The sequence below is a fragment of the Capra hircus genome, chromosome 18 (assembly GCF_001704415.2).
Source record: "Capra hircus breed San Clemente chromosome 18, ASM170441v1, whole genome shotgun sequence".
NCBI classification, from domain to species: Eukaryota; Metazoa; Chordata; class Mammalia; order Artiodactyla; family Bovidae; genus Capra; species Capra hircus.
This window is the reverse complement of record NC_030825.1, coordinates 10,197,439-10,269,527: the sequence shown is the minus strand read 5'-3', so window position 1 is coordinate 10,269,527 and position 72,089 is coordinate 10,197,439. Positions and strand designations below refer to the sequence as shown.

Here is a 72,089-nt window from a genome sequence, read left to right as displayed (position 1 = left end):
GGGATTTAATGATATTCAGGGCTGGGGAAGCATATTTCAGGCAGAAGCAACAGCATATGCCCAGCCTGAGAGACGGGAGGGAGCATTTGGCACATTTGAGGGAAGAAGCTCAAATGGCTGATGCAGAAGGTGAAGATAGAAAAAGAGGTGAGAGTTACCCTGAAAAGAAAGGGAAGCCATGTGGGTGTCAGGCAAGGAGACAGAAAATATAAGATTGTGATTTTAGAAAGAGGCTATTGAAAGCCACCAGGTTCCTCTCTCAAACTATCAGCCCTCAGGGCGCTGTCTTTCTCTGAGTTGAGAATGTCTCCCCATCAACCTTATAACCTGTTATCATCAGAATAGCAATTCCTTAGATTTTAAAGCCATTTATAGCTATAGCACTTCATGATTTCATATCATTTCATAATATCAAATAGATACATTTCATAGTATCATTTAGATATATTTCATATATTCTGTATACATCATCACAAAAATTCTGTTAGATGGGCAGGGCAAAGTATTGGCAAAGAATGCTTACATTTTACAGATGGGCAAACAGATCCATGGAAATTATATAAACTGACTGCGATGACACAGATGATGAACAGACCAGAACAAAAAATCAACCACAGATGATACATAAATAAATGGGTATAACTGAGTTCTAATAAAACTTTCTTTATAAAAACTGCAGAAGCATAAATTTGGCCAGTAGGCATAGTTTGCCAATCCCTGCAGTGTGATAATGATAAAGTGTGGCCATTTGGATTAGTAAAATAGAATTCCCCAAATAAACTTAAATACATGTGGTCAATTAACTTTTTAAATAAAGGTACAGTAGTAAAAATCTTGACCTATATCACATTTCAGGACTAGGTCACAGAGTAAATGTAAATGGATCATTGACCTAAATTTAAAACTTAAAACCATAAAACTTCTAAGAAAAATTTTTCACAATCGTGAGTGAGACAAATATTGCTGAGATAAAACACAAAACTATGGAGTATAAAACAAAAATTGATATATCAAAATTCATAAAATTTAAAACTTCCGCTCTCTGAAAGACACTATTAGGAAAATCAAAAGACAAGTCATAGAATAGTAGGAAATATTTGCACAACACATTGCTGATAAAGTACTTACAGCTAGACTACATACAGAGCTCTCAAAACTCAATAGGAATAAAAAACTCCAATTTTTTTTTTAACGGTCAAATATATGAATGGACATTTTACTGAAGAAAAGCCGTGAATGCATGGTAAATAAACACAAGAAAAGATGCTCAACTTCATTAGCAATTAGGAAGCTGCAAATTCAAACCATAATAAATGACTAAAGTTTCAAAAAATCTGATGATACCAAATGCTGGTAAACATATAGACCAACAGCATCTCCCGTTCATTGCTGGTGGAAACACATAGTGGTGCAGTCAATTTGGAAGACAGTTTGGTATTTTCTTAAAAATTAAACATGCACTTCCCATACAGTGTAACAATTTCTTTGTTAGGTATTTATATAAGAGAAATAAAAACACATCTACACAAATAACTATATGAGAATATTTATATCAGATTTACTCACGGTCTTCAAAAACTGGAAATAAGTTGAATATCCATCAAATGTCGAATGGATAAGCAAACTGTTCAATTTAATATTATTCATAAATAAAGAGGAATAAACTACAGGCACATGGAATCACATGGATTGATCACAAAAGCATCTTACTAAGTGAAAGGAGTCAGACTCAAAGGGCTGCATACTGTATGATTCCACTTCAACAGCAATCAGAAAAAGACAGAGTCTATGAGGGAAAACAGACCAGTGGTTGCCAGTGCTGGGACAGGAAGAAGGGCTTGACTGAAAAAAGGGCATGAGAGAACTTTTGGGGTGAAAGAAATATTCTACATAGTGATTGTGATAGACTGGTGGTCATATAACTGTATATTCTGTTAAAAACCATAGAACTTAAAAATGTTAATTCAACAGTATGTAAATTTTACTATAACTATACCATAAAAAACTCCTGAATGGTTCCCCCATTCTCTCAAGATTAAGGCAAAAACATGCATCTTTAACAAGGTCTAGCTGTGCTGTCGACACTGTCTTCTATGAATCCACTATGCTAACCACCCCAAGATTCTTACTAAAGTGGAGATTCTAGTTGAGATCATCTGGGTCAGAATTCCTGGGGGTGGTGCAGGAATCTACATCTTCAAGCAGCATCTCTGAGAAATTCTGAAGTTCATTAAAGGTTGAGAATCCCTAGGGAAGAATTTCTATCTCAGGCCCTAGTTTCTCACTTCTGTGCCTTCCCCACCACTGCCCCACACCCCACCCACCCCCCAGCTGTCTGTATTTCTGCCGCACTGGGAGCCCAACACAAATGTCACCTTCCAAGACATGCGCCAAGTGGGCCGGGTCCACTGGAATCCCAGTCTTACTGCACCCTGCATGTCTCTCCCTGGGGAAATTCAGTGTCAATCTGCTGAGAAGTGGTATACTGCCCATCTCCCCAGGGAAAGTGCACTCTGTAAAGGCGGGTCCTTACTGGCTAGACCCTGCCACATTCCTTGCCCTTAAGTTTGCTGCCTAGCGATGTGTTTGGCCTACAGTATTAACACAGCAGCAAACTTGAACTGTGCCCACCAGATGCCAGGGATGACTCTCAGTTAACGTATGGAAATAATATCCCATTTAATCCTCACAACAACCCTGAAGATTGATCTATTATCTCAATTTTATCAGTGAGGAAACAGGTACAGGGAGGTTTAAAAAAACTCATTGGAGGCCTCACAGCTGCTAAGTGGCAAGCCAGGATGCAAACCCAGGAAATATGGCCACAGAGCACGTGCTGGGAACCACTAGGTTGTGAGTTTAATATCTATCTGCTGAATAAGCAAACTGTTTAATGAATAGGAAAAGTCAGCTTGACTAACCAACAGCACTGTTAGTGTTGAATTGACACCAAAGGGTTCCTCTGCTGGACCTTGACCCCAGGCATTGCAACCCCCTTCTCAGACACTCCAGCTCTTTGTGGGGTGCAGAGTACAGAAACCTATACCAGGGCTTTGTGTCCCAGAAAACTTTCTGTGACCAGGATGGAAAAGAAAAGAGCAAAGAGAAGGATTTGCTGGCGGCCCATAGACTTTCCAACAAACCACAACTCCCACCGCTCCACCACGTGTTTGCTCGAAGAGGATAATCAAGTCCATTTATCAGACGTTTGAAAGAGCAAGGATGCTTTTTTAGGCAGATAAGCAAGACAAAAACAAACTCATTTGAGCTTCCTTTCTCAATACTTGGATTTCTCTAACTAAATCAGTCAGTAAGCTCTTAAGGAGGCTTTGGGGGCATCAGAAAAGATAACAATGATTGCAGCTACAGTGATTGGTACCCAGCGGGACCACAGTCCTACAGAGAAGGGAAAAATGAGGTCAGGCCAAAGTCATCTGGCACCAGGCAAACAGCCAGAGGGTCCACAGATCCGGAAGCCTGTCTGACCCCTCAGTAGGTGGTCTTCTAAAGTGCTGTGCCATTTCTCCAGCGCATGTCACCCCAGAGCCCAGAGCTCCCTCCTGCCTTACCAGGCTGAAAATGGGCCCAGATCCTGCCGGGTCCAGCCAGGATCACAGTGCTGTAAAAACAGCGCTTCCTCCGTCTTTCCAGAGCACAGCAATCATGGGGTGGAGGTGGTGAAGCAAGCTCTGATTCCTGATTCAGGAGCCCCGGACCGGGACCTAAGGTTCTGCCTTTCTAACAAGCTTCCAGTTGCTGCTCTCATCCTGCCAGTCTGTGATCAAACCACCATTTGATCACAAAGTTTGCAGAGGTCCACTGACTATAAAAGAAGAGAGTCAATTCCATCAAGATATTTGAAGGAGTAAAAAAAAAAAAAAAATCGTTTCTCTAGACAACTAAAGATATAAAAACCAAACACAGTATATCCTTTTCCTCTTGCCCTCCAGACACATGAATTTTTCTAACTGGGCCATCAGTCAACCGGCGCTTACTAGTTGTTCTCTGAGAAATGGAAGACACATGGTTTAAAATCAATCAGGTGCTAAGATTATAATGACCCAGTGTAATGTGTGGAAAAACTACAGTTGAAGGGAACCAGGATACAGTCAAATACCAGGAGAATGTATCTGCACTGAGGCTCATGTCTCAGTGTGGAATCTCTGCAGGGAATTGTCCATCCCACTGGGCCCTTCCATGGTCCTCAGGATAAAGGTTGATAAGGAGGCCCGTAGGAGAGGCAAAAAAAAAAAATAAAGTTTTTAATAATCTATGGCTAGTAAAAAAAAATAATTTGGAGAAAGTTGGGATAAGACAAATAAAAGGCTCTTCTAAGATTTAACAAAACCACACATGAGATGGGAAAGAAGGGCATGGGGACAGAGGAAGCAGGGAACATTTACACTTCTGCCACTATTTCTTGAAAGTGATATTTTACCTAAGAGTCGGACATGACTGAGTGACTTCACTTCACTTCACCTTCAAGGACACTCAGAATCAATCTGAAAGTGGACCCTGTTATTATCCCCATTCCCCAAATGAGGAAACTGAGCCTTCAAGAAGTTAGGTGATCGCTCATTGTCTCTCCAGACAAGGTCCACAGGAGTCCTGCTCTTTCATGCTGACTCCAAAAGAGGCTAAGGAGCAAACGGGAGTCACTGAGCGCACAAGTATATCTATAAAGCACTTTATGGCTTTTCAAGCCTCCTCACACACACTGTCTTGTTTAAGATGCCAGAAAATAAATCAAAAGTTCATTTCTTAAAATATTATACTTCATGTGACGACAGAGTCGTGGTCGGGGGCTCAGTGGTGAGATCTAAAGGTACGAGCAGAAAGAAATGCAGCATGTAATGTCACAGGAGGGGTATGGATGTCAACAGCAAATGCTGTTGGAGCTACGTGCTTAAGAACGTCAAGCATTCCTAACAAGGCTGGAATGTCAGGAGCTGGGCCAAGGGCTTGATGCACAACACCTCCCCTAATCCTCAGAACAACCCCAGGTGGCATCATTAGCAGGATGAGGAACTGAGGCTTAGCTGGCTGAGTAAATTGCCTAAGATCCCATGGTTAAAACAAGGCAGAGATAAGATTCACACCCAGGTCTCTCAAATCTGGTGTTCTTACCACTGAGCTCACTGCAGATGAAGAGCTCGGGGGAATGACTTTCTGACCCAACTCCTTTCTAAGACACTGTTGTTTGGCAACTGACTCTGTACCACATGGATGCTCTAAACTGGGTCTTTGGTGATGAGGTTCCTGCCTGAAGGCAGCATGTTGAGAGGCAACTGGAGGAAAGAAACAAAGCTCTGAGTCATGGAGAGTCAAGAGAACAGAAGTTTCCAAGAGGAAAGTGGAAATCTAGCAGAAGCCGAGTCCTGTCTGAGACCTTTACAGCTGAAAGCACCAGATGAATTAGCTATCCCTGTCCTCAGTTTGGGTACACCTTCTAGCGGCTTAAAGTATCACTCACATGTTCATTCAACAATGATCTCTTTACCCCTACATGCCAGGCACTATGCTAAGCAATAGGTATAAGACAGGAAACCAGACCAAATCCTTGGTCTCATAAAACTTACACCTGGCGTGGGGATGACAGAGGATGCAAATAAGGATATAGACAATATCAGGTAGTGATAATGGCCATGAAGAAAAACAAAACAAAGAGAGGAGCAGAGTGAGATGGGAATGTGGGTATTTATTTTCAAGTTTCTGTTGAAGCATAACAGGCGCACAGAGAGGTACACAAGCCAGAGTTTATGGCTGACTGGATACTAACACGCTGAACACAAAAATGCTACAAGCACTCAGATCAGGGAACAGAAGACCACACTTGAGCCTCTGCCATCCCCCTTCCAGTCACAAGCCTGGATGGTGAAGAAAATGTCTCTTGGAGAAATGACATTAACACAGAGACCCAAATAAAGGAAGCAAATAAATAAGCTACACAGGGACTGAGGGAAAGATTATTCTGGGCAGAAGGAACAGCAAGTGCAGAGAAGGAATGACCAAAATGCACCTAAGGAGTAGTAAGAAAGCAACTGTGAGTCAGAGTGGATGGATGGATGGATAGAAGGACACAGGGAAGGAAGGAAGGATAGATGGGGAGAAGACTAAAGTGAGGGGTAGGAGATGCCATCTAAAGAAATGCAAGAACCAGTTGACATAGGGCTCTGAAATTTGGAAGCTTGATTTTCTTAGCATTGGAAAACCTTTGGAAGGTTCTTAGCTGGGCACGGTATGATCTCATTCGCATTTTCAGAGCTCAAGCGGAAGACGGATTTAAGGTGCAGAGCAGAGCAGTGTTCCCGTGAAGGTAGCTTTTAACATCTGTGATGGAGGAAATCATGTCTCTTCCCTCCTCACCCCAGCCAAACCTTTTCACTACACGTCAGGAGGAAGGGCCCAGAGCGGATCTGACTTGAAATTCCCAAAAAAACACTGTAGCCTTGGAGAGCCTCACCAGGAGCCCAGGGACTTGGTCTCAGCTATAGTTCCCCAGGGGTCAAGCTGGATAAGGCAAACCAAAGTGCAGAAGGGTTCTCTCAGGATCAGTTCCACAGGCTGGAGTTCTGTCTTCATCACTTCCAGGCCTCTCCCCTCTGGGTCGCTTCTCCACTCAGCATTCTTCCGTCCTCCCCCACGGCCCTCAGTCACTCAGTGTTCCTATGCTCTCTAGCCCCTACCTTGACCCAAAAGCACAAAAATCTGATGTGCCAATTACCCTGGGACCTGACACTCTTCTCATCAGTGTGCGGACGGTCTCATTCTTTCCTGTTTAAGCCCCACTTTCCTTAGCATGCAATGATTTCATTCTGTCTCTAGCTAGGAATTCCAGTCTGTCAGAAATAAGAAGTGGAGAGGTTTGCAGTGTTGACTTAAAAAATAGTCACAACCTAAAAGTTGAGAGTTCTGTTTTATTTGGTGGGAATTAGTAGGACCTCAAGCCCGGGAGACGGCATCTCAAGTAACCCTGAGAGAACTGCTCCAAGGAGGCAAGGGGAGGAGCCAGGTTATGTAGAAGTTTGGCTGCGACAAAGGGCAGGTAGTCTGAACGTCAAAAGATTATTGTTAATTAAAGAAAAGGTACCCCAAGTGTAGGAATTTAGCACTTTTCTATGTATGGGAAGATGCAAGAGTCAGGGCTCACTGAAATAATTCCTTTCATAAGCATCTCAGCTATCTGGGGCCAGGGTCCTGCATTTTTCACATCCCGAGTTCCTCAGTGCTCACACTAGGGAGTGGCTGTCAGATCCCAAAGGCATTTGTCTCCTTCCTGAGTGCCCTTAGGGCTCAGGAATTCACACTCGGAGGGCTGGAATCCCTGACACTGTGAAATTCTTGTTTACTAATATGGCAGGAAATATTCCATTTCTCAGCAGACAGAGAAGGCAAGACCATTCTTTTGACCTCTTAGCTGATGCTCTATCCCTAACTGGCCTGGACCCTGGGTGAGGTGGTGAAGAGACAGCACTCCCAGTATCGCCTGCAGACAGCCCCAGCTGATAACTCTAGCTCTTCTTCCCTTAATCTAGCCTCCCCTCCTGCAATTTTGGCCTCAGGATACCTGTCACCTCTAAGCAACTCTGGGGTCACTAGCTGCCTCCCCCAAGCAGCCTCCTTTGCTTCACCTGGCACCTAGATGAAGCACAGGTGAGGGACAGAAAGGAGAAATTCAAGGATTCCACAAGTGGAAAACCAAGGAGGCAGTCTGGCCAGATGGGCCCCCAAAGCAGTGCTTTGTTAATCCTCAATCCAGAGAAGAGTGGGAGAAGGAAAGGGAGCCTGAGAATGGAGTCAGAACCAGGATCTATGTTTCAGAGCATGTGGGGAGGCAAAATTAATGCTAATTAGTGAGAAGGAAGAAGCAACAAGGTGGGAGTAGAAAAACTTAGATTGTATGCATAATCAATGCTAATCACAATCTTTTATGGGAATTGTTTCCCATTTTATTCCTAATTACCTCTCACTACAACAATGATAAAGCATATCACTAAATATAATCTCAAATTAACTTTGTAGTAAGTTCCCTCTGATGAAAACAGCAAATTCTCAACAGGTCCAAGGAGTGATTTCAAAGTAATGAGTGGTCCCAAAATTAACTCCTAAAAAGCATGATCTTTGCTGGAGGCCCAGGTCTCAAAGAGACAGGCTCTGAACACTCATTTCTATATGTTATGGTCATGGGTCCTGGATTTTCACAGAAGGTCCCCATTTTAAAATACCTCATGACTGCAGTTCTCATGGGCATTCAATTTTTGACCATACAGAGCTTTCTACTTTTAGTTCACGAGTATGATCAGGGATTTGGTTGATGTGGGTTGATAACCAAACTTTAGCAGTTCTGAGAACTTACAAGTCAAAGTATCCCACTCATCTCTGGAACACATGTCTTCCTCAGCCAAGCAAGAAGAGTTTCCTATCACTGCATAAGAAGTAGGGGCTTTTATGCTCTCATAGGTCTGTAATGAGGCACCAACTTTTACCTAGGGTTAACGACTGAAGACTTGGAAATTTCATCTTAGCAAAATCCTAGAAGGATAAATCCCTTCTTCCTAGTAAACCAAGTGCTGTGTTGTGCTTAGTCACTCAGTTGTGTGTGACCCTTTGCGACCCCCTGGACTATAGCCCGCCAGGCTCCTCTGTCCATGGGGATTCTCCAGGCAAGAATATTGGAGTGGTAAGTCATGTACCCATGGCCAAAGTATGGGATTACTGGTCTAAGTGAGGAGAAAGCTGGCTTTTACATTTTTTGTTGTTTTTGTCTTGAAAGCTGTTTTGATAGGGCTGTCACGTGGAATCCTGCTGAATGAAATCCAGTCTGAAAGGATCCCAGTCTGACCCCATTCAGCCTGGGGCATTTTGTAACCAGCAGGGATTGCCTTACCCTAAATCATCACATCCTCCAGAGTACAAACTAAGTCTGGTCTGTGGGTCAGCTAAGCCATGGAAGTGGGACCACTCAGGCCACAAACTCTCAGCAGCACTAACAGCTGAAGCCAGCTTCATCCCAGTTTCCCCCAGCATAGCTCAGGTTTCATGAAGTGTTTTAACGCTGAGAAAACTCAGCCAATTTACGGGCAGATGGAGTTGGGAGAGGAAACACTGTTTATAACTTCAAGGGACATGTCTGATACTATTATATCATGCTATAATGACTACCATTTATTAAGGGCCTATTTAGGGTCCATAATGGGCACGGTTGGGGGGGTGGAGCATTTGACCCAGACCCCATCTCTTCAAGGGCATGGCTTTAGACTTTTGAGGTCATCCTTAAATTAGACTATCTACACAGTCCTTCTATTCTTGTACGTTTGTTAGAAGCATTCATCCATCCAAAGTAAACATTTAAAATGCATGTTTCTTATAACAATTTGGGGATATCTTTATTTTTTTTAACATACCTGGAGGTTGAGCAAGTGAATTAGCTCAAGCCTCTAGAAAGCTAAGAATTCCTGTTCCTATTAGGTATTAAATGTACTAAAGGCACTGCTTGGCATTTTAGGTATGTTATTTCTAATTCTCACAACAAAACTGCAAGAGGGGCATTATTACTTCTATTCTACAAGTGATATTGAGAGGTGGGTATTATAATTTCTACTAACCAGATGAGATTGCAAGGTAGGTAATATGATTTCTATTATACAGATGAGGTTGGGAGATGGATATTATTAGTTCTTTATGGGGATGAAGAAATGGAAACCTACAGAGTCTTAGAAGCTTGCCTTGTTGCAGAAACCAATACTCGAGAAACCACACACCACACTCGGAGAGTTGGAGAACTCAGATTTATTATGCCAGTAGGCCCAGAGGAGTTAACACTCCAAGCTCTGAGCCCCAAACAAAGGGATTACAGAGTTCTTACAGACAGATTGTAGTGGACAACACTAGCTATTGATAGGCTGGTTTCACACACACAGGAACAGCAATAAAGATGGGGAGGGGGATGCCTGGCCTGGACAGGCATGATGAAGCAGGCTTGCTGGGGCTGGGTGACTGCAAAGAGCAGGACAAGGGTGAGTGAGATAAACTCCAGTTCCTAGTATTTCGAGTCCTCACTTTCCAAGACTACATGACCTATGTGATCGAGACTTTGCAAGGGGTAAGCTGAGTTACAGAAGCAGAAGGAGAAGGAGATTATGTAAAATTTTAACTTTTTCTCTTCAGCCTAAGAGCATACAGTTTGGACAGGTGACACTCTCAGTTCTGAAGAGTTCAGCCCTCAGGGGTGTGTGCAAGTTCTGTTGCCAGGAAACTTTTTCCAGGAAGGGGTCATGCAGCCCTATAGAAGCAGGATGCCTTCCTCTGAGAGGGAAGAAACTGCCTGCAAACCTCTATGGAGGCTTTGCCCCAGCCAGCTTATGTCTTTTCAAATGTGTCTCCCATGAATCAGCCGAGCATGGGGCATTCTCTACCACCTCCATCACCCCCAACACCTGTCGTAGAGGAGTTCCACTAATGGATGGGATGGGCCCTGGGCTTTCAGAGCAATTCTGAAAAATGAATCCGAAACGGTGCATGTCAAGGTTGCAGACAGTGATGCTTCAGTGAAAAGCATCTATAACAATGTGACAGTACAGCTGCTAGGCTAGGCTGAAGAGGCTCAGAAACCTCCTTCTGGTCGCTGGGAATCTTCTGGGCATTTCCAGCAGAGGGTGGTCAAGGCCGTAGCCCCAGAGTTCTGTGTACCTGCACCTACCAGGTTGGGGAGAGCTGGCCTCCACTCTAAAGCTTCTGTAGGGCAGCAGCTGCTTTTTCCACGCTGCATGCCACAGGAAGTCACACCTCCTGAGTAGAGGTCAGCTCCAGGTCTCTTCCAAGTCACAAGGACAATCAGACCTTGCACACTTGCAGGAGTGACTCTAATCCTCGCTGGCTGCTACTTGAGCGGTCACTGTCTATGCCAGAGGACGGGGATGGGGAAACAGGAGGAGAGAGATCTAGTTACCAAGGCAACTCTAGTGTCTTGAAGGCACTGCTGTTTCCTCACCTCTGAACTTGGGGGTCCATCTGAAATTGGACATGCAATAGGCAAACTGGCCAATTTCAGGCTATATATTTAGCTCTATACCCTTTTTCTCCAAATGGCAGAGCCTCTCCTGCAACATTTTAGGTGTGAGTTAGTTTTCAACTTTATTCTGAGGAATCCCAGGTTCCCTTAGGGGTGCCCCTGAGCTACCATGGGGAGGAGAACAGGAAAAAGTAAAGTAGCCAATGTTCCAGATTCAGTCTGAGCAAACTCACTTTGGTCTGTGACTTAGGCTGCATTTTTACGTAAGATAGTCTTTGCTCAAAAAGTTTCATTGCTACTTTTTTAAATATGGAAAGGAGAAAAAAATAAAAAGAAAGAAACCCATTTACAGGGCACCCAGAATCCTTCCATGGACAGAGGATATGTCATTACTGGGGAAGGAATGTAAAAAGACTTCCTAATTGGGTATCCGAGTTTTAATTTGAAACAATCTTCTCCAAAGAACCAAGGAGGTCTGTTCTCTCTTATCTGACCGTTCCTGGTAGGACAGAGATCAGAGGTCTCACCAGGCAGGAAGTATACAGAAAGACGGTGCCTGTGGAGTCTCTGTATTTTGCATCTGAAAACTGCTCCACATCTTCCCGTGGGGTCATCTTGAAGAGACGAAGGCCAGTGTTGCCAGAGTTCCTGATTTTACAAGAGAAGTTAGGATTCCAAAACTGGATGTGATTTTCTCAGACTTTACTGGTGGCAATTCTTCCCCCACCTCCAAAATCCAAACACATGTGGGCCAAGCTACACACGCCTGTGATCCTCTGCTGCCATATCTGAGACCTGGAGCAGACAGCTTGGCCATCTTCACTAGGGCTGGAGAGAAGGAAACCCTCACAGACATATAGGAACAGCAGGGCTCAAAGATTCTGGCACAAGCTTCACTCTCAACCCGTGTGTTCCTCCCCGCCTCCCTCCACTCCACTCCATCTCGTATCAGGCCCAACAATCCTTCTCCTCTTCTGCCTCTCAATTCAAACGTCCCTTTCTTTAGGACAACCCTTTCTTAACCTCCCTTCCTCCAGATCAGCTCAGAGTCTCCATGATACCTGGTCTCTCATAACTACTCCCCATGTGATTCTTTCCCAGCCACTAACACAGTTTGTTTTTATATCTCCACTTTTAAAGAACATCTGCCTCTCTCTCTCAACTATAAGCGCCAGGATAGTAAAGACTGTGCTTTTGACTCTCCACTATAAATTTCCCACACTTGGAACAGCACCTGGCCCACATGAATGAATTAGCCCAGAGCCCTGTGAACCACTGGTCACCATCCTGTGCATTGGAAGGGAACATTTAAGTTCCCCTGACCACTTACATCTTGGATTCCTTGTGGACTCTGCCCATGTCCTTGCCTGGTTGAATTTGGTGTCACTCATTGGTTCGTTTCGTACTTGATCCAAGACCTTCCCTAACTTTCTATCCCTACACCTTGGGGTCCACAGCTGTTCCCCTTATTCTCTCCACATCCACAGAAGCCCTTTGAGGAAGGGAGAAATCAATTATCAGCTCCATTTTACAGAAAAGGAGACAGGAACCCCTGGAAGTTTAAGCATATTCAGTGTATAAACTTGGGGCTCTCTGAGTCCAATACCAGTTCCCTTTCTTCTGGGCTCAATACTAGGGAAGATGACTAAGAAAGAAACCCTGGCATGAAACAAACATAAACTCCCAATATCCGTGATCGAAGTTTTGTAGCTGTGAATTTATGCTATGCTAACATATTTAATGGATGTGAGAGTTGTACTTTAAAGAAAGCTGAGTGCCGAAGAATTGATGCTTTTGAACTGCAGTGTTGGAGAAGACTCTTGAGAGTCCCTTGGACTGCAAGGAGATCCAACCAGTCCCTCCTAAAGGAGATCAGTCCTGGGTGTTCATTGGAAGGACTGATGCTGAAGCTGAAACTCCAACACTTTGGCCACCTGATGTGAAGAGCTGACTCATTTGAAAAGACCCTGATGCTGGGAAAGATTGAGGGCAAGAGGAGGAGGGGATGACAGAGGATGGGATGGTTGGATGATATCACCGACTCAATGGACATGTGTTTGGGTGGACTCTGGGAGTTGGTGATGGACAGGAAGGCCTGGCGTGCTGTGGTTCATAGGGTCGTAAAGAGTTGGACACGACTGAGCAACTGAACTGAACTGAATATATTTAACATCAATACGCCTGCATCCTAGCCCATCTTTATTAACCCTTAAGCATGCCTTATACAAATGCACACAGTTAACAAATAACTGTGTATTAGAGAGATGCAGCCAGAAGCCAGGGAACACACTAAGGTTTGCAGGGAGCCACCAGAAGCTAGGAATAGGCAAGTAAGGATTCCCCCTAGAACCTCAGGAGCGAGCCAAGCCCTGCCAGCACCTTGACTTCTGGCCTGTAAAACTGTGAGTGGACAAATTTCTGTTGCTTTAAGACACCAAATTTATTATGATTTGTTACAGCATCCCTAGAAGATGAACACGGGCCTCCCAGGTGCTGCTAGTGGTAAAGAACCGGCCTGCCAATGCAGAAGACGTAAGAGACGTGGGTTCAATCCTTGGGTCAGGAAGATCCCCTGGAGGAGGGCATGGCAACCCACTCCAGTATTCTTGCCTGGAGAATCCCATGGACAGAGGAGCCTGGCAGGCCACAGTTTACAGGGTCACAAAGATGGGAATATGCTATGCTTATATGTTTAATATCAACACCGCTGCATCCTAGCCCATCCTTATTAGCCCGTAAGCATGCTATGCCTTATGCAGACAAAACTGAAGCAACTTAGCACACACGCACACAGGAAAAGAATACATGTGCTTTGTGTCATTTAATACTCACAGTAACCCCATGAGGTATAAGAGGAAACTGAGGCTCAGAGCGGTTATGTGACTTGAATGAGCACACAACCAGTGAACTGTTGAGTCAGTTTTGAACCCAGGTGGCCACTCTCTGACCCCCCTACAGCTACTGGTAGCCACTGACAAGCGTTCCCAGGCCTTCCCCTGGCTAGAGCAGAGTCCCCCAAAACACCCTAGCTGCCAGTCTCTGAACTATGATTAACACTGTTCACAAGGGAGGGAGGGGATTTTTTTTTTTTTTTCATAAAAATCTTATATTGGGGCTTCTCTCCCTCCTGAGTGTTCCAGCTCACACCATGGAGATTTATTTACCATTTTGAGCTGTGATCTGGTTTCACATTATTCCTTCACTCCCCAGATAGATTATTTTGGTAATTCAATCTCAGCCTACTTACTCTCAACCAGAATTTAAAGCATATATACTGCTCATAATCAAGCCTCTTCCCAGAACCCTTTGGTGAGAGGTGGGGGCGCAAAACACAGCAGGATCTCAGATAGGTGGAATACTCTAGCACACGCTCCTTTTTAGTTCCACTCATATCAGCCTCAGAAACAGGCCTTCCTCCAGCTTCCTGCCAAGAGGTCAGGCGGGGCAAAGTGAACATGGTAATTTTTCTAAGTGTCTTATTAAATTTCTGTCAAGTGGCTGAACATCTGTTCTCTTTTCTGTTTGTGTTTTGAGGAACAGATATAGTCCAGAATCACAGGGCTTTGAGGGACCCCGTTCATGTATAATCATACCAAAGCTTTCTCTCAGGCCCTTGCCAAAGCAATTAGCAAAGCTGCTTTTAACCAATTAGTCCCATCTTTTCAGCTCCCTGAGGCAGAGGCTGCCTTCCCCCTCCCCACTACCCGGCCTCCATGGAGGCCATTTCAAAAGGCACAATTGGCACCAATTATGCCTGTCTTGTTATTATAATCATTAATCATCATCAGTCTAATGACAACTAATAGGCTACTTCAAATCCCTTTTCTGGAACACGATGGGGGCCTACATAAGTAAAAAAACAAATATTTTGTAGAGTGCTTCCAAGTTCTGTAGTCCTTTCACATACAAGATATTGTTGGGTCGTCAGTGTTGCAAAGTGAGTTATTAATGGGAAAATAAAACACAGTCTGACTCTGAGTCTCAAGTCACCCAGTACACAGCCAATTGTTAAATAATAAACAGCACTGGTTAAAACCAAATAGGAAGCTCACAGTGTGGCGTGGTGGACAGAGAAAAGAGAAAGCTCTAAAGGTCTACGTCTGCACCATGATTCCCTATTTCCTAAGCCCAGTTTTCTTGTCTCTGAAGTGAGCATCATGGTGCCTGTCCCACCGAACTGTTGTGGAGACTCAATGGCATGGCACTTAGAGAGTGCCTAGAGGAACACTTATCAAATCAAACAATTATTGAGCTTGTACAATGTGTCACACTTTGTGGTCTACCCCCTGTACATTTCATGCCATTTAATCCTCACAGCAACCCTACTAATTGACACTATTATTCTACTGCTTCACATTTGAGGTAAATAAGGCAAGGAGAGTTGTTAGATAGGCAGAATAGGGAAGAGGGGTCCAAAATGGCGGTGGCTAAAAGACAAGGAAGGGAAAAGCCCGCAAAAATGGAACAAAAGAAGGTCTGAGGACCAGAGTGAGGACCTCAGGTGAAACAAACAACACTCTTGGCTGGCCCAATTTACATAGGACAGGCCCAGGGAGAGAGAAACATATAAACAGAGGAGCCAAAGCTAGCTCTCTCTCTCTCTCTCTCTCTCTCTCTCTCTCTCTCTCTCTCCTGCACGCTGGGGCACTCTTCTCCTGTCTTTGGATCGATGTGCCCTCACGCCTCGAAGATGGATTTTCCTGCTATCTTCTAAATAAAGTAGAGCTGTAACACTGAGCTGTAACACTGATTTGTCGAAGAGCTATGACATGGTCCATTCGAGACCTGAGAGCTATAACACGGTCTATCCAAAACCTGAGAGCTGTGACACACCGAGGGGGCTATAATGTCCGTCACTCCAAATCTCTGTTGTGACGAGACAAAGAACCAAGGAACATACACTCGCGTTGAGTCTTGCCCCAAACTGTGCTGCTAGTAAGTAGGCAGCAGCTGTGTGTGTTGCACATGAGGAAACATCCCTGCCAGGCCCAGGAGTCCAGTATCAAGGCTCTGAGCACCACCCGTAACAGCAAGACCCAGCGCTGCTGGCTGACAGGCAAAGCCCAGCACAAAGGAGAGAACCCAATAAGCAGGCCATGCCCCAATCTCAGCCACAAGGACCTGGCTTTCCCATAAGCTCCTCTGTACCCAGGTGATGCCTCCACAGCCCAAGCTTGGGAAACCAGCCCCTCTCCAGCCTGGGGCTTGGACTCCAGAAGGCACGTGCAGCTGAGATCTAGCCTTCCCGGGAGGAGCCTCCAGGGCCAAGTTTGGGGGCTTCCCAAATGTATACCCCACCAGACCCTCATCAGATTTGTGAAACTAAGAAAAAAATGAAAAAGCCTAGTCAATCTTGTCCCCAAATGATACTCTAAACATTCCATATACGGTGTCCTTAAACAACTAGAAAAAAATATCTGGAGAGAGTAGGGATGGTGGAGACAAAGACACCACCTGGCACCATGTGGGGAAGGGAGAAAAGGATTTGAGTACATGGTGTGTTTTGATCACTACACAGTATGACTTCCTATACATCACCTCCTTTACCTCTCATAGTGGTCCTTCAAAGTGGTATTGCCATCTCTATTTTTGTTTATTTATTTTTATTTTCTTTTGGCTGCATGGAGTCTTTGTTGCTGCACATGGGCTTTCTCGAGTTGTGGTGTGCGGGCTGCTCAGTGCAGTGGCTTCCCTTGTTGCAGAACACAGGCTCTAGAGTGAGCTGGCTTCCCTAGTTGCAGAGCACAAGCTTAGTTGCCTGCAGCATGTGGGATTTTAGTTCCCAGACCAGGGATAGAACCCATTCCCCCTGCTTTGGCAGGCACATTCTTTACCACTGAACCATCAGGAAAGTCCCACTATCTCCATTTTAGACATGCAGACCCTGGGGCAGAAAGCAATGCTGACTAGTTATTCAAGTCCCTTTCCACTTCCGCTATAGCCCATAATCTTTGATCGATATTTCCCAGGCTATAATGAAAGAATCTGCCTGCAATGCAGGAGACCGGGGTTCCATCCCTGGGTCTGGAAGATCCCCTGGAGAAGGGCGTGGCTACCCACTCCATTATTCTTGCCTGGAAAACCCCAAGAACAGAGGAGCCTGGCGGGTTACAGTCCATGGGGTGGCAAAGAGTCGGACCCGAATGAGCGACTAACACTTTGACACTTTCACTTTCGATGTGTTGCCCAACTCCTTTCTCAGCATTGCGCCTGGGTCTTTCAGCCCATTGCCTGGCCTCCAAACTTTCGGTTACATGAAAACCAACACACTGATTTCATCTGTTTTCCGTAGAGCAATCTTCTGTCTTGAAGAGGAGCCGAGTAGCAGGACTTGGCCTCAGGTCAGCGTTTCTCTGTACACTGTAAGGCACTCAACACACATATACACCACCAGCAACAACAAACTCAGCTGCTTCCCACTCCCATACACTTCACATCCAGGCCCTTCTACAGTGCCTGCATTTCTGCTTCTACACCTCTTTCCTAATCTCTTTTATATTTACAATGTTTTCCATCTACCATCGAGCCAGTTGACTTTCTCATTTCATTTAAAGTGAGAAGTGTAACAAATGAGTTAAGAACTAGAGGCTCTGGAACCAACACTAAAGTCAAAACCTGTCTCAGCCACCTATCTGTCTGGGTCTTAGTTTCCGCATCTTTAAAATAGAGACAGTAATAATACCTGACAGGATTATTGCAGTTAAAAGAAATAATATGTGAACACAGTTTAGCACAATATCAGGTAGAGAATAAGCACTTAATAATGAAAGCTTTAGATATATGTCACTCTAGGAAGCACAGTTCAATTCAGTTCAGTTCAGTCACTCAGTCATGTCCGATGCTTTGCGACCCCATGGACTGCAGCATGCCAGGCTTCTCTGTCCATCACCAACACTAGGAGCTTGCTCAAACTCATGTCCATCAAATCGGTGATGCCATCCAACCATCTTATCCTTTGCCGTCCCCTTCTCCTCCTGCCCCCAATCCCTCACAGCATCAGGGTCTTTTCAAATGAGTCAGTACTTTGCATCAAGTGGCCAAAGTATTGGAGCTTCAGCATCAGTCCTTCCAATGAATATTCAGGACTGATTTCCTTTAGAATGGACTGGTTTGATCTCCTTGCAGTCCAAGAGACTCTCAAGAGTCTTCTCCAACACCACAGTTCAAAAGCATCAATTCTTCAGTGCTCAGCTTTCTTTATAGTCCAACTCTCACATCCATACGTGACTACTGGAAAAGCCATAGCTTTGACTAGATGGACCTTTGTTGTCAAAGTAATGTTCCTGCTTTTTAATACGCTGTCTAGGTTGGTCATAGCTTTTCTTCCAAGGAGCAAGCGTCTTTTAATTTCACGGCTGCAGTCACCATCTGCAGTGATTTTGAAGCCCCCAAAAATAAAGTCAGCCACTGTTTCTGTTGTTTCCCTATCTATTTGCCATGAAGTGATGGGACCAGATACCATGATCTTAGTTTTCTGAAAGTTAAGTTTTAAGCCAACTTTTTCACTCTCTTCTTTCACTTTCATCAAGAGGTTCTTTAGTTCTTCTTTGCTTTCTGCCATAGGGTGGTGTTATCTGCATATCTGAGGTTATTGATATTTTTCCAGGCAAACTTGATTCCAGCTTGTGTTTCATCCAGCCCAGTATTTCACATGATGTACACTGTATCTAAGTTAAATAAGCAGGGTGACAAAATATAGCCTTGATGTACTCTTTTTCTGATTCAGAACCAGTCTGTTGTTCCATGTCCAGTTCTAACTGTTGCTTCTTGACCTGCATACAGATTTCTCAAGAGGCAGGTCAGGTGGTCTGGTATTCCTAACTCTTTCAGAATTTTCCACAGTTTGTTGTGATCCACACAGTCAAAGGCTTTGGCATAGTCAATAAAGCAGAAGTAGGTGTTTTTCTGGAACTCTCTTGCTTTTTCGATGATCCAGCGGATGTTGGCAATTTGATCTCTGGTTCCTCTGCCTTTCCTAAATCCAAGTTGAACATCTGGAAGTTCATGGTTCATGTACTGTTGAAGCCTAGTTTGGAGAATTTTGAGCATTACTTTGCTAGCATGTGAGATGAGTGCAATTGTGTGGTAGTTGGTACAGTCTTTGGCATTGCCTTGCTTTGGGATTGGAATGAAAACTGATCTTTTCCAGTTCTGCAGCCACTGTTGATTTTTCCAAATTTGCTGGCATATTGAATGCAGCACTTTCACAGCATCATCTTTTAGGGTTTGAAATAGCTCAACTGGAATTCAATCACCTCCACTAGCTTTGTTCATAGTGATGCCTTCTAAGGCCCACTTGACTTTGCATTCCAGGATGTCTGGCTCTAGGTGAGGAATCACACCATCGTGATTATCTAGGTCATGATGATCTTTTTTGTATAGTTCTTCTGTGTATTTTTGCCACCTCTTCTTAATATCTGCTTTTGTTAGGTCCATACCATTTCTGTCCTTTGTTGTGCCCATTGGAGAAGGCAATGGCACCCCACTCCAGTACTCTTGCCTGGAAAATCCTATGGACGGAGGAGCCTGGTGGGCTGCAGTCCATGGAGTCGCTAAGAGTCGGAAAGGACTGAGCGACTTCACTTTCACTTTTCACTTTCATGCATTGGAAAAGGAAATGGCAACCCACTCCAGTGTTCTTACCTGGAGAATCCCAGGGACAGGGGAGCCTGGTGGGCTGCCGTCTATGGGGTCACACAGAGTCGGACACGACTGAAGTGACTTAGCTTAGCTCAGCTTATTGTGCCCATCTTTGCTTGAAATATTCCCTTGGTAACTCTAATTTTCTTGGAGAGATCTCTAGTCTTTCCCATTCTATTGTTTGAGGCAAGCACAACCCCTCAAATTTTTCTGATATTAATCAGGAATTCAGTGGGGTAATGTTCTTTTCCTATTTCACCAGAGCACTTGTCTTGCATGGACCTTTCCCTTCCGTGATGTTGGCTTGTTCATAATTAACCTTTCTGGTCTGAAGCTATGAAAAATAAAAAAGAAGTGAAAGCATTAGACACTCAGTCATGTCTGACTTTTTGCAATCCCATGGACTGTAGCCCCCTAGGCTCCTCTGTCCATGGAATTCTCCAGGCTAGAATACTAGAGTGGGTAGCCACTCCCGTCTTCAGGGGATCTTCCCAACCCAGTGATCAAACCTGGGTCTCTTGCACTGCAGGCTGATTCTTTACCATCTGAGTCACCAGGGAAGTTTATACATTTGATTATAAACCTTCACTTGCTGGATATGGACTGCACATACCCAGAGAATGAAATCCTCATGGGGATGATAGCTTGTCTGACAGAAGCTAAGCTTTTTGAGGACCTGATATTCAGACCCTGCAGATCTTGGGCAAACATGTAATGCGGTCTACAGAGAGGACCTCTGGTTTCCAAGGGCTGGCAATAGGACAGTTTTCACAAACCCAGGGCTTCATGGTCTGGTCAACCTAACTGGATTCATCTAACCTGGTTCCCTGGCTTAACATATGTCAATGACTGTCAATGGTGATTTTCAGAGACACTTTCCATGATGAAAAAAGGGCACAGAATTGAGTTACTTGATCAGTAACTGAGACATAATCAGTATAACTCTCCTGCTCAAGAGCCTCTCATTCTCCTAGCTACCTGTACCAGTGCCACTCAAATATTTTATCTCCTTTCCAGTATTAAAAAATATTGAGGAACCTAAAGAGCTTTTAAGGGTTATATCTATTAATATTTGCCATTTTAGAAATTAAAACACACAAAAATTTTTTTAATATTTCTTAATTCCTTTAAAAAGCACAATAAACTTTGCATGGATCTTTTCCCAGACATGATTTTATTACATCATGCATTGTTCATTTGGAAAATATTCAATGAGTGAGCTATGTAGCACCCCTTAATTGTATATAATATCAAATATTAAATAATATTTTTTACTGTATATGGCAGGGAAGAATTCAATGATTTGAGGTACAGTTTAGAATCCACCTGCAATACAGGAGACCCCAGTTCGATTCCTGGGATGAGAAGATCCTCTGGAGAAGGGATAGGTTACCCACTCCAGTATTCTTGGACTTCCCTTGTGGCTCAGCTGGTAAAGAATCCACCTGCAATGTGGGAGACCTGGGTTTGATCCCTTGGTTGTGAAGATCCCTCAGAGAAGGGAAAGGCTACCCACTCCAGTATTCTGGCCTGGAGAATTCCATGGACACAGTCCATGGGGTCACAAAGTGTCAGACACAACTGAGTGACTTTCACTTTCACTTTTTGGTAACATTGCTTTGATTTGTACTAAGATGCCTTGGAGTCGCAAAGAGTCCGACACGACTGAGCAACTGAACTGAACTGAAGATGCCTTAAGTTTCAGTCATCATTCCTTGTACTCCACCAGTATAAATATCAACAAAAGACAAATGATGAATTTATTATTATGAAAAAAGTTTTGATTTCATGAACCCCCTCTGAAAGGGTCTCAGGGAATCCCCCAGGGTTCTGTGGACCACAGTTTGAGAACTGCTGGAATCAAATAAGTAGTTAAGAGAGTCAGCTTTGGAGTCAGGCACAGGTGGCCCAAGTCAAAGTTCTGACACATGTTAGGTGCATGACCTTGACAAGGGACATCCTCTCTCTGAGCCTCAGTTGCTTTGTCTGTAAAACAGGACCAATGATAGTTCCCACCTCACAGGACTGTGTTGAGGTCAAAGTATTTTATATGAAAGGCTTAACATATTGCCTGAGTATCCAATAAATAATATATAGATTTTAAGTAAGTGAATCATTACAATGTGATATAAGTTCTAATAGAAGTGGGTAGACAATGTAGGCTATAAAGAGGAAATTGGCATCTATTTTACTCTTTATAATACACATTCTACATTGTATAACACATCTGTCTTCCTCATTCAGAATCAAGAAGGAGAGAAAAGGGCTAAATCCGATGCTGAATTTACATGCATTTTCAGGTAGCCGCATGCTTTATCTATCCCACAGAGCCTCTCGGTGCCCATATGTAGTTAATGCTTGTTATCAAATAAAAAATAAGTAGCAAAAAGGTAGTAGTTTAGCTCAAACATACATTTTCATTTGGATATGGATCTTTTTCAGGTTTTCTGTCTCTTGTTACATTAACTATTCATCCGTTACACCTAACTGACACTAATATTGCTTTCACACACTGAGGGGAGACTTCAAATTTAAATATTCAAACTTCTTAGAAGTCTTCTTTGCTATAAAAAATAATATGCCTTATTCTTTTAGAAGTCAGATCAAAGTAAAGAGCGAAGCTTTCCTCTAAAAACCAGGAGCAGATTCTCCCAGAAAAGATAGTCATGTACATCTCTGCACAGTTGAAAAGCAAGCCAGCAGTGTACCCAGTTCAATACAAAGCAAGGGAGTGTTATGAGCCTGCCTGGACGTTGAAATGTGCCTCTGCAGGGACTCCTGATGGCCCCTCCTGCTAACCTAGACTGCTGGTCCGCATACACCCTGCCTACTGCTTACCGCCTCCTTCCACCACTCTCCCGCCGCCCCGAGGCACTATAGCTCCCCATGGTCCTGTCCATGGCCCTGGGCTCTCCTTTGGCTAAGTCGACTGCAAGCTGCTTTATTTGCCTCTTCAGTCATTCAGCAACCCCTATAACAAAAGAAAACCTGTGCCTCGCAGACGAATTGTGAGAGAGATGGTACACAGGGCAAAGGAAGAAAATCCGAATTCCTCTTGGAAAATTCTTCAACTTCAACTTGACCCAGACAGAGATGGCTCACGTGGGATCATTACTGGGGAGGAAGGCAACTCCATTGCACTCCATAAACAAAGTTGTAAGAGAGAGCTTTTTGGGCAGGGACAAATTTACCTCACTTCACCACCTGCGTACAGGCTGTTCCAATGTCAGGGTGCTCCGAATCTACTGGAAAGCTTGCTAAGATGCAGATTCCCTGGCCTTGACGCTTGAGTGAGGCTGAGGAGGCACCTCTCAGATGCCCCTGAGACGTATTCTCTACCAATCTGGATTTCCATGATGATTTATTTCTATTTTCACTATTTCTAAATCTTTTCATTAAAAAAAAATTCATTAAGCACCTACCAAATGCCAAACACAATTAGTTATTTATACATGTCATTTGTTGTGTTGTCTAGTTGCTAAGTTGTGTCCAGCTCCTTTGCGATCCTCTGTCCATGGGATTTCCCAGGCAAAAACACTAGAGTGGGTTGCCATTTCCTCCTTTCCTTCTTCCAAATCCATGGATTGAACCTGCATCTCCTGTGGCAGATTCTTCACCAGAGCCACCTGGGAAGCCCATATATATATGTATAAAGCCCATATATGTCATATATATTTATACTAATTATTAATGTAGATACTTTGTATGTATATGATACATGACAAACTTTGCTTTCACTGAGCTTAAATTCTAATGAGACAAGTCAGATTTATACTAATTATTAATGTAGATACTTTGTATGTATATGATACATGACAAACTTTGCTTTCACTGAGCTTAAATTCTAATGAGACAAGTCAGATCATCAAGAAATAAATTACGTATGTGTTATATGCCAATGTTTGTAGCAGTATTATTCATAATAACCAAAAAATGGAAACAACCCAAATGTCCAACAGGAGATGGATGCATAAAATGCAGTATATCCATACCATGTAATATTATTCAATAATAAAAAGGAATGGTACACAGTGGATGAACTGTGAAAACATTATGCTAAGGAAAAGACAACAGACACAAAAAGGCCACATATTATATTTTTCACTGACATGAAAGTCCAGAACACAATATCTATAGTTATAGAAAATTGATCAGTGATTGTCAAGGGCTATGGAGTGGGGGAAATGGGGAGTAATTGCAAACTGGCAAGAAGGACCTCTCTGGGTGATTAAAAATGTTCTAAAACTAGATCACAGTGACTGTTGTGCAATCACATGCTTCAGTCTTGTGTGACCAAACAAACGTTACTGCTAACAGGTTATGCTCCCCATCTCTCTGGACTTCAGGAGTAGGGTAAGCCATAACACAGGGCTCAACAGAACCACGTAGACTCTAGAGTCAAGCATGGTGTGATAAGAAGTCTGGTGGGCTCAGGAGTAGCACAGGCTGACCCACCCATCAATCCAAACTTCAGAGAGAAAAGAACGTGTAACTGTCAGAAACATGACAGAACAGCCAAATGGTCATGAAATCGTGCACCTAAGTCATCCAACGTGCTCCTGTTACTCTGAGACACAATAATATGAGAAGAATTAACAGTCATACAGCGCCTAAGGCGTAACAAGTCCACCCTCTATGCCGAGCACTGCTCTAAGCTCTTTATATGCATAAACTCTCTATGAAATTGTATCTTTGCAAGAGGTTTCTGTAAGATTCTGGCAGGACAAAGTTAGCATATTCAGATGTGGCAAATGAGGAAAGCTTGATCAAGGGTCACTTACAAAGGCATAGGCAGTGTTCCAGGAACCGACAAGTACTGGTGTGGTACTACAGAGCTAGCAGCAGCAGGGAGCCACGACTCCCCTGGGGCTGAACACACTTGCAAGGGCAGGGATGGGTACGCAGCCCTGGAAGAGGGCCACTAAAGCTAGGAAAGGGGATAAAACCAACCACAGTGACTCACAAAGGAGGGAGTGAGGGGAATAAATTCCCCAACCCCACTCTTCCCTTTATCCAATTTCCTTCTGCCAGATCCCACTGGACAAACTCATTGGGACCCCGTAGGACATGTAAGCTCATTGATATAGCCCATATAAATCAACTTCCTTAGCCCATGGAAGGATGGAGAAGGGTGAATAATGAATCTGGAGGGACAAATGAAAAACATCCAGTGAAGCACCATTACCATTCACTCCTGACAGACAGGGAAACTGAGGCCTGACACCGTGAAGGAACACGTCCAAGGGTATACAGCTCACAGGCTAGAGGTGGGCTAGTAATCCAGGTGTTCTGGTGGCTCTTCACCACCATCCTTAGGTGGCAAGGGTTTCCCTCGACAGCAAACAAGGGAGAACATGATCAGTAAACACCGGGGAAGGATGACTAGGACTCCCCAGGTTCTAAGATGAGGGGAAACAAGTGTGCCCTAGTGCACAGTGGTAATCTAGAACCAAGGCTAGATCTATGATCCCATTCTCCCTACAAGTCCCCACACCCAGATAATTTAGTCATGTTCCTCCCAGGGGTCCAGTCCATGGGACAAAAGCAGCCCACGTGTGGGTGTCAGCTCTTCAGCCAGGTCACTGAACGTGGCTCAAACACAGGCACAAGGTTTTCAGTCGAAAATATTTCAGACTCTTCCAAGTGGGTGCTGCTTTTCTGCCACCCATAGGCCTATGAGCTCCTGAACTGTCAGAGAAACACAAGCTCACACAATACCTGATTGTCCTTCAGCCTCAGAGGAAGCACACCTAGGGAGATGCTTCAATCTGTACAATAAAAATAAAAACACCTCCTCAATCACTAAATAAGGAATAAATAAATGAAAGTGCTTCACCCCACTCTGATTTGCAGCAATCTGTAGAACTGGTATCTATGGAATGGGCTATGGAGTCCCTGAGTCCCCAGATAAACCTGGCTATGAGGGAAATCCTTGATTTGACCTCTAAAACCTCACCTGATCCCAGAGCAGATGCCAGCCTGGAGTCATGCACTGACAAGTTCCACCCCTTGCTGGCCCAGGAGCCCCACAGGAGAAGAAGGTGAAGTGGGTCTCTTGGCAGCAGCTGAGCTGACAACCCAGTGGCGGGGCTAACGTGGAAGAACAAGTCTGCCATCCAAGCCTTTGCTATCAGACAGCTCCTACAGAACGGGTGCAGCGAGTGCATCGACACAAATGCAGGCAGCCTTTCGGAAGGCCTGCCATTAGCCGGGGTCCTGGGGGCTCCCTACCCACCTATTCCACCCTTGCCTTCTAGCTTTATTGTCCAGTGATGGGGAGGAATGGACAGCTCTCCCGTGTCCACCTCGTCTGCCTTGGCTGTGACGGTCTCTGCCCCAGCAGGTCGCAGAGCCGAGCCAGCTTTACGATCACTCTCTCCCTGCTTCCCCACCCCGCAGCTCTTCCTGTCCGAAATAAATCAATGTGACTATTCCTCCTTTTCCTCCTCGCTCTCAGTAGGCTGATGCTCGGGCCATTTCTTTTAAACAATGAGCCAGGCATGCTCTCAAGCCGGGCTGGTATGAGGCCCAGGCCTGGATGGACACAAGACGACACAGTCCAAACCAGAGGGTTTCTGAGCTGCTGCAAAGATTACCCCTGGCTGGGCTATTACCGGAGGGTGGGACGGGACATGGCAGTGAGAGTGGAAAGAGCAGGCTCAAAGGCTTCATGCTACATTATCGAAGTGGACTCTGCGACTGGCCCATGGAAGACACTTCATCTTTATGTCAGCAGGGCTTCCAATACCATTTCCACTTCAGATGTCAAAAGAAGGACTCAACAAGCTATTTGGCAGAACAGTTTCCAAATTAGAGACTTTAAAACAAACAACCACCTACACAAGGTCCCTACAACACCACAGAAGAGGCCAGGGTAGCGATGCACCAGCTGATGTTGAGAGGAGGGCTCAGGTTTCCCCTATCTTCACTCCCCATCAACCTCGGGGGCTACCCACGGGTCTCCACAAAAGCCCAGAGTTCTCCAGATGTCGTTTAGAAAGCATGAGTCAGCGCTTTCACATGGGTTGGAACACCCTCTTCAGAATTTCCAGCGTGTTCCCACCACTGGTCCTTTGTGGCCTTCCCCTCACACACACATCTCTGCGTCTGCCCCTGCCTGGTATTCACTGCACTCCTGGTAGTAGCTGGTGCCAATCCCACCTGAAGGCTCTGCTCTCCATCCAGCCTCTGCTCTCTTACCGCTCCCCTGTAAGAACGGACTGACTGTGCTGGGGGCCCCCAGCTCTGTTGTGTTCCCTGTCCCCTTGCTTGGCCTTAGATGCCCAAGAAGGTTCTTTGGACCTGCACAGTGACCAGCTCCTCCCCAGGGTGAGTCATTCCCCTGAGACCTCAGAAATTACTTCTAGGCATTGTGGCATGACAGCTGAGTGTGAGCTCCAAGTCAGCTGCCTGGGTTCAAATCCTGACCCCCTTCCTAGCTATGTGGCCTTTGGTAAGTTAACTGCTCCATGAATCAGTGTCCCCATCTGCAAAGTCAAGAGAGTAATCCATCCAACTTATAGGGTTGCGGGAGGATTAACTGGGTCAATAATCAGTCCTTGTGTGGCCTCAGTTCTTTGTGTGGCTTTGGCACATGGTAAACACCCCCAAATTGCTACTCTACTCCACTCACTCCACTTCCACCCCAGACGGCCTCAAGAACCCAGCAGGAGCTGGGCCATCAGGCAGTTCTCTAGCTCCCTGCTCCCAAATGCACACTTCAAACCACACTGCCACCTACTGGTAGCCTGCACACACTCCAAGAGCATCCAGCCAAAACAAAACTTGAACTTACAAATTCATTTCATAAAAATCCATTCAATAAATATTTATTGAGCCCTCATGCAATGCCAGGAACTATTCTATGTATTAGGGATGCAACAGAGAATAAAGGAGACAAGATTTTTACTCCCGTGAAGCTTACATTGAAGTGACTTTTTAAACATAGTTTTCACCCCAAGGAACCCAGAGGCAAAAAGCTCATCCCAAGGGCTTAAAAAAGGCACAAGGAAATGCTCAGTTCCCCCACCTTCTGTTGCACAGTCTTCAGTGGAAGCCATAAGACTAAGAGAAAAACACTAAAAGTACCACCATGATTGTGAACAGTGTTTTCTTTTCTTTCTTTTCTTTTTTTTTTTTTTTTTAACTTTACAATGCTGTATTGGTTTTGCCATACATTGACATGAATCCACCACGGGTGTACATGAGTTGCCAATCCTGAACCCCCCTCCCACCTCCCACCCCATATCATCTCTCTGGGTCATCCCCGTGCACCAGCCCCAAGCATCCTGTATCCTGCATCGAACCTAGACTGGCAATTCGTTTCTTACATGATAGTATACATGTTTCAACATGATTCTCCAAAATCATCCCACCCTCTCCCTCTCCCACAGAATCCAAAAGTCTGTTCTATACATCTGGGTCTCTTTTGCTGTCTCACATACAGGGTTATCATTACCATCTTTCTAAATTCCATATATATGTGTTAGTATACTGTATTGGTGTTTTTCTTTCTGGCTTACTTCACTCTGTATAATCGGCTCCAGTTTCATCCACCTCATTAGAACTGATTCAAATGTATTCTTTTTAATGGCTGAGTAATACTCCATTGTGTATATGTACCACAGCTTTCTTATCCATTCATCTGCTGATGGACATCTAGGTTGCTTCCATGTCCTGGCTATTATAAACAGTGCTGCGATGAACACTGGAGTACATATGTCTCTTTCAATTCTGGTTTCCTCGGTGTGTATGCCCAGCAGTGGGATTGCTGGGTCATAAGGCAGTTCTATTTCCAGTTTTTTAAGGAATCTCCACACTGTTCTGCATAGTGGCTATACTAGTTTGCATTCCCACCAACAGTGTAAGAGGGTTCCCTTTTCTCCACACCCTCTCCAGCATTTATTGCTTATAGACTTTTGGATCACAGCCATTCTGACTGGTGTGAAATGGTACCTCATTGTGGTCTTGATTTGCATTTCTCTGATAATGAGTGATGTTGAGCATCTTTTCACATGTTTGTTAGCCATCCGTATGTCTTCTTTGGAGAAATGTCTATTTAGTTCTTTGGCCCATTTTTTGATTGGGTCATTTATTTTTCTGGACTTGAGCTGCAGGAGTTGCTTGTATATTTTTGAGATTAGTTGTTTGTCAGTTGCTTCATTTGCTATTATTTTCTCCCATTCTGAAGGCTGTCTTTTCACCTTGCTTATAGTTTCCTTTGTTGTGCAAAAGCTTTTACTTTTAATTAGATCCCATTTGTTTATTTTTGCTTTTATTTCCAGTATTCTGGAAGGTGGATCATAGAGGATCCTGCTGTGATTTATGTCGGAGAGTGTTTTGCCTATGTTCTCCTCTAGGAGTTTTAGTTTCCAGTCTTATGTTTAAATCTTTAATCCATTTTGAGTTTATTTTTGTGTATAGTGTTAGGAAGGGTTCCAGTTTCATTCTTTTACAAGTGGTTGACCAGTTTTCCCAGCACCACTTGTTAAAGAGATTGCCTTTAACCCACTGCATATTCTTGCCTCCTTTGTCAAAGGTAAGGTGTCCATAAGTGTGTGGATTTATCTCTGGGCTTTCTATTTTGTTCCATTGATCTATATTTCTGTCTTTGTGCCAGTACCATACTGTCTGGATGACTGTGGCTTTGTAGTAGAGCCTGAAGTCAGGCAGGTTGATTCCTCCAGTTCCATTCTTCTTTCTCAAGATTGCTTTGGCTATTCGAGGTTTTTTGTATTTCCATACAAATCTTGAAATTATTTGTTCTATCTCTGAGAAAAATACCGCCAGTAGCTTGATAGGGATTGCATTGAATCTATAGATTGCTTTGGGTAGTATACTCATTTTCACTATATTGATTCTTCTGATCCATGAACATGGTATATTTCTCCATCTATTAGTGTCCTCTTTGATTTCTTTCATTAGTGTTTTATAGTTTTATATATATAGGTCTTTAGTTTCTTTAGGTAGATATATTCCTAAGTATTTTATTCTTTTTGTTGCAATGGTGAATGGAATTGTTTCCTTAATTTCTTTTTCTACTTTCTCATTATTAGTGTATAGGAATGCAATGGATTTCTGTGTGTTGATTTTATATCATGAAACTTTACTATATTCCTTGATTAGCTCTAGTAATTTTCTGGTGGAGTCTTTAGGATTTTCTATGTAGAGGATCATGTCATCTGCAAACAGTCAGAGTTTTACTTCTTCTTTTCCAATTTGGATTCCTTTTATTTCTTTTTCTGCTCTGATTGCTGTGGCTAAAACTTTCAGAACTATGTTGAATAGTAGCGGTGAAAGTGGGCACCCTTGTCTTGTTCCTGACTTTAGGGGAAATGCTTTCAATTTTTCACCATTGAGGATATGTTTGCTGTAGGTTTGTCATATATAGCTTTTATTATGTTGAGGTATGTTCCTTCTATTCCTGCTTTCTGGAGAGTTTTTATCATAAATGGATGTTGAATTTTGTCAAAGGCTTTCTCTGCTTCTATTGAGATAATCATATGGCTTTTATTTTTCAATTTGTTAATGTGGTGAATTACATTGATTGATTTGCAGATAGTGAAGAATCTTTGCATCCCTGGGATAAAGCCCACTTGGTCATGGTGTATGATCTTTTTAATGTGTTGTTGGATTCTGATTGCTAGAATTTTGTTAAGGATTTTTGCATCTATGTTCATCAGTGATAGTGGCCTGTAGTTTTCTTTTTTTGCAGCATCTTTGTCAGGTTTTGGTATTAGAGTGATGGTGGCCTCGTAGAATGAGTTTGGAAGTTTACCTTCCTCTGCAATTTTCTGGAAGAGTTTGAGTAGGATATGTGTTAGCTCTTCTCTAAATTTTTTGTAAAATTCAGCTGTGAAGCCGTCTGGACCTGGGCTTTTGTTTGCTGGACGATTTCTGATTACAGTTTCAGTTTCCGTGCTTGTGATGGGACTGTTTAAGATTTTCTATTTCTTCCTGGTTCAGTTTTGGAAAGTTGTACTTTTCTAAGAATTTGTCCATTTCTTCCACGTTGTCCATTTTATTGGCACATAATTGCTGATAGTAGTCTCTTATGATCCTTTGTATTTCTGTGTTGTCTGTTGTGATCTCTCCATTTTCATTTCTAATTTTATTGATTTGATTTTTCTCCCTTTGTTTCTTGATGAGTCTGGCTAATGGTTTGTCAATTTATTTATCCTTTTAAAGAACCAGCTTTTGGCTTTGTTGATTTTTGCTATGGTCTCTTTTGTTTCTTTTGCATTTATTTCTGCCCTAATTTTTAAGATTTCTTTCCTTCTACTAAGTCTGGGGTTCTCCAATTCTTCCTTTTCTAGTTGCTTTAGTTGTAGAGTTAGGTTATTTATTTGACTTTTTTCTTGTTTCTTGAGGTATGCCTGTATTGCTATGAACTTTCCTCTTAGCACTGCTTTTATAGTGTCCCACAGGTTTTGAGTTGTTGTGTTTTCATTTTCATTCGTTTCTATGCATATTTTGATTTCTTTTTTGATTTCTTCTGTGATTTGTTGGTTATTCAGAAGCGTGTTGTTCAGCCTCCATATGTTGGAATTTTTAATAGTTTTTCTCCTGTAATTGAGATCTAATCTTAATGCATTATGGTCAGAAAAGACGCTTGGAATGATTTCAATTTTTTTGAATTTATCAAGGCTAGATTTATGGCCCAGGATGTGATCTACCCTGGAGAAGGTTCCATGAGCACTTGAGAAAAAGGTGAAATTCATTGTTTTGGGGTGAAATGTCCTATAGATATCAATTAGGTCTAACTGGTTTACTGTATCATTTAAAGTTTGTGTTTCTTTGTTAATTTTCCGTTTAGTTGATCTGTCCATAGGTGTGAGTGGGGTATTAAAGTCTCCCACTATTATTGTGTTATTGTTGATTTCCCCTTTCATACTTGTTAGCATTTGTCTTACATATTGCAGTGCTCCTATGTTGGGTGCATATATATTTATAATTGTTATATCTTCTTCTTGGATTGATCCTTTGCTCATTATGTAGTGGCCTTCTTTGTCTCTTTTCACAGCCTTTGTTTTAAAGTCTATTTTGTCTGATATGAGTATTGCTACTCCTGCTTTCTTTTGGTCTCTATTTGCATGGAATTATCTTTTTCCAGCCCTTCACTTTCAGTCTGTATGTGTCCCTTGTTTTGAGGTGGGTCTCTTGTAGACAACATATACAGGGGTCTTGTTTTTGTATCCATTCGGCCAGTCTTTGTCTTTTGGTTGGGGCATTCAACCCATTTACGTTTAAGGTAATTATTGATAAGTATGATCCCATTGCCATTTACTTTATTGTTTTGGGTTCAGGTTTATACACCCTTTTTGTGTTTCCTGTCTAGAGAATATCCTTTAACATTTGTTGGAGAGCTGGTTTGGTGGTGCTGAATTCTCTCAGCTTTTGCTTGTCTGTAAAGCTTTTGATTTCCCCTTCATATTTGAATGAGATCCTTGCTGGGTACAGTAATCTGGGCTGTAGGTTATTTTCTTTCATCACTTTAAGTATGTCTTGCCATTCCCTCCTGGCCTGAAGAGTTTCTATTGAAAGATCAGCTGTTTTCCTTATGGGAATCCCCTTGTGTGTTATTTGTTGTTTTTCCCTTGCTGCTTTTAATATTTGTCCTTTGTGTTTGACCTTTGTAAATTTGATTAATTTGTCTTGGGGTGTTTCACCTTGGGTTTATCCTGTTTGGGACTCTCTGGGTTTCTTGGACTTGGGTGATTATTTCCTTCACCATTTTAGGGAAGTTTTCAACTATTATCTCCTCCAGTATTTTCTCATGGTCTTTCTTTTTGTCTTCTTCTTCTGGGACTCCTATAATTCGGATGTTGGAGCATTTCATATTGTCCTGGAGGTCTCTGAGATTGTCCACATTTCTTTTAATTTGCTTTTCTTTTTTCCTCTCTGATTCATTTATTTCTACCATTCTATCTTCTATTTCACTAATCCTATCTTCTGCCTCCGTTATTCTGCTATTTGTTGCCTCCAGAGTGTTTCTGATCTCATTTATTGCATTATTCATTATGTATTGACTCTTTTTTATTTATTCTAGGCCCATGTTAAACCTTTCTTGCATGTTCTCAATCCTTGTCTCCAGGCTATTTATCTGTGATTCCATTTTGGTTTCAAGATTTTGGATCATTTTCACTATTATTATTCGGAATTCTTTATCAGGTAGATTCCCTATCTTTTCCTCTTTTGTTTGGTTTGGTGGGCATTTCTCCTGTTCCTTTACCTACTGGGTATTCCTCTGTCTCTTCATCTTGGTTATATTGCTGCGTTTGGGGTGGCCTTTCTGTATTCTGGCAGTTTGTGGAGTTCTCTTTATTATGGAGTTTCATCTCTGTGGGTGGGGTTGTATCAGTGGCTTGTCAAGGTTTCTTGGTTAGGGAAGCTTGTGTCGGAGTTCTGGTGGCTGGAGCTGGATTTCTTCTCTCTGGAGTGCAATGAAGTGTCCAGTAATGAGTTATGAGATGTCAATGGTTTTGGAGTAACTTTGAGCTGCCTGTATATTGAAGCTCAGGGGTGTGTTCCTGTGTTGCTGGAGAATTTTAATGGTATGTCTTGCTCTGGAACTTGTTGGCCCTTGGGTGGTGCTTGGTTTCAGTGTAGGTATCAGGGTGTTTGATGAGCTCCTGTTGATTAATATTCCCTGGAGTCAGGAGTTCTCTGATGTTCTCAGGATTTGGACTTAAGCCTCCTGCTTCTGGTTTTCAGTTTTATTGTTACAGTAGCCTCAAGACTTCTCCATCAATACAGCACCAATGATAAAACATCTAGATTAAAGAGGAAAAGTTTCTCCACATTGAGGGACACCTTTCACTGAGTTACATGGAGAAGTGAAGAGGGAGCGGGGAGTTAGAGGTGACTGGAATGAGATGAGGTGAGAGAGCAAGCTAGCCAGTAATCACTTCCTTATGTGTGCTCCACTGTCTGGACCGCTCAGAGAAGTTCACAGAGTTATACAGAGAAGAGGAGAGGAAGGAAAGAGACAGAGGTGGCCAGGAGGATAAAAGAGGGAAATGAAAAGGAGAGAAACAGATCCAGCCAGTAATCAGTTCCCTAAGTGGTCTCCACCATCTGGAACACACAGAGATTCACAGAGTTGGGTAGAGAAGAGAAGGGGGAGGGAGGAGACAGAGGCAACTTGGTGGAGAAAAAGCAGAGTCCAAAGGAGGAGAGAGTGGTCAAGCCAGTAATCTCACTCTCAAGTAAAAATGGGTACTGAAGATTGGGTTTTTAAAGGTACAAAATTGATAACAAATACCAAAAAGCAAAGATTAAAAATCTAGAGTAGAGGTTGGATCTTCAAAAACACAATATTAAAGAAAAGAAGAAGGAGAAAGAAAAGAAAAAAAAGTCACAAGAATTATTAAAAAACAATTATATATATATGCCATTTGCTTTAAAAATAGGGTCTCTTTTTTTTTGAAAAGTAATAGTAGGTGATAAAAATAAAAATTAAAGGAGAAATAGAGGGCTTAAAAATTTAAAAATGTTTTAAAAAAAGAAAAAACAAACAAAAAAGAATGATCGTAAAAATAGTAAAGGTATATCTTGGACTTTCTCTGGTGGTATTGTGGGCAGTGTGGGGTCAGCTCATTTTTGGATAGTTCCTTGGTCCGGCTTATATTTCTCAAGATCTATAGGCCCCTTCCTGTGTAGTCAGTACTAACTACAGGGTTTTAATCTATTGTACCTGTCACTTCCAAGGCAGTTCCCTCTGTTTTAGCTTCTTCTGTTTGCTGATCTCTTCAGTGCCTGATTTCTGCCCTGACACAAGTGCGGTGGTGGTGGACACTTTTTTTTTAGGCTCACTTGTTCAGTTGCACTGTGGGGAGGGAGGGATGCTGCAAACAAATAACACTGGCATGTGCTCGCAGTGCTTCAGCCACGCTAGGCCTGCCCCCACTCACGGCGCACACCGCTCAGGCTCTAGGTTGCTCTGCAGGGAACCATCTGAGGCCCGCCCTGGGCTGCATGCACCTCCCCGGTCTAAGCCGCTCAGGCTCAGGCACTCAGGTAGCCCTCAGAGGCACAGACTCAGTTGGGCCTGCGTTTTGTGCCCTTCCCAGGTCCGAGTAGCTCAGGTGTTTGGTGAGCATGGCTGCTGCAATTTATCTCCTTTCCTGTCCCTGCTGCCCAGTTTTCTGGGTGTACCGCTGGCGCCCCTTCTTAGGTGGATGGTGACTGTCCAGAACCCCAAGAAGTCTCAGTTAGCGAAGAAGCTAGCTTGCAGCTTGGTAGTTAATGTCTCTCTGGGGCTGCGATTGCCCCTTTCCAGCCCTTCTGACTCTGGCTGCCTGTCACCAGACGGGGATGGTCTGCAGCTGGCTAATTCTGTTCCATCCTTTGTTCTGTGTGCAGTCCTGGCGGTGTCTTATATTAGAGCTTTTTGCATGGTAGCTATCCCACAGTCTGGTTTGCTAGCCCAAGTTAGTTCGCTCTGGTTACGCTCGGGACATTTCAGCCCTATTCTTAAAAAGCACTGCAGCCCGTGCCTCCCAGCCCAGCCCCCGCTTGCTAGTGGTGGATGCAGGCTTCTGCGCTGCTTCTCTGCTGGGGGAGTTACCACTGGGCTTGTACTCTGTTGGTCTTAATTATTTATTTATTTTTCCTCCCTGTTATGTTGCCCTCTGTGCTTCCAAGGCTTGCCACAGACTTGGCAGCGAGAGTGTTTCCTGGTGTTTGGAAACCTCTCTTTTTAAGACTCCCTTCCTGAGACGGAGCTCCCTCCCTACCTCTTTTGTCTCTTTTTTTTTTTTCGTCTTTTATATTTTTTCCTACCTGTCTTTGAAGACAATGATCTGCTTTTCTGGGTGCCTGATGTCCTCTGCCAGCATTCAGAAGCTGTTTTGTGGAATTTACTCAGCGTTGAAATGTTCTTTTGATGAATTTGTGAGGGAGAAAGTGTTCTCCTCATTCTATTCCTCCGCCATCTTAGGACCACCTCCCATGAACAGTGCTTTCTTTCCCTCTTGGGCACAGAACCTTCCTTGCAGTTATGGGTGGACAGAACAAAGTCTGGCCCACAGAACATGGGCAGAGGTGATGGAAGCCGCATCCAAGCCTGGCCCAAAAAAAGTTTCTGCATAAGATGCTCTCCATGCTTTTGTCTCTTTCTGGTAGCCTTGAATGAAGAGGCTTCGCCACCCATGACAAACTTAAGAGCCACCCATTGAAGATAGAGTGAGTGAGTGAAGTCGCTCAGTCATGTCCGACTCTTTGCGACCCCATGAACTGTAGCCCACCAGGCTCCTCCATCCATGGGATTTTCCAGGCAAGAATACTGGAGTGGGTTGCCATTTCCTTCTCCAGGAAATCTTCCCGACCCAGGGATTGAACCCAGGTCTCCCACATTGTAGGCAGACGCTTTACCATCTGAGCCACCAGGAAGTCCAATTGAAGATATCTCCTACTGAAGATAGGAGAGTCACAAAACAGGAAAAGCTACGATGATTCAGAAATTTGGGAGAAATTTGTTTAATCAGAATACCTGCACTGCAGTTTGACAGAGGTGATAGATAAACTTTGAAACTTGGGGGTTATAGCTTATCATAGCTGATACAATATTAATGTATAGAAATGGTACGGGATTTGGGGGAGAAACAGAGAAGCTAAATGAAAAAATAAGATGGGTGATGAATAAGATGATAATTTAATTGTATTCTGTTGCTCTTGTGAGTTTTTGTTCTTTTAACATTAAAAAGTAAATGTGGTTTATTTTTCCACTGAGCCCAGTAATAAAGTATGAGCCATGAAAGGGAATTAGATGCCCAGTGATTTAGAAAAAGGAAAACATAACTTTAGTTTGACATGATTTCTGTCACAGAGGAGAGGAGAGAGAAAAAAGAAAGAAAAAATACAAAGGAAATTCTCAAGCTGCTCAGAGAATTTAGAGGCATAGACTCAGGCACAGAGAAAGCCCAGGAACTTGGAGGACATATGAGTAGTTTCAAAGGCTGAGAAACATCTTGGATTAGAAAGCCTCAGACCCAGGGAGGGGTCTGCTGAATTCACTGAACCACCAAGGAGTTGACAGAAGACAAAAGCCATATCTCCTCAATGCCCAATCAGAATTTAAGGAAGAAACCAAGCTAGCCTAAACACAAGTGATAAGAAAAGATATGCCAGAAGACCCTCTCCTCCAAAATCACATTAAAACTGCTTTCAGTGGGGCTCCTCAGATCATCAGCATCAGAATCATTAGGAATGCTATTTGAAATGTATTTATATTTATTTATAGTAGTTACAAATGTAAACACCATGAATGTCCATTAACAGGTGAATGGATAGACTAAATGTGCAATATTCATACAATGGAATATTATTCAGTGGTGAAAAAGATGACATACTGATAACCACAACATATATGAATCTCAGTAACTTTATGGTAAGCCAAAGAAGCCAGGAACAGAAGGGTATACTGTACATTTCCATTTATGTCAAACTCTAGAAAAGACAATTGAACCTATAGTGACAGAAAGAGTATCAGTAGATGCGTGGGGTGGGGGAAGAGGAAATGAAAAGTAAGTGGGAAGTGGCACAAGAATGTGGGGAGGTTCTCAACCTTGGTTGAGGTAGTAGCTACAATCGATTATAAATTTGTCTGAATCCATTAAAAGGTTCACTTAAAATGTATTGTTTGTAAAGCATACCTCAATATGGTTAACTTAAACATTAAATTTTATAAAATACAGGTCCATTGTTAGCAAGAAGACTCCAGAAGCAACAAACACACCTACTACTCAGATGCTGGTTTCTAGTCCCATTCTCTAACACAACAAATCAGGACCTCTTGGAGAAATAGCTGGTTCCAGACCATGAGCAGAAATACACAGACAAGCCTTGAGTTTCTCATAGTGCCAAAAAGTGAGGAAGTACTAAAAAAAACAAAAACACAATGATGGAGGTATGTCAAAGAGACACAGGATCAACTGAATCATTCCCAATGGCCAAGGCTGAAATGCTTTGAGCAAGAAAATAAAGTGGTATTAGATATAACCCAAAAGTAAAATATAAAGAACCATGTGTCAGTCAAGCAATCAATCAGTAAGGTAGAATACACAAACCTCTCATAAAGAAAAGTTTCAAATAGTTTCTGTAGATATCCTGCCCACAAGGAGGTGGGGCACAGGTGACTCTAGGTGTGGGCCATGCACAGTGACTTCCTTCTAAAGAGCACAGAATGAAAGAGAGGGGTGTGGAAGTGCCTGGAGAAACCCAACAGGCACAACCTCAGCCATGTGATGAAGGTCAACATCAACAATAAGTCATGTTGATTTTATGTGCTCCGATACCATGTGATGAAAATAGCACCTTACCTCTGTGATTTTCCCCTAAAACCCCAATAATCTCAATACAGCCCTGAGAGAGACATTGGAAAGATCTCAATTATGGGACATTCTACAAAATACCTCACCAGAGCTCGAAATAACTGTAAATGTCATCAAAAACCAAGAGAGGTCTGAGAAACTGTGGCAACCAAGGAGAGATGATGATTAAATGTATTGTGGTACCTGGATGGGATCCTGGGATAGAAAAAGGACACGAACTAAATTTACCAAGTTAATCTGAATAAAGTGTGTGAATAAGAATGTATAATTATTGGCTCATTAATTGTGACAGATGTAAAACATTATTAATAGGAAAAACTGGGTGTGGGGTATATGGGAAATCTCTGTACTATTTTTGCAAACTTTTTGTAAACCTTAAACTATTCTAAAATTAAAAGCTTATTTTAAAAATTGCAGGTCCATTTAATAAGAATCTCCTTGGCCCATGGTGCCCTGTTGAAAAAGTTGCCACTATGAGCCATGGACGACGCCAGGATTCTTGCCTCAGAGGAAAGGAATTCGATCCAGGGCCAGTACGAGGCTTGATCGTGCAAAGCTTTTGTGTAATTTTATTGAACTGTAAAAGAGATACAGAAAGCTTTTGACATAGACATCAAAAGGGGGCAAAAAGAATGCTCCCTTGCTAGTTTAGAGCAAGAAGTTATATACCTATTAGCAAGCTGCTAATTAGAGAAAGGAAATGCCTCAAAACTGAGAGAGTTTCATGAGTCCCCTCACCCACAACATGCATTTTGAGATGGCACTGGCACACGGTGAGTCACCCTGGGCCATAAAACAATTGACATGAATCTTGAAGAAAGGCAGATTTACAAGCAAATACATAGTTTCATTCACATAGCTTAAGAGAACTGAATAAAACCAATACTGGTTCGTTGAGCCATTATCGGTTCTGAGTGTTAGATGGAACCGACTTGAAGAAAGGCAGATTCTAAAGTAAATACATAGTTCATTAACATAGCTTGAGAAAAATATTTCCATAAGAAAAGCACATTGGTTAGCTCAAGGCTTGAGAAGAGTTCCACTGGAGTGGAAGGAAAAGGCTACCCACTCCAGTAATCTGGCCTGGAGAATTCCATGGACTGTATATATAGTCCATGGGGTCATAAAGAGTCAGACACAACTGAGCGACTTTAAATGTAAAAAATAGCTCAAGGCTTGAGAAAAGTTAAGTTCTGGTGGAACCAGGTGTTGTCCTGGCAACACAGAATTTTAAAAGAAACCTCCTTTTAGTTTTGTACAGAGAAGGAAAAAAACGCCTGACACTTGCAGTTTGTTTCCTCCTGCGGCTTAAGAGAGAGAGAAACGTCTGACACTTGCAGTCTACTTCCTCTGCTTGGGGACCCTCGCCTTCCTGCCTGTTATCCTCTCACTGTCACCTGTATCCAACACACTCAGGTGCATCCAAGAAGCCCTAAAGCAGCGGTTCTCAACCTGAGTTGCTCATCAGAATCGAGATACCTGGGCCCCACCCCCTGGAAACTGAGACTCGATCAATCAGCATGAAGAGGGAGCAAACACTGAGCTCGTTGCAGAGGCCTCCTAGTGCTTTTAGTGTGCAGCCCAATTTGACATTAACTGCTTTAGGACATGTAGGATTCCTTCACTCATTCTTTTTTACTTCTACAAACAATATTTCCTCTTTTCTTTCCCTAAAACACATCATGCCTGCGTGGGAAAAAAGAAAAAAAAAAAAAAAAAAAAAAAACTGCCATGGGCCTGCAGAACACAGGAGCCATTCCTGAGGGGTCGTATTACAGCCTTGGGTCACGAGAGCCCAGGCATCTCCCAGCTACACCTTTGTCTATCCCTACTGCACAGCAGGCATGCGCACAAGGCTCTGCTTCCTTCTCCGCACCGTGGGCCACAAGCCTCTTCTTTCCTTGAAGGAGGAAACAGACAGGACAGGCTCCATCTTGAAAGCAGGACTCCATCTTGGGCCGGACTGTGGACTTTGAGCTCTATGCCCAGTATCTATGGAAACGACATACCAACTGGAAAACCAGGCCCTCTGGATGGGAGAGCCCAGAGCTCATACCTAGACTCTCCGTTGCCTAAAAGAATACCCTAATTATCTGTGTAACCAAATAGAATCATAAATTCTATTATGCTTATTGGAGTATGACCACGGGTCTACTGATAATTGTTCACTGTTAACTACCTAGGCTTAAGGCATATGAATCACGGGTTAACTTTGATTGTATCTTTCTTTTCCTTTTTTCAGATTAGTTTCAGGGGATTTGGGGAGGTGGGTTTGGGCATGTACACCTAGGGTATACAAGGTCACAAAAACTTGTGGGGTCCTTGGCTAAGAGGAGACTCTGCCTTGGGCCGCTGGTGTAATAAACTGCACTCCACTATCTGCATTGTCCTTCTGAGTGAGTTTGTTTCCCGGAACGTGTGGCTACAACATCCTGGCTGGACTTTCCTGACTCTTCTGCCTGGAAAACTCTTCCTTATCCTTCAAAACCTAGATCAAATGTCACCCTCTCTGAAGACTTCCCAGATACCAACCTAGAACTTAGTCACTTTCCTCTTTTGTCTTCAACCAGACTTTTCTGATACCTGTCTTATCACCCACGCGCTGGATGGCACTCATGTGTTTGGGGGCCTCTGTCCAGTCACTGAAATGCGAACACTTTGAGGATAAGAATCTGGCACTGACTGTCACTAACACGCCCCCTTCCCTTGGCACAGTGCTGAGCACAGGGTAGTTCCACAATATTCATTCAAGTGAGTGAATGAATAGATGCAATAATGAACAGACTCATTCTGAAGGCCTTAGCCTTGTGTTAGGGGAAATAAAATCCATCAGCTAGAAGATCTTTCTCTGTATCAGATATCATCTGTTTTGTTCATTTGCTCTGAAAACGACATTCAGAGCATTTTCTTTACGTGTTTAAGAACTTCCGACAGCAACTTAATGAGCGGGTTCTCTTACATATAAGCCAGTCTGGATGTCACAGATGCTGCTGGGAATATGAAAACCAAGCAGATACCCCAGACTCCCGCACTGGCCTCGAAGCAGCAAATACCTTGCAAGGAAGAGAGCAAATAGAGGTAGGGCCAGAAGACCTGTGAAAGCCCAAGAGAATTTTCACTGCCCTGTCCTTAGCTCATCCCCTTGTGTGTGTGTGTGTGTGTGTGTGTGTGTGTGTGTGTGTGTGTGTGTGTGTATGCACACTCGGTCATATCCAATTTTTTGCAACCCCATAGACCTCTGAGGTCTACCAGGCTTCTCTGTCCATGGAATTTCCCAGGCTGGAGTGGGTTGCCATTTCCTTCTCCAGGGCATCTTCCTGACCCAGGATCAAGCCCACATCTCTTGTATGTCCTGCAGTGACAGGCAGGTTCTTTACCAGCTGAGCCACCAGGGAAACCCATGACCACCCTACAAAGCAGGCAGGGCAGCTGCTTCAAACCTCTCTTTTTAATGGGAAAAAACTGAGGCTTAAAAAAGCTGAGATGGTAGCCAGTATAGGGACAAAGCCCAAAGCAGCCACCCACCACAGAGAAATTTGTAAAAACTTCATGAGAACCATACACTCAGTTCCATATAGCAAGTCAATACCCCCCAAGCTCATTCAGTGGAGAAACAAAGAATCTGATCGTCCAGTGACAGCAGGAAATATTCTGTGTGCTATAAAAAGAGGATCTAGGGACACAAATCATTTGAGAATCAGGTAAGAGTTATAAAACCTCTTGCCAGATTAAAAAAAAAAAATCCAGTTCTCAAGATTTTAAATAATACCTAGAGTCTAAAAATTCTCTGAAATATAGGCACTATGGAAGGTGAAATGATCCTGGGTAAGAAACCCTGAGCTAGACAGTCCTAGGATTCCTTTCAATCATGACATTCCATAATTTATCTAAAGACAAAAGTGTTTAGTACAGGCTGCACCATTTGTTGTTGTTCAGTCATTAAGCTGTGCCCAACTCTTTGCAACCCATAGACTGTAGCACGCCAGGCTTCTCTGTCCTTCACTATCTCCCAGAGTTTGCACAAACTCATGTCCATTGAGTCGGTGATGCCATCCAACCATCTCATCTTCTGTTGCTCCCTTCTCATGCTGCCCTCAATCTTTCCCAGCATCAGGGTTTTTCCCAGTGAGTCGGCTCTTCGCATCAGGTGGCCAAAGCATTGGAGCTTCAGCTTCAGCATCAGTCTTTCCAATGAATATTCAGGGTTGATTTCCTTTAGGAGTGACTAGTTTGATCTTGCAGTCCAAGGGACTCTCCAGCACCACAATTCGAAAGCATCAATTCTTCAGCACTCAGCCTTCTTTATCGTTCAACTCTCACATGCGTACATGACTAATAGAAAAACCATAGTTTTGACTACATGGATCTTTGTCAGCAAAGTGATATCTCTGCTTTTTAACACACTGTCTAGGCTTGTCATAGTTTTACTTCCAAGGACCAAGTGTCTTTTAATATCATGGCTGTCGTCAATGTCTGAAGTAAATTTGGAGCCCAAGAAAACAAAATCTGCCACTATTTCCATTGTTTCCCCATCTATTTGCCATGAAGTGATGGGACCGGATGCCATGATCTTCGTTTTTCTGAATGTTGAGCTTTAAGCCAGCTTTTTGCTCTCCTCTTTCACTTTCATCAAGAGTCTCTTTAGTTCATTTTTGCTTTCTGCCATTAGGGTAGTATCCTCTGTATATTGGAGGCTGTTGATATTTCTCCCAGCAATCTTCATTCCTTGGTGGCTCAGAGAGTAAAGAATCTACGCGCAATGCAGGAGACCTGGGTTCTATCTCTGGGTTGGGAAGATCTCCTGAAGGAGGGCATGGCAATCCACTCCAGTATTCTTGCCTGAAGAACCCCCATGGACAGAAAGCCTGGTGGGCCCCAGACCATGGACTGCAAAGAGTCAGACACAACTGAGCAACTAAGCACACTATCTTCATTCCAGCTTGTGATTCATCAGCCCTACTCTGCATATAAGTTAAATAAGCAGGGTGACAATATATAGCCTTGATGTACTCCTTTCTCGATCTTGAACCATGTCTGTTGTTCCATGTCCAGTTCTAACTGTTGCTTCTTGACCTGCCTAGAGGTTTCTGAGAAGGAAGGTAAGGTGGCCTGGTATTCCCATCTCTTTAAGAATTTTCCAGTTTGTTGTGATGCACACACATAAAAGGCTTTAGTGTATCCAGTGAGGCAGAAGTAGATGATCTACTGGAGTTCTTTTGATTTTTCAATGATCCAACAGATGTCAGCAATTTGTTCTCTTGTTCCTCCGTCTTTTCTCAATCCAGCTTATACATCTGGAAGTTCTCAGTCCACGTACTATTGAAGCATACACAACCTTCGTGTACCACTTCTAGATCTACGTGCTACATGAATTCATCTAAAAATCTGGATCTTCTTGGTTCATCTTTCTTGGACCTTGGTTATGTCCTCAACCAGGCTGTCTCCTCATTGGGGCAAGATGGCCACCAGCTGCTCCAGACTCACATCTACCCTTTCAGTAACTCCAGAAGAAGCAGCAAGCTTCTTTTCCATTGTTTCAGGATCATCCTGTTTGGAATACCTCAAGTCATTTACCAATCCTTGAACAAATCTCTAAGCCAGAGTGACAGTGTGTTCTAATGGGCTTCAGTTTCAGATCTACAACAAGATCTAGAGCTGATGAGGCTAGCCATCCAGGGGAGGCTCCCTGAGAAAAACCAGTGTGTTATTACCAGCAGAAATGAGAAAGTGATACTGAATGAGCCAAATCGATCTATGTCCATTACAATAAAATAAACAGTAATCATATCTCATGGGCTATAGCCATGTAGAGTGGACCTAGCACACGAATGTTTATTCAGTGCTGGTCTGGATAACTTATTACATAGACATGTTTGTCCAAAGGCGTGGACCACCATCCCCATAAGAGCCCTGTTTGTTCTTTTTTTTTTTTTTTTAATTTACCTCCTTTCAAGAGAACAGTCCCAGTAACAGAAGCCCTCCCATCTCCTTCAGTCCTGTCTCTGCCAGTCAACAGCCACTGCTAAAGGTAGAAGAGAAAAATCTCCTGTCACCTTGATAGGCCTCCTGCTCAGGTGTATTTTTGTTCCTTTACCTAACCCTGAAGGCGATCTTTATTTTCTCCCCTACTGAGTGGTTTGATGACTGTCTGCTCTAATCATTAAAGAGACTTAGAAATTTGCTAGGGGAAAAACTGTAATCCTTGCAGAACAGGAATATCTGAAGTGCTTTTTCTATTAATGACCTTGGCCCTGAAAAGGAATCTGAGCACCAGTGATATATTGCCAGCCTCCAGGCCTGGAGAATGAAGACTTGCTTCTCTGCCTCCTTGTCCTCCATCAGCAGCTGGCCTCAAGGCATCACCGGTCTCGATTAGACCAAGACAAGTGCTTTCAAGTCCATTTCCTATTTCCAGCCCATTCTGGGCCACAGCCCAGCTCAGGTAAGCTCCCTACTCTTGCCATAATTCAAACAGCCACCCCAGAAGTCCCAGAAGAAATGATCTGCCTGCAGCCTTGAAGCTTTGTCTGAGGAGAACTCAACTCCTTTTTAGGATAGAAAGGGAAGAATACTTAGTGTAAATGAGAATTAAAAGGTATGAAAACTAAGAGCTGTTATCTAGGCAACCAAATTCTTTCTTCTTTCCTAAAAGCAAGGAAGAGAGTCCAGTGGTGATTTCTTCAACACTAAAACCTGCTTGTCCCCTGTTCAAATCCTTCTCTGGCTCCCTAATGTCTTTGAGATAAAAATCAACCTCTTGAGTATACCTCCCAGGCCCTGTGTGATCTGGCTCCTACTTCATTTCTAGTCTCAGGTCTGTTCGTTTTATCCCTCCACTTTGTTTCACTGTGTCTTAAAAAAACCCATCTTGCTCTTGCCAGAAAGCTAGCTTATTCTCCCTATTTAACATGTTTCTCTGCTTGGTTACTGTATTAGTTTCCTTTTGCCCCTCTAACAAATTACCACAAGCTTGCTGGCTTGAAACAACATAAATGTTTAAGGATACAGGCTGGAGACATCTGAGAATATCCCAATTTGCAAATTTCATCCCTCTTCATTCCATGTCACTTCTATAACAACATTTGTGAAGTTAATTTATTCTATTTTTCTAACAATTACTGAGGGAACAGTAATAAAATATCCCAGTGTGATTCTGGAGTTTTTCCATTTATCACTTTAGTTATGTCATTTTTTGCTTCAAATATTAAGCTCTTTTAACAGGTACATGAACATATATGATGGTTAAGTCTTCCCAACAAACTGACAATTTAATTAATATGAAATATCCACTTTACTTTTGGCAATGCTCGTCTAACCTGACATCTACTTTGTATAATATTTACATAGCTGCATCCTCTTTCTTAAACTGTCAACCTTATGTATTTTCTTCCACTGTTTTACCTCCAATCTATGTCTTTATATTTAAACTGTTTCTGTCATGAATGACATATAGTTGCTGCTGCTGCTAAGTCGCTTCAGTCGTGTCCGACTCTGTGTGACCCCATAGACGGCAGCCTACCAGGCTCCTCCATCCCTGGGATTCTCCAGGCAAGAGTACTGGAGTGGGTTTCCATTTTCTTCTCCAATGCATGTAAATGAAAAGTGAAGTGAGGTCGCTCAATCATGTCTAACTCTTAGCGACCCCATGGACTGCAGCCCACCAGGCTCCTCCGTCCATGGGATTTTCCAGGCAAGAGTAATGGAGTGGGGTGCCATTGCCTTCTCCAATGGCATATAGTTAGGTCTTACTTTTTATCTAATCTGACATCTCTGCCTTGTAATGTACTGTTCTGTTTCTTTAATGTAGTTGTTTGTTAGCATATGTTTAGGTCCACCATTTTTTATCCCCTTGCCATTTATTCCATTTACTCCATCTACTGTGTTGGCCAAAAAGTTCATTGGGATTGTCCCATAAAATGTTATAGAAAAACCTAAATGAACTTTTTGGCCAACCCAATATTTCATCTGTTCCTTTGTTCCTTCTTTTCTCCATTATTATTTGAGTAAACTGAGTACTTTTTAGTATTGTGTTTTCTTTCCTTTGACTTTTGAACTATATCACTTTGTGTTATTTTCCTTAGCAACTTCTCTAGAGTAACACTGTCTATTAGAAATACAATGTGAGCCACACATGTAACATTTACAGAATATCTCGATTTTTAGTTCACACATTACCAAACTTAAAAGCAGTTAAATTAATTTAATAATATATTAACCTAACATAACCTAAATATTATCACTTTAATGTGTAATATGATATTTTAGATTCTAAAATTACATTCATACTATCTTTGAAATCTGATCTGAATTTTTATACCTGTAGCACATCATAACTGTTAAAGTGAAAGAGAGTTCTGTAAAAACAATAAAATGGTGCCTCATAGAAGAATGCAAACACCACTTCAGTTTTTCATTTAAATTTAAGTAATTAAATGACAAATTCATCTCCTCGGTTTCATTAGACACATTTCAAGTGCTTAGTAGCCCCATGTGGCCAGTGACTGCTGTATTGAACAGAACAGCTCTGGAGTTCACAATATGTACATTTAATTTATCACAGTCCAGCCTAAAATAATATTAAGTTCTTAATTAGCAATGAAGTTTTCCCACAACAGCACAATTCCATTCATCCTTCCTCATACTTTGTGCTATATTCACATATCTTTTTCTTCCTCTATGAATATAGACCTTGCAACACAAGGTTATGATTTTTGCTTTAAGCATCCTGTAGTCACCCATCAAAAAATGGACAGAAGATCTAAATAGACATTTCTCCAAAGAAGACCTACAGATGGCCAAAAAGCACATGAAAAGATGCTCAAGATCGTACATTATCAGAGAAATGCAAATCAAACCTATAGTGAGGTACCACCTCACACCAGTCAGAATGGCCATCATCAGAAAGTCTAAAACAATAAATGCTGGAGAAGGCATGGGGAAAGGGGGACCCCTCCTATACTGTGGGTGAGAATGTAAATTGGTATAGCCACTATAGAGAACAGTATGGAGGTTCCTTAAGGAACTAAAACTAGAACTACCATGTGATCCAGCAATCCTTCTCCCGGGCAAATATCTGGAGGAGATACATGTACTCCTATGTTTATAGCAGCACTATTTACAATAGCCAAGACATGGAAACAACCTAAATGTCCACTGAGAGATGATCAAATAAAAATGCGGTAGGAAGAGGGCTCCAAAGATGGGAAGTGAAGTCAGTGCCTTAGTAGCCAAGGAGAACTGTAGAAGGAAGAGTCAAATGTTGACAGAGATCTATGATTCAGTTGCAGTTTCATACTGCGGTCTCCCTAAGGAGTTGGCTTTTCAGTGAGGATGACAATGGAATAGATGAAGCTGAGACCACTTCTGTGGTTTCTATGACCCTCTATGCAGTCATGTATCCTGTGTTTAACGAGATAAAATGAGTAAATCTGTCTGTAGCTCAGACACTGAGAGAAGCTTTCATCAAGGCTGAAAAAAGAAATCCCATGACTCATACAAGACATCATTATGAAAATTTTAGGGACAAAAAAGTGTAGAAGTCAACTTCACAGAGTCCCTTCTTTAAATGACAGCTGATGATGTAGAAGAGTATATGATTAAACGACCAGAGCCAGAATTCCAAGACCTAAATGAAAAAGCACAAGCACTTAAACAAATTCTCGGTAAGATCCCAGATGAGATACATGACAGAGTGAGGTTTCTGCAGACAGTCAAGGATATAGCACGTGCAATAAATAAATAAAAAGTGATCAGTGTCTTCAAGAAATATCAGTACCAGAACCACAGGGCACTTGAACACCAAAAGAAAGGGTCTGTGAAGTACTCTAAAAGTTTCAGTGGTACTCTGAAAACCTGTTTTAAAGATGACAAGGTAATAAATGTGTTCATAAGTGCCAACAAACTAATTCATCAAACTGACTTGATACTTCAGACCTCAAAACTATGGCCTGAAACTTGTATATGTTAACAGATATACTTCTCAGTGGCAGCATTGGATTGTCTGTATCCATAAACTTTAAAGTTTGACTGTATAAATTATCAGTCCCTTCTGAATGGATCTAATAATCCAGAATGTTGAATGGGATTACTGGCATATTATACCATGTTTTTGCAAAATATAGCTTAATCATAATCAGTCTGAAGATTTTACATCACTTTTGCTATTATCACTCTTTTAAGAATGCTAAGCCAAAAGAATTTATGCCTTACATGTCATTATATAACTTTCCTTGAAAGAATTATAAATATTGAGGTTTGTTTCTGACATTTTAACTTGAAAGTGATATGCTACAAGACAGTACTTTAACAACATTTGCTGCCAAATATTCAATAAATAGTTTACATCTGTTAAATATTTCTTTACTTGAAAATATGTGCATATATATATATATATATATATATATATAATCAGAAGACCAAGATGACTGTGTAATGTCTAAAGAGTTCTAACAGGAGTTTATTAGCAGTTTATCAGATAATAAAGCAGTAAGAATTCCTATTTTTCTGTCCTTAATCATTCTGGGCAAAAACTAGTTAATGGAGATACTTTTGCTAGTTATTATGTCTGAGATACTGAGTATTTTTCCAAACTTTGTTTTAAGAGACTTATGAGAAGCAGATGGCAGTTTACAGCATCTTCACACTATACTGCCACTTTTGAACACTATAATGATGTAAGATTAACTCTTTCTGATTTGCTGGGCCCTATAAGCTCTGCTGAAGCCTGGCTTGAAGAATTTTGAGCATTACTTTACTAGCGTGTGAGATGAGTGCAATTGTGCGGTAGCTCGAGCATTCTTTGGCATTGCCTTTCTTTGGGACTGCAGTGAAAACTGACCTTTTCCAGTCCTGTGGCCACTGCTGAGTTTTCCAAATTTGCTGGCATATTGAGTGCAGCACTTTCACAGCATCATCTTTCAGGATTTGAAAGAGCTCAACTGGTATTCTATCACCTCCACTAGCTTTATTCGTAGTGATACTTTCTAAGGCCCACTGACTTCACATTCCAGGATGACTGGCTCTAGGTGAGTGATCTGGTATTCCCATCTCTTTCAGAATTTTCCACAGTTTATTGTGATTCACACAGTCAAAGGCTTTGGCATAGTCAATAAAGCAGAAATAGATGTTTTTCTGGAACTCTCTTCCTTTTTCCATGATCCAGCAGATGTTGGCAATTTGATCTCTGGTTCCTCTGCCTTTTCTAAAACTAGCTTGAACATCCATCTAGTCAAGGCTATGGTTTTTCCAGTAGTCATGTATGGATGTGAGAGTTGGACTGTGAAGAAAGCTGGGCATCAAAGAATTGATGCTTTTGAACTATGGTGTTGGAGAAGACTCTTGAGAGTCCCTTGGACTGCTAGGAGATCCAACCAATCAATCCTAGAGGAAATCAGTCCTGGGTGTTCTTTGGAAGGACTGATGCTAAAGCTGAAACTCCAGTACTTTGGCCACCTCATGCCAAGAGTTGACTCATTGGAAAAGACTCTGATGCTGGGAGGGATTGGGGGCAGGAGGAGAAGGGGGCGACAGAGGATGAGATGGTTGGATGGCATCAGCAGCTCGATGGACGTGAGTTTGAGTGAACTCCAGGAGTTGGTGATGGACAGGGAGGCCTGGCGTGCTGCAATTCATGGGGTTGCAAAGAGTCAGACACGACTGAGCGACTGAACTGAACTGAACTGAATAAGCTCTGCACCTTTCTTCCATGAATAGCCACAACTATAGTAATTTGAAGCCATACCGGTGCTAGTTGCACACATGGAGCACAGAAAGATTGGTACCTATTCCAGATGAGCCACCTGATATGTAGCAAAGCTGGAATTCCAGTGCTGACCCGGAGCCCATGCTGTCAGCCAATGTGTTATGTTGCTACCAGCATACAGAGAAAAAACTGACAGTGGACAATTTGCCTACCTACAAATCCTCTACTGCTCTCAAGATGCCCCTCTCCTTGTCAGGTGTGAAATCTGCCCAGAAGAGTAGTCCCACACCCTAGACATCACTGAAGTAGCTTGAGTCCCAAGCAGGAAATCCCACAGTATTCCCAGACCTAAAGCCACAGGAGTAAGGAAAACACTGTCCTTTTACAATAAGCTTAGGGTTCTTCCCCTGTTCTGGGTGCATCAGCCACCCCTGCTTTTGACTCCTGCTTTACCCCACTACTTCTCTCTCCCCTTTTTGTCATTAATTACCTCTGCAGACTTCTGGTGTCTTCAAGCCAATAGCTCTGAGCTCATTCTGTCTACCCAGAGTCTGGTTGCTCTTAACCTACACTCTGCCTCCAGTCACAAGTTGCAAAGCCCTGCATCCCACAGATCAGTGATAACACTCAGCCTCTTCTGATGTGCCAGGACTAGAACTGTTTCCTCCTGTGTCCCTTTCACCCTGTACGACACCTGTATGGATGCTTTGGAATCCGATCAGACAAGAAAATGAGCAAAGTTCTCACTGCAGTGGGCAGCAGACATGGGGATTCTGTCAGAAAAGCATTTGCTCTTTGGGATGACATAATTCAACCACTGCAGAGACACTCTGAAGCTCTCTTAAATGAACCAAATGGCATCTTTAGAAAGCTTTTGAGATTGCCCACATCCAGCATCACTAGGTTATTTCTAAACATTTCAAAAGCTATGTTTGCATTCAAAATATATTGTACTTTTATATGACTCAGTTGGCTCATACCCCAACCCCATTTTATGGTTAAAGAGAATGACGCTGAGAGGTTCTAAATTATCTACTTTACATCAGTGGCTCTCAAAATTTAGTACATGTAAGATACACTTCAGGCGAGAACAAAAATGGGTTTGCTGTTCTAGTTTTTTAAAATTTGCATTTTCCAAAAAGGAATCTTCATTTCTGCCCCACTCCCCTCATGTCACCATTCATTTATTGTGATACTGCTAGCCCAGTACTTTGAGAAATACTACAGCAGAGTAAAGAAGGGAATCTGTGGATAGAATTCAGTGGTCTAAGCACCTAAAAAGGAAAAAAGCTCCCCATCTTTGTTTTCAGGATCTTCTAAGTGAAATTTAGCATTTCTTTCAATAATGAACAAGAGCAGCAGAACATAGTTATATTAACAGTGTCTGTGATGTTGTTGTCAATACAAGTTACAGATATTTTTATATCACACGTGTTTTGCAGGACTTCAAAATACCTTTTACCTTTCACCAGTTCTTCAAAATTACAGTTATTGTGAGACTTGCTATTATCACATCAATGTGGTTTTTAAAAAAAAGAAAAACATGGCAAATTTCATGTTATTGAGTATTCTTTTTTCTAATATTTGTCTTAGTTACAGCACGTGGGATCTTCAGTCTTTGTTGCGGCATTCAGGATCTTTAGTTGCAGCGTGTGACCTCTTAGTTGCAGCATGTGGGATCTAGTTCCCTGACCAGGGATCAAATCTGGGCCCCCTGCTTTGAGAGCATGGCGTCTTAGCCATTAGGCCACCAGGGAAGCCCCTCGATATTCTGATAATTGTAGTTTAATAGAATTAGCATCTTTTGTAATCCAACATATATTTTATGCATTTAAAAACATTATTCTGAGAAAGGTTGTACAGGCTTCAGCAGACTAGTTAAAGGGTCTTTGAAAGTGAAAGAACACAAAGTTTAGGATCCTCTGTTCTCAGACCTCCCCCTCACTACCTCTAACTGCCACAATGGTCACCTGACTAGAGAATGGTCTCCCTCTTAAAAAACAGCCAGCTTTCAGACTGGAGAGACTCTGAGGATTAAAGGAGTAGAATCTAGGCTGCAGTGAATTCCACTGAAAGCCACAGACAGACATGAAGAAGTTGAGAGAGCTGGTGTGCAGAGAGCAGGCACAGTGACGGAAGTAGAAACTAGCTCCATGAACTCCAATCTATGGTCTGAGATGGGCTAAAAGAGAAAGACCATTCCAGCCGCTCCGTGGCCCAACTGTACTTCCTGTCTTAGACCTGCGTGAGATTCGCTTCTCTCCCTATAATCCATCTCCCTCCCCTGTCCTAGTTGGGATTTCTGCTCCTCATGACCAAGGCCTTGAATGCAACTGCCCACGTGACCCTTATTCCTCATTTCAGCATCTGTCTGTATTCATTCACAGCATCACTTAAGTCACATCATGGTGAAGAGTCTGTATGTTTAATTCAGACGTGCTGAATGCATCCTCCACCACTTTCTGGTTTAAGAACATAGGCAAGTGGCCTAGAACTTTCTGTGCCTCCTTGTCTTATCTGGGAAAATGGGAACACTAACAGTATTTACCTAAGGTGAGCATTCAATGAATTAATATATCTTAAATATACGCCTGATAGGGAGCAAGTGCTTGGCAATTGCACACAATCATGATGTCCACTGTCCACAAGTCACAGGGCTTGGACTGTGCATCATCTGTGCCTGCTCACCACAGTTTTCGGCACCTCCCTAGTTAGAGCTAACAAGGATGGACAGGCTTCATCTGGGACAAAGTGCCCCCACAAATTGGCATTTTCCATCAGCAAGCTTAGACTTGCTTTTTGTAAAAAGTTTCCATAACATGAAGATTCTCAGAGTCCCGTTCAATGGCTTTATTTTATATAAGATCATTGTTTCTCATATGCTAAGGCTTCTCTGCTTGTCTGGGCCAAAATTACGCTATCTCCCATATCAAGCAGTTGGCTCAGACTTGCTAAGACTGGGACACCCTTATCATACGGGGTGTGCTGGATACATGTGAGGAGCTACACACTCACAGGGGAGGACAGTTACTAGACTATTCCTGAACTGAACACAGTAGCTCCGAGAAAGGACAGCCACCTCTCCAGGCTAACCACCTCATCATGCACATCTCCTCCACCATGTGACCCTGAACTCTTCCTCTCTTATTTACAAACACCGTCCAGCCCCAGGTTCTGAAAATAAACACACAGTGGAACCGCTGCTGCTTCCTGGACACATATCTTCCCCGGCAACAGCGGGGCTGTCAAAATGCAGATGCACAGAGAGCTTGTTCCAAGGTTCAATTTCAGATCTCAAATCTATTTGACTTAACCTCTGTACCTCTGTGCTTCCCTTGTGGCTCAGCTGGTAAAGAATCCACCTGCAGCATGGGAGACCTGGGTTCCATCCCTGGGTTGGGAAGATCCCCTGCAGAAGGGAAAGGCTACCCACTCCAGTATTCTGGCCTAGAGAATTCCATGGACTATACCCATGGGGTCACAAAGAGTCAGACATGACTGAGAGATTTTCTTTCTTTTTTTCTTTTCTTGCTGAACCTCTATCTATCATGGGCATACCCGTCAAGGAAGTCAGCTGGGGTTGATGTGGAATGCTAGAAAAGCTTGTCTGAGGGTTTTTTTTTTTTTTTTTCCCCTAACCACCAGGCAATTTCGTTGCTGCGTTTGGGTTTAGTACTTTTTTCTTTCTTAAGTGATTGACGGTGTGGTGGTGGAGGGTGGGGGACTTCTAAAGTTCAATTAGGCTAAAAACCTCCATCCAAATATAATAAATTAATAGTATAATTAACCAAGATAAGTGCTGGTCTAATTCTTAAAGTCTACAGATAAAAATAGTGAAATTCCCCCCATTCCTTCACTATATTCTTTAATCATGCTAACATTAGAAAAGTTATTAGAATAATAATATTAATAGCAGTATTTAAATACAGAGTATTTAATAAATGCTAGCTATGGGCCAGATACTTTCCTAAGTATGTTACATGTGTAAGTTCACTTAACTTTCACGAAAAATGAAGTAGGTGCTATCATTATTCCAATCTTACAAACTGGCACAAGGAAGGTCAGTGATTTGCCCAGGGTTATTGTACTAGCCACGCCAAAGCAAGGACTGAAGCTCAGGTACCTGGCTCCAGGACCATATGCTTAACTAGGACATGATTCTGTCAACCAGCATTGCTTCTGCTACAGATTGAGCCCATTTTCCCTTAAGTATCTGTAGAAAAATAACAACACTATCTAAAATAGCCTTTCCCGCTGTCCTCAGAAAAGACGGGAAAGTATCTCTTCACCCTTCCGTCTATTTCTCCTGCCAGTAGCTTTGCCGTGGGCTGCCCACACCCTCTTCCAGTGCTGCCAGTGAGTTCCTGTGCAACTCAGATGCATTCGCTTCTGGGTTCTGGGTCCAAAAAAGCTAATTAATCTCTTATTCTTACGAGATTCAGATTGTCACATGTGCCCACTCGGGAGAGAATGTAAAATCTGGCCATTTTTAACCCATTCAGCTCCTGGAATTTGTCAGCGGAATTCAGGAGTATTAAAGGCATCTCTAGACTTCTAAAGTCAAAGATTTTACCAGCACACACCCTTTCTGCACCTCTTTCATCTTCTGACTTTTTCCACGGCCATTGCTGTGTATTTTGTAAATGAAGGCATCATTCCGCTCCATTCCAGTCTCTCATAAGGACTTAGTTCCCTGATGTCTTGATTCAGGTAAATGTCTCCTTACCTAGTGATGAAGTGTCACCGTCATAACTGGGCTGTCCTAAAAGGTCACTGCCTGAGCTTTGTGTGTGTGCGTTAGCCGCACAGTCGTGTCTGACTCTTTGCAATCCCATGGACTATAGCCCACCAGGCTTCTCTGTCCATGGAATTCTCCAGGCAAGAGTACTGGAGTGGATTACCATTCTCTTCTCCATAGGAACTTCCCAACGCAGGGATCGAACCCTGGGCTCCTGCATCACAGGCAGATTCTTTACTGTTTGAGCTACAGGGAAGTCCTCGTGAGCTTTGTGTCACAACAAAAGGCACCATCACCCCCTAGATCACATGTTGGGCTGGAGGGCAGCCTGATAATGTCTCGCCATCTGGCCCTGACCTGGTGTTCCAGGACGGAAACCTTCAGACCTTGGCCTGAGCCATTGTGTGTGTCAGCTGAGGCTCTCCATATTCCTACTAAGTGCTGCTGTGGCACTGACTTGGGCTAATCGTATGGATGGGAGTGAACTGTTCCACGTCCAGAAGAAAGCTTTGAGAGCCTAGAAGTGATCTGTTATGTTTGTTTTCCATGCCGTAGCCACAGATGATGGTCCAGAGAGTAAGTCCCAAGAGCGTGGGTGTTAGAGGCAGGAAAGGTGGAGCAAAGCATCCAGCCAACCAACTGTGGACAAGTGACAAGGTCTAGAAATTTGTTGTAGGGTCAGGAGACTTAAGTTAACTCTTGCTGTAGCAGAACATAGCCTATCCTGATCACTATATAGCAGAGACTCTTGTATTAGGGGGTTCTCCATCTGGTTGCACGGGAGAACCATCTGGAGACCTGTAAAATGACAATGCCTGGGCCCATTCCAAAGCACAGTGGTGAGTACATCATAACCACTCTCTTTAGATAGTGAGACAGTACCACCATAAATATATGGAATAAGGGACACGGGGGATTTTTCAGACTGAAGTTTGAGGGGAGAAAGAAATAGTAATGAGTTTCTAAGTATATAGAATAATTTAATTCCTTTTATGACAATTTAAGACAATGGTGGCTTACAGGTACCTCTAAGTACCAAATGGTATGTTTATTAAACAACACCGAGAGCACTGAGGTGTCTCAGTTAGTCATGATTATTCTGAGAAATGTGACAGTTTTCCTGATCTACCAGCAGATACTCCCATCCTAGGCAGTTTAATTAACTTTTGTCATGTGGTTCGCTGAGTCTAGAAATGCAAAATTATCTGACTGTGTCCAGAGATTTGTCAAACATAACCTGAAAAAAAACTACTTTGCATTTACTGTAAGGACAGAAAGGGAGGAGGAAGGAAGAATTCAGAAACAGCATAAAATGTATTGCTGCAATTTCATTTTCTTAGAACCACCCTTTGTTTCAAAAACAAAGAGAAATTAGTTGGACATGTGACAAACAGACAAAAACCCCAAATAATGAAAACTTGCTCTGGGAAAAAAAAAAATCCCCATTATTAGTATGCCTGGAGAGATCGCATCTACGAAGCAGCTGGGCTCTGCTAGTCTCCAAAGATAAGCAGGGATGAGGGGAAAAAAAGGCTGTTACAGAGATGATGCTGATACCCAGAAGAAAGCCACCCTCTTGACAACTGGCTAAGATTTTAAAATTAAAATACTGCTCCCTTGGCAGACCCAAAATTGCAGAATTACAAGTGCATGGAAATTTTTTTTAACTGGGAAAGAAGACTCTGGGCAAGAAAGATGGGCTCTAGACACCTCTTCTGAAGTTGAATGGAAACTCTGAGCTGTTCCAGTCACATCCGCCACCTCTGGACCATCAGCCTCTTATTGATGGCATGAACCATGAACGGTAGAAGGCAGCTTCCCCGGATCTGGGGGGAAGTGAATAATGCCTGAACTCAACCAAGAGGAAGCCAGAGACTTGTGGTCCTTTCTCAGAGGCTATGAGGGAGGCTGACAAGTCAGAGACAAGGAGCCTATTCATAAATGACCAATTAAATTTCTGCAACACATCTGCCTGTGAAATATGTAAACATGGTTTCTAAAAACTAGGATAACAAGCAGTCCTTGGGGAGTGAAACAGTTTAGGAAGACAAAGCTTAGAACATTAAAAAAAATTTTTTAGGAAAAAAATTTTCTTATTAAGTCCCCACTCTGACAGACACACACATCCCTGGCAGACATTGTTAATCAATCATGGCTGTCATTCCTGCTGAGTCCAGATATGGCCAGAATCCTCACTATCTTATTCCAAGTACTCACTACTAGTCAACTCAAGTTAGCATGCTCAGTGAGCACTATGCACTCTGTCTATGAATTTGAGATTAGACAGAACTTCCAATGCATAGCAGGAAGTCCAAGCATATGCCAAGAGTTGCATGAGGCAGACACTGTCGGCTGCCTACCCAACAACCATTCACAATTCCTGAAAAAGTTCCAGTTTTGCTCAGGTAGCTATTCCCTCCTTACATAGCCATGTGCCTCAGAGGAGGCGGACCCCAGTTCTCCTCCCAGGAAGTAGATTATGCATGGTCTAAACCAATTACACTGCTCCATTTCATCTGCCAGTGATTGGTTAGACTGAGACATAGTGCCAGCCAGTGAGACTTGATGGGAGGTCCAGGTGAGTATCAGGAAAGGTTTTCTTTTCCCTAAGAAGGAAGGGGGGAGGGGATGGGGAGGGAGGAAAAAGAAAGAAGAAAGCAAGGAGGAAGGAAGGAAAGAAAGGCCTGTCTTCTGCTGGATACTTGTATTTGAATGTGGTACTCTTATCACATTTGCTACCAAGGAAAAAAAAGACTGAAAGATAAGCCATTGTGAAAAGATTGTCAGAAAACCCAGGTTTTTCCACCCACTTTAGGACTTCTAATTATAGGAGATAAGAAATCCTCTCTTCCATTTAAACAAGCTGAGTTAGGGCTTTTGTTTCTGGTAGCTGAAAAATTCCCATCAATACATAGGAGGGGGTCTGGGCAGATGGGCAGAAGAGATGCCAGAAGGGAGACCATCAATCCCACAGGTAGAGAAAGCAGAACCACACGTTGCTGATGTCAGCAAGCAAGGGGCCCACACACGGTCTGAGTTTGCGTTCCAGACCAAGCAAGGCAGGCTACCTTCCTAGGAAAAACCCAGTTAAGTACAGAGCCAGGACTGCAAGCCAGAAGGTCAAGGACAAATCCCTCAGCTCCCTAACTGGGGGCAAATTAAACAGAAGAGAAAGGGACCACCTTTCCTCAGTCGATCATGTGCCAAGGACGCTTCTCACTTAATGTGTGTTATAACCTTATAAGGTAGGTTGGTTATCTTCCTCTTGCAGGTGAGGAAGCTAAAGCACAGAGAGATCAAATGACTTCCCCCAGGTTCCAGGTGGTCAACAGCAGTTCTGATTCAGGGTCTGATTCAGGATTTGATTCAGGGTCTGACTCTGAAGTTCAAGCTCTTTCTACTGTACAATGCTGCCTTCCCAAGCAACAAGGTAGGAACCAAAACCAACACTGAGTTTCTCTCAGTTCGAAGTTCTAAACTGGAACCCCTTTAGTATTAATACCTTGTCTGCCTTATAGTATTGGCCAGGCTTAAAACTAAGGCTGCTGGTGAGGGCTGTGACTTCCCCAGTTCTCCTGCCTCCAAGCAGCCTCCAATGCAGGGGCAGCTAGTGCAGCGTCATGGTCGTGGATGGCCCTGGGGCAAACAGTGTGGGCAAGAGCCCCCCAGCTCAGGCTCTATGAGCCCATGTTTCACTCAAAACTGATTTTATTTCAAACTAAGTCTGAGCCCTGTTATCATTACTTAATGTCAGTGTTACAGCAGTGTGATACCCATGCTTTTACACGATATATCATCCTTCCAGACTTGAATGCTACCAGGACACAGCAGAAATACAGCATCCCAACTTCCCAATGTGCTCATGGCCATCAATATTGATGGCGAGTCATCAATCAAATCCAGCAGGCTTCTGCGTGCTCTCATTTTTAACTGAGCCTTACCATGCATTACAATGGAATGTTTAAAACCATGTACACATTTTATCAAGCCTTCATGACCACTAAATGCTCTCTGGTTTGCAGCTCCAAATATTATTCATTACATCTAGAGAGGTGGCATGCAAAAGTAAAGAAACCAAGCGGGAAGCGACTGTGATTAAGGACAACACAGAAGAAAGACACCATCAGAACTGGCTGCCTGATCCAGCCCGGCCCTCCAGACCAGGCTTCCAAGCATGCGCTCACATCCCCTCCCACTTGCTTCCTTCTCTGCCTCACGGGTCTTCGGGTCAAGATGCCTGATTTGAATCCCAGTCCTCAGGGGAGCTTGACCAGGCTGCTTTACCTCCATCAGCTTCACTTCACTATCCTCATCTGCAAAACGAGAATAAGTCCTGACCAACTTGGGAGTTTCTGAGGACATAACCGCATCTTACACACCTACGGGGCTTGGCTCAAGAGTCACTTTGAAGTGAAGCCTGATGACTGCCTCTTTTTGAAATTTAACTGCCATCACTCCCCCTTCCTAAACACGGAAATCCTCCTTACCTGGAGCCATTTTTCATTGTACTCATCACTTGCTCCTGGATTCTCTGACTCGCGTAGGTTTACAATCTGCACCCCCGTGCCAGAGCATAAGTTCAGCAAAGGTGGGATTTATGCCTATTTTGTTCACTGACTTCCTCTCAGTTCTCAGAATAGTGCCTGGCACACAGTAAGCTCTACTTGATGAATGTTTGTTGAGTAAGTAAATAAAGCACATAGCACGCTCTTGATGAAGAGTTCACATTTGCTGGATATGGATGGAAGGAATCTTGAGAAGAAGCACAGGAGGAGCAGCACACGTGTGTTCAGTGCTGACTATGAGAGACACTGCAGGGAGCTTTGTGAGCGTCGCCCCCACCAGCTCTGGCCGGCAGCCTCCCGCATTCTAAAGGAGGGCTCTCCGCATTCCCGCCCTGCACCTGCTGCATAGTCGCAGTGTGACCCTCAGCCAGTCACTGACCCCCGACCTGTCTGCTCCACTATGGCTCATTTCCGTGCATTTCCACAGTTCTCTGTCTTGACCCTTGGCTGAAAGGACCACACTCCATCATAAATTCCCTCTCCTGAACCAACTGACCCACTGCAGGTAGAGCCTGTGACTTACCCATTTCTGTGTCTCCATCACCTGGCAGTTGTCCCATACAGGTAGGATGAATAAATAAACAAAGGTAAAATGAAGAACTCCAACTAGAATCAGGGACCGCAAGTAGTGACATACGCATTGCCACTGTCCCCACCCTCAATCCCTAGAGCACAAAGAGTGGTCCTTCATATTCTTTCTTTCAAAGCGTGGACTAAGTCTCAAAATCCCCCTCCACAATTCACTCCAGCCAGCCATTCCCAACCCTTCAGAGTTGGCTGAACACGTGTATTAACCATCCCTGTCACAGAAATGGGTGCTCAAAGAGCACCTAACCCCCTCTCTCTGCTTGATGGGCACACATCTACATTTCCCCCTTCTTTAAGAGAGGGTGTCACGTGACAGAGTCCCAGCTGATGTAAGGGGTGTGGGAATGATGGGCACCACATCCACGGCTGGCCTGCCCACACTGCCCATGTGGGAGCTTCCGAGCTCCTTTCTCCTCCTCTGTGGATTGATGCAGACAAACACCATGACCTTAAAGTCCTCACATGGAAGGTAGTGGTGTTGCAAGATAAAAGAAGCATGGAGCCCCAAGTCACCTCTTGCAGGAAGGCCAGAAGCCAGCCAGGAAGGCTCGCTGATAATAGCAAGAAATAAATACTAACTAACTGCACCTTTTGGGCTTCTCTAATGGCTCAGACAGTAAAGAGTCCACTCGCAATGCAGGAGACCTGGTTTCGATCCCTGGCTTGGGAAGATCACCTGGAGGAAGGCATGGCAACCCACTCCGGTATTCTGGCCTGGAGAATCCCATGGACAGAGGAGCTCGGTGGGCTACAGTCCATGGGTCGCAGAGTCGGACATGACTAAGCGACTAAGCACACACAACTGCATCTTTGGCGCTCTATAATTCAAAGTCCTGTGTTACAGAAGCTTGCTTTACCTTAACTAATATACCTGGACTACTTCTTTTTTCAAAACCTCTCTTCTAATTCTACATTCCTACATTCCCAAAACTTCTTATTTGTTATCTAAGTGTCCAAAAGGTAGTTTCTGGTAGCTTACTAAGGCATGTGTATTTCTGGATGTTTTACATCATGTTACAGGGCACTACCTTTACCCCTCACTGTTCAGCAAGTAAACTTTTAACTCTGGGAAACACATAAAGAATTGCAAGATGTAATTCTTCAAACCAGAGATCATCTTCTTCAGAAGATATTTATAGGAAACAGTTGGTTATCCCAAAGCACTGTCTCAAAAAATGAAGCAATGAATGACGTGATGTTTAAGAAATAATACAACTACATCGCTACCTTTGTGTTTTGGGCAAATTACTCACCCACCTCCAATACCCCAGACTTCCATTTCGTCTTTCCGCAATACATGCACAACAATTTTGCACCCACTTCACATGACTGAGGCTACTTTAAGTAAATGTAGGTGACATGCTTACAGCAATAACTGGCACAAAGTACATGTTCTATAAATTTTAGCTGCCGTTTGTGACAGGAATGATAGCTCACTGTTGGCTAGAATGGCTGAGTGAGGTGAGGGCTCAGAAAGGGTATGATGGGAGAAGGCGACAGGAGCAGGACTGTACATATTATGTTAAGGAAACACTGAGGAAATCGGTCTGAATATGTTACAGAGACTTTGAAGCATAGGATCAGTCTTACCAAGACTTAGTTCCTGAAGGTCTTTAAATTCTAAAAAGAGAAATCAATCAGTTATTTGAACTTCTTTTTTGGAAAAGTGTGTGTTGAAGGCAGAAGAGAAGCATGACTGAATAGATAGAGGTATGAAAGCAAGAGGGGTGAGGGCAGGCAGGAAGCCAGGAAGAAAGAACGGAGGGAGAGAGGAGAGCGAAACGGGAAAGGAAAGATGATTTGTCATTTGAGATTTGACAGTGTCGCACAGGAGAAAGAAATCACGCTTTAGGAGGAAAAAGACCTGGAGAGAGATTTTAACTCTACTCTCTATTATTATATGATTTTGAATTAATTGCCTTTTCTCAGTAAGCCTTGGTTTCATACCATAAAACAGGGGGTCATAATCCCCATATCAGATGTCTGCTTGATGAGAATTAAATGAGCAAACCATAAGGGGCCTGGCGCAGAATCTGTGGGTAGGGTAAGATCGTCAGGCATTCATCGATTCAACATTTATGTGGCACTTACAAAGGCCCTGCAGTTGGACTGAAATTATGTTCCGCAAATATTAGCCTTCCCTCCTCATGCTATTTAGTTAGCAAAAGCCACGCTTGCCAACGCAACAGCGTTGAGTGCTTGGTCCCCAGCCAGCCCAGCGTCTGGAGAGGACCCAAGCCAGCCGTCAATGGGAAGGTGAACAAAAGCCCAGAAAATGCCAGTTTCACCAAGTCCTAAGCAGCGTTTCCAGTCTCCACACGTCTCTATCGGGTGAAGGACGGGGAGGCAGTCAGGTGTGTGATGCCTTCCCACATCAAGCAGAACAGAACAGAAACAAGCCCTGGCCTGAGAAAGCTCTTTTCCACAGGCGCTTGCTATACCGGGCTCCCTTCCTATCACGGGCAGTCAAAAAAGAGCAACCTACTTTTCACAATTTCTTAATCAGGCGAGGCTTTCTGCCTGTGAAGAGCTGGGGAGGGAAGAGCCTCTCCGGCAGAGTCAGGAATGATAGTTACAGAAATAGGTTCTCATCCAGCACTGGGGTGGGCCGAGCATGGCATTCTCGTCAGCGGGCTTGGCTGAGGAAACGGTCCTCTTCTCAGAAGGCAAGGGTGAGTCTGCCAGCCAGGTGGCACCCACCACTGCCTCACAGAGAGGTTCCTGAGACTGAGAGCTGTTTTGGCCACTTCCCCTCGAACCTAGCAGAAGACCTGTTCCGCTGAGGCACGGCAGCGCCCTGCCTGTGGTTCCTCACGGGCGGCTCCCACAGCGGGACACCGGAGGCCGACCAGCGCGGATAGTTCCGAATGGGCCTGTTCGCTCCCCTGAAACCCCCTGGAGTGTTGGGAAAACGGTAGGGGGAGGAGAGGGGAAAGATGTGGGAGAAGAGCAAGAATGTTCTTTTTAAAAAACATCAAATAAACTGACCTGAGTCAGGGAAAAACACGAAGCAAAGGCTGCTCGCCGTGAAAGTGAAGCCGGAGAGGAGAACATTGCCAGCACCCAGCCGGGTGAGGGCTCCGGAGGCAACGGGCTTGAGGGATGCACGGGTTCTGCCCAACAGTCTCCTCTGTGGGCCCAGCCACACAATTTGCAAGACCCAGTGCAAAATGGAATGAAATGCGGAGCTCCTTGCTCCCAAAGCAGAAAACTGTGCTGTTAATGGCACGAAAATTAAAGCTTTCCTTCTTCCACAGCCTTTCTTTCTCTCAACTTGTCACAATGCTTTTTACATACTGTTTAACATCGTTCTTAGTAAACAAAAATTAAAATTTTTAAATATTAGCATGAACTTTCATCTTTGTGTTGTGTGGTACCAGTTTAAAATGCAAATACAGGAGCATTTTACTCACATGTGGAATCACAAAAATTGTACAATTCGTGTTCCACATGAATTATGAATGTCATTCTTACCATAACAGTGGAAATGCTGCACCGAACTAACTCAACTTATCCCACTTCTTGACATGTGCACTTTCCACCAACACTCTCTAGCTCTGGCTCACTGATGAGTACAGAGGACTAAGAGGAAAAGGAACTCTGGGTTGCCCAGTCCTTCCCTTCCCGTCTCTGTCAGGGCTTCCCTGGTGGCGCAGATGGTAAAGAATCTGTCTGCAATGCAGGAGACCCGGGTTCGACCCCTGGGTCGGGAAGATCCCCTGGAGACCGGCATGGCAACACACTCTGGTATTCTTGCCTGTAGAATCCCACGGATGGAGGAGCCTGGTGGGCTGTAGTCCACAGGGTCACAAAGAGTCGGACACGACCGAGCAACTAACACTACACTACTACTCCCTTTCCTTCTCTGTCATCATCTTCACCCTACGTGGTTGCCTAATACAGGAAAGTAATATGAGTAAGAAAGAGTGTGCCAGGGCCCCTTGATCACACATGTTTCTTAGAAGGTCACAACACTCTTTATGTGTTCAAAGTCAGTCCTCGCGTGCATGGAGAGCGGGCCTCCCAGTGCTGTCGACTCCCTCACTTTCTCAGCAGCACATGTAATGTACTTACCTAGAACTTGCTCTGAGAATCCCTGAACCCCCATGTATATGGTGGGCCCCTTGGAATTCTGCGCTCTCAGAGCAGTGAAAATGTGATACACAAACCGGGTGGCAAGGATCACTGGACACGCACACACTGTGTGTCTGCTCTGTTGACATGCATGCTTCATTGTCCCACAGACTTCATGCGCAGAACACGAGTTCAGAGAGAAAATTCCCTGGGGCTTCAGGGGGACTATAGCAGAGCACTAACCCAGTACAGAGCCCCTCTGAGCACAGGGCACTCTGTGACTGCTTGCCTGTGAATTGATGAGATTCCCCAGGAGCCCCGGGAAACCCAACAAATACTCTGCCCTTCCAAATGACTGGACTCAATACCCTCCATGCTCCAGGGTGTTCTTTCTAGACTCAGGATATATACTCACTGTGGTGATGGTGGTTTAGTTGCTAAGTCGTGTCCGACTCTTGCGACCCCATGCACTGTAGCCTGCCAGGCTCCTCTGTCCATGGAGATTCTCCAGGCAAGAATATTGAACTGGGTTGCCATTTCCTTCTCCATTACTCACTGTAGTGGTGTAAATAGTGTCCCTCCAGAAGATATGGCCAAGTCCTAACCCTTCAATTCTTGTGAATGTGATCTTGTTTAGACATAGGATGTCTGCAGATTAGCTGAGGACTGATAGATGAGATCATGATTTAAGGTGGGCCTTAAATCCAATGACTAGTGTCCTTGTTAAAGACAGGAGAGGGATATTTAAGACACAAAGACACAGTGAGAAAACAAAGGGGAAAAGCCATGCGAAGACAGAAGCAGAGATTGGAGTGATGTTGCAACAAACCAAGGAAAATCTGCTAGCTAGAAGGAGAAATGTTGCCTAGAGGCTCAGGAGGAAACAAGGCCCGGTTGACCCCCTGACTTTGGTCTTCCGGCCTCCAGAACTGTAAGAGAAAACATTTCTATTGTTTTAAGTCACAAAACATGTGGTGGTTTGTTGGGGTGGCCCTGGGAAATGAAAACACTCCCGCCTTCACCTCTGCCTGGGCTGCCTCCCCCAGCCCACATATACCATGCTCTCATATGGAGAGCACCCAGCAGAGCTCAGCACACAGCTCTTGTTCAATCAGTAGCTAAGACAGAACCTCCAAAGCTCGAGGCCTTGTCTGTCATGACTCTATCCTCAGTGCACAGCACATGGGAGGGGTTTGCTGCGTAGCTTTTAAATTGGTAAATAAATGAATGAATGAATTTCCCTTTCAGGTTCAACACAGGTTTGACATTTACCCAACATTTTTTCCCAATACTCTGTTGTTGGTAAATTCAACATATCTCTTTATATTGCTATAGTATTGTTGGTGTTTATTCATTCACCCATTCAATACTATTTTAGGACCTACTATGAGCTTGGCCCTATTCAAGGTGCTTTTTAATTTTATCCAGTGTTCACTATATGCCAGGTGCTGTTTTAAGCACTTTATATATATATTACCTCATTCATTCTCAGCCCCTTATAAGTATTATCATTATCCTCATTTCCCAGATATGAAAATGCAGGCTCAGAGAGGTAAGACATCTTGCCCAGGGTAACACAGCTTATGAGTGGCTGCTGCTGCTGCTGCTGCTGCTAAGTCGCTTCAGTCGTTTTCAACTCTGTGCGACCCCGTAGACAGCAGCCCACTAGGCTCCTCTGTCTGGCAGAGCTAGGGTTCAAACCCAACTGACCCTAAGCTTTCTATCAACACACAACACTGCTGTGAAGCTTAATCTGAGTTGTTCTGACTACCACCAATCACCATATACGTACACACACCATAGCACTTACCATATGGTGCTGAAATTTTGCACCCATCTAGGAGAAGACAATGGCAAGCCACTCCAGTACTCTTGCCTGGAAAATCCCATGGACGGAGGAGCCTGGTAGGCTGCAGTCCATGGGGTGGCTTTGAGTCGGACACAACTGAGCAACCTCACTTTCACACATTAGAGAAGGAAATGGCAACCCACTCCAGTGTTCTTGCCTGGAGAATCCCAGGGACGGGGGAGCCTGGTGGGCTGCCATCTATGGGGTCGCACAGAGTAGGACACGACTGAAGTGACTTAGCAGCAGCAGTGAGCCCTGAAGGTGAGAGCTGTGAATGTTCATCTCTGCACCCACCTAACACAGATAGGTGCTCTGAAACATGGGGAAAAGTGAAAAAATATAGTTGATTTGTGATCAACCCTGCTGGACACTTGCTGACAAATTCATAGGGTTAATTTTAAGACCTCTGTCATTTAGTGAGGAAGCTTCAGTCTCAGGACATCATTGAAGAAAAAGAATCATCACGTCTGGGAAGTGCCCACCTTCTGTAACTCAGTGCCATCTCCAAGAAACCTCCCCAGTCCCCTGTGACATTTATTCTTAATGAAAAGAGAAAAGGACTTGGCATATGAGTCTAAAATCCAGGGCCCTATGGAACAGGCTATGGTGACTAATACCACAACTGCCATTAAACGATTTTCAGAAATTGGGCCAAAAGGTTTCTCATTTTAAGAAAGAACAGCCCCTCATCAATTGTTCTGACCTGTGTTCTCAGCCAGGGAAATGAGCTGGGGATAGATTTTATAAGACCACCCATCCTGAAGCCTTCAGTGATGTCCTGCTTCAAGGGTACAGGAGTGCATCTGGGCTTACTGTGGACCCTGGGAGGCCATGCTACCAGAGAGGAATGTGCCTTTTTGTAGACTGCCTTAGAGGTATTTTTCTAAATCTATGGTTTAAAATACAGATTATATATCTTATAGGCAATGCATTGTTGGAAGTTCCTTGAGGGACATTTCAAGGAGATGGACTATTAACTCTGGGAGCTAATGCAGGTGTTAATTTGTCATTGTGCTGCTATCAGGCTCCAAGAGCACTGGTAGCAGGGATTCAATTATTTGAGTCACTCCAGTGGGAAGAAGGGATAACGATAATTAGAATTATGATCATCATAACTTTTAAATAATAGTAAAAGGAAGAGGAAGAGTAATATCCATCGTACAAGTCCCAACTACATGCCAAGTACAAGACAGGGCCTTATGTATTTACTGTTCCAAGTTCTTACAAATCCCAAAAGGGTCTTTTTCAACCATTTCCATGATGTGGAGACAAGCTCAGAAAAGGTAGCCACCTTGTACAAACTGTGGTGACAGCACGCAAGCACAGGTCTGCCAGCTTTAGAGTAAGGGCTTTGTCCATTAGGACAAGCTCACATCTAAACATTCCATGAAGAGAATACAAAGAGGAGAAGTAATTCACTTTGCATGGCTTGACCCCCTGGTACTTAAGAACACTCCAGCCCTGCTGTGCCATCTTGCCTAGGCTGGAAATGCCTCCTGGTCAAGGCTGGGTCAGAATTTTAGTAGTCTTGAAGGCAGCTGTGTTATTGAGGTTTCTATTGTCTGATGACAGGGAAACAGTAGAGCTTAATTCTATTTACTCATATTGATTTATATAGCTTGGCTCTTTCCACAAAGGATTTGAGGAAACTTACAATAAAAACAACACAGCTGAATATATAGAATCCCAGAAATTAAATGCTATTTAAAATATATTCCCAGAACCATTTTTTTTCCCATTGCATCTTTTGTTGTCCTATGTGAACAAAATGAGAAATCACCGTCACAGAATCTTAGCCCTGGAAGAGGCTGTGATGGGCCTCAAACCAGAGAACATAAAAATCGCTGGAGAAATGTGTTTAAAATGCAGATCACCCCAAAAATCCATTCATTCATTTTACCATTATTTACTGACCTCCTGTTAGGTGCTAGCACTGAATTTACAGTGGTGAAAAAAAATGATACATAACCATGGCCTACATGAGGCTTAAAGTCTACTAAGGAAGAGAGATGTTAACCCAATTATCCCATAATTAAGTGTAAAATCCAGACTCTTGAGTACTACGAAGAAGGGTAGAGTGAGTGGCTCTTCAAGAATGTAATAGGAATATTCTGACCAAATCAGGAATATCAAGAAGGCTTCCATGAAGAACGGATCACAGGGCTGAGGTCTAAAGACTGCACAGGAATTAACCAGGTCAGGGTTTCACCCCTAGAGGCATATTAGAATTACTTGTGGAGCTCTTAAAATGCTGATTACCAGGCCCTCTCCAGACCAGTGAAATCCAAATCTTTGGTCGTAGATCCAAGCACTAATTCCTTTAGGATCTTTTGTCCTACACCCAGACAATTCTAATGTGCAGCCAAGGTTGGGGGCTACTAAACAAGGAGAGAGAGACAGGGGGTGAAGAAAGGGCAGGTGCCAAGTCCCATGAAGGAGACAGACATGGCCGCTGCGGAACCTAAAGGTGATGTGGTTCGAGCCTGAAGAGCAAGAGGGAGCTCTTGTGGATGAGGCAGGAAAGGCGGGCAGTGGCCGCACAGGACCATTCGGGCAGTGCTAGGAATTTGGGTTTTTTATTCTAACATCAATGAGAATCTAATGAAGCTTTTGTTTCACTGGAGTGTTTTTGAGGTTTTGTTGGGGGCGGCGGGTTGCCATTTGTTTGTTTAATTATTTTGACCACGATCAGCTTTGCGTTCTGAAAAGATCATTCTGACTTTCTGATAGAGAAGGACTGGAGGGAGCAGGTGGGACTAGAGTTGGAAGGAGAGCCCACCAGACCTATAGGCTGAGAACGGGAGGATGTGCAGAGACCACTGTCCCCAGGGCAGAGCGAGAGGGCAGAGGGAGGTCTGTCCATGAGAGAGACAAGCCTTGCCAAGCAGGCAGAGAACCCTGGCAGCCTCAGAGAGCACGAATCAACAAATTTGGCTGAAATCTCTCTTTTCAGGAGCACCAGGCACAGCAGCTTCAACAGCTCCACTTGGCACAGGGCTGGGCGACACTGGCACGATCCAGGCAGCCCGCCAGAAGCCATATGCCCTGCTTAATTCCTCCACTAACCTACTGCTCGCAGCCATGCAGACATATGCAGCCTTAATACAGTTAACAGCGTTTCAAGCTCCCAAGGAAGCTGGGTGGAGGGAGGTTCCCGCCCAGGCACGGTGATGGAGAGAAAAATTGTCAGCAGCGATTCTTGGCTGAGATTGGCAACATACACTGTCACTTAAACCTATCAATAGACGGAGCTGATGATGTTTTCCACTTAACACCTAGCGACGAGGCTGTCAGAAACTGGCAGGAGATCCCTGCACACCCTGCCAAGAGAGAGGAACATGAAAATCTGTCAAAATTCATGCTTGCTAATAAATATACCCCTGGAATTCTTTTTTAAGGAACCCAGGGTTTCAGATGTCTAGGTGACACTTGCCAGGGATTCCAAGAGCTTGATCAAGCTGAGAGGTTTCTCCTCAGCTTCAGTTTTCATGTGACTTTGGCTTGCTGGCAGAAGAAAAGGGGCGAACCAGAGGCTTAGTTAAGGAGCAGCCCCAAAGATACTAATTGTTGTAAATTCTAGCCTGGGAGTCTGTAGTCTATGGGCAAAGAAAGTAGACACGTGACATTGCCCCTAGGCTCCAGGCATGCCCTGTAGGCCATGGGACCAGATTCAGGAGAGGGCATGGTGGCTCGCCAGAGGGTTCAAAGGAAGGCTAAATAACCAGAAGTTCATGCTGTTCGGCTGCTGTGTAGTTGTTGGTGGCCGTTCAATGAATAGGCCCAGTAGGACAACACTTTCCCATTCCCTGGAAGCTGGGTGAGGTCATGCAACTTGCACTGGCCAATGGAAATGCTGCACGTCACACAGCTGGGTGGAAGCTTTAAGAGCCAAAGTACAGTGTGCACTTGTGCTTTCCTCCTGTCCCAGTGACGAGCAGCAGTGACTCCTCTGTTAGCTGAGTCCCAGGGCAAGGATGGCACAGGGCAGCACCCCAGCTGACCTGCAATAGACATGGAGCTTGACTGGAAGATAAAATGAGTGGTTCTAAGTCACTGAGGTATGAGGATTGCTACAGCGTAATTCATACGTGCTCTCTGTTAGAGCCACTTTAAACAATTCCTTCTCTCCTCCCTTGTTGCATACTTATTACAACCATTTCTGTTCTCTGATCTACCAGATGATTTGGGGTAGGTTTCTTAAAACCCCATAAATCTCAGTTTCTTCATCCCTAAATTATGAATAAGAATACTATCCACGCTGTAAGGTTCTTGCAATAATTAAATAATGTCTAGAAATGAATACATTTTATTGCTTGCTCTGAAAAGGAGAGTCAACATAGTAGGCCTTATCTCTTTTTCTTTTTTTATTTTGGCTGCACTGGGTCTTCATTGCATCTCACAGGCTCTCTTTGTTGCAGTGTGCAGACTTTCTCTAGTTGCAGAGCCCGGGCTCTAGAATAGAGTGTGCAGGCTCGGTAGCTGCAGCATATAGGCTTAGTTGCAGGATCTTAGTTCCCTGACCAGGGATCAAACCTATGTCCCCTTCATTGGAAGGCAGACTCCAACCTTAAGTTCCAACTTAGCACACTTTAGACTGCCATTCTTAGAAAGGTTTGCTTACAGGTTTGGCCCTTGGCTAGTATCTGAGAACTTGGGTTTTAAGAGCATTCCCACTATTCCAAAACTGATAAAGGTGCCTACCATAACTCAATTATGTACAAACAATATGGTTTATGTTGAACAGTTGCTTTTCTTCTGGTAGTCTGGAATTTTGGTACCTGCTAGGCAGAAGGTGCCTATGTGAGCAACCCCTAGTAAAACCCTGGACACAGATTCTCTAACAATAGTCAACAGTAGATCGCTCTTCACAATTTTGTTATAACTCATCATTGGGGGTTTTAAGTACATCCTGTGTGACTCCACTAGGAGAGGACTCTTGGAAGTCTGCACCCGTTTTCCTCCAGATTTTTCCCCATGAGCATCTTTCCTTTGCTGGTTTCGCTTTGTATCCTTTAACTGTACGTCTCAGCCATGAATCTAACTATACCCTGAGTCCTACAAGTCCTCCATGTGAGTCACCAAACCTGCGGGGGTTCTTGGAGACATAAAGGTATGGTTTGCTCTAAGTTAACAATAAGTAGAAAAAGATTAAGTTAACAATTAATGTAAGTATTATTAGTATTAAAAATAAAGGAAAACACAGAAAGAAATGAAAATATCTAATCATAAGTAATCACAAAACAAAAACACTGGGACAATGACTTGTGTCTCAAAGGTACTTACTCAATTACCAGGTGCCAAGAATGATGACTTATATAGCCTAAAATTCCCAAGTACCCTCCCTGTGGGACCTGCATTGGCTGCGTCCACTGACCCTGTACCTAACTGAGGTCTGCACAGAAGTAGCTGCACCTCAGTGAAACTCAGTGAAAACAACCACGATGCTAGGAGCAACAGGAGTCAAAATCTAGTGAACACTGTTCTGCACCAGCCAAACACTGTCCCATTTCATCCTCACAGCAGTGCTCTATTGTAGGCACAATTGCTGTGCTCGATCATAGGTGAGGGAACAGAGAGGTGCAGCTACCTGCTGACGGGCCAACATCAGAGCTGAGGGTGCAGACTTGGAAGCCCCCCAAACATGGTTCCCGTGTCAAAGTGGTGTGAGTTTCCTGGGGATGCCACAACAAGCTGCCACAAACTGGAGGGCTTTAAACAATAGAAACTTGTCCTCTCACTGTTCTGGAGGCCAGAAGTCCAAAATCAAGGTGTCAGCAGGGCCCATCCTTGCTTCCCCTGAAGGCTCTAGGAGAGGATCCTTCCTTTTCTCTTCCAGCTTCTGGAGGCTCCAGCTGTTCCTGTACATGTGGCTGCATCACTCCCATCTCCTCCTCTGTCTTTGTGTGGCCTTCTGCCCTTCTGTGTCTTATCTCTTTATAAGGACACTTGTGATTGGACTTAGAGCTCATTCAGATATTCCAGGTTGATTTTGTCTCACAATCCTTAACCTAATTGCTTCTGCAGACTCTTTTTTCCAAATAAGGTCACATTCACAGGTTCCAGGGATAAGGAGATATCTTTCCAGGGCCACCACCCAGCCCACAGACACCAACAGTTAGTTCCATGCCATTGCAGGCCAGTCATTTAACCTTCCGGCAGTCAAGTGAAGCAGTGCATGAAAAAACATTCAGTATGTGGTCTGACATATAATAAGAGCCAAAAACATTAGTGACTGTTACTTCCCATCATCACACAACTGTTGAGAAGAGGAACTAGGATTTGAACCAGGCACACATAACTAATATTTTTTCTTCTCTCAGACTAAAGAGTGGGGCTTGGAGAAATCTTTGTAGACCCAATGATCACCCACCCATCAACCTACAGTCATTCTGTAGGACCCTTTGATACACTCTCCTGGTCCAGAGCTTGGAAAAGGGCTGATCTCCCCCCCAGATCCCCTCCTGAGGCTCTCAAAAAATTATTCTGGAGAATCTCAGTTCCTCTGTCTCACCATCTCAAAAACCCTGACAGTAATTACAGCTGCCACACTAGAGTGCTTTGAGGGTTATTGAGTTAATGACTATAAAGTCT

General features: G+C 43.5%; 1 pseudogene; it reads left to right on the top strand.

The window, feature by feature from the left end:
• On the top strand, positions 45,579 to 47,950 carry LOC102180616 (annotated as a pseudogene).